The sequence below is a fragment of the Meles meles genome, chromosome 16, assembly GCF_922984935.1.
Source record: "Meles meles chromosome 16, mMelMel3.1 paternal haplotype, whole genome shotgun sequence".
Lineage (NCBI taxonomy): Eukaryota > Metazoa > Chordata > Mammalia > Carnivora > Mustelidae > Meles > Meles meles.
The window spans coordinates 51297794-51369882 of record NC_060081.1 but is presented as its reverse complement, the minus strand read 5'-3'; the positions used below and the strand labels follow the sequence as shown (position 1 = coordinate 51369882).

General features: G+C 43.8%; 1 protein-coding gene across 2 annotated transcripts; it reads right to left on the bottom strand.

Annotated features, from left to right (window-relative positions):
- Positions 1-15573: 15573 nt before the first annotated feature.
- On the bottom strand, positions 15574-52068 carry FERMT1 (FERM domain containing kindlin 1). 2 transcript variants are annotated; one of them, XM_045981854.1, is made up of 15 exons: positions 51937-52068; positions 47621-47789; positions 45597-45830; positions 42419-42565; positions 40953-41166; positions 39913-40015; positions 34891-34998; positions 34146-34277; positions 32511-32560; positions 24149-24273; positions 23288-23394; positions 21855-22076; positions 20759-20883; positions 19340-19481; positions 15574-17833 (listed from the first exon to the last, which is right to left on the bottom strand). In XM_045981854.1, exons 2-15 carry the CDS (start codon positions 47772-47774, stop codon positions 17660-17662), a joined length of 2037 nt encoding a protein of 678 aa, XP_045837810.1. In that variant the 5' UTR covers positions 47775-47789; positions 51937-52068; the 3' UTR covers positions 15574-17659. The 2 variants fall into 2 exon arrangements, with proteins under 2 accessions (XP_045837810.1, XP_045837811.1); XM_045981855.1 differs by lacking the exon at positions 47621-47789 and having other exon boundaries at positions 51937-52046.
- Positions 52069-72089: the final 20021 nt, after the last annotated feature.

Below are 72089 nucleotides of genomic sequence, written 5' to 3'. Positions count from 1 at the left end.
TGTTTCCCTCCTCCCCTGAGCTGGGCCTGGGCCTGCCCCTTTTTAGGCCTGGCACTTCCTTCCCGCCCTCCCCCATCTTTACCTTTCCCTACACAGCCTTTTCAGAGCCTGACAAAGGGAGGGAGGCAGCTCTCCCTGGCCAAGGAGAGGGTGCTAAGGGGTGCAGTGAGGGAGAGGAATCTGATCTTCCTGCCCCAACACAGCTCATGAAAACCCCTCAAAGTAGAACCCCCAAGGGGAAACTCCACTGGGGCCGCCCCTCCCTCTCCGGGAGCTTTGCTGCCCTCTACACTTCATCTGGTTGACCTCTTCATTCTTCCAAGCAGTGAGATCAAGAACCATGGGCTCTAAAGGCAGAGAAATCCTGCAACTAAACCAGATCAGGCGTTCCCAGGAATGGTTAGATTGGTTTCTCTGGGCCCCAGTTTGGTGACAGCGTGGGTGTGCGTTTCTCTGTTTATCTTGTGAAGAGAAATAAAGATGGCAGAAATGCAAAAGAAGGTTGCTGCCCCATGCATGGCTGGGGCGATTGATACTGGCTACCAAGAGGTCTCCCAGGCTACCCAGGTCTCCCCAAAGCTGTGCTGTTGTTAAATATGCTTTGTTTAGTGCAGACAGAGCCCTCCTCCCCCAGAGATCCAAGATGGGTCATTTTGTCTGAGAGCCTTTGAGCTCCATCCCCCATCTCTTTTTCTGACCTCCCTCCTTACACCTCCTACCCCCCCAACCCCCGCCCCAGCCGGTGGTTAATCATCCCCAGCATTGTGTACACAGACAAGGACCAGAACTTCATGGATCTTTCCTCCTGTCAGTCCTTATCTGAGCAGCCCTGAGGAACTCCAGGACACCTCGGAAACTGGCATGTTGTGTTAATTGGATAATTGCAAGTCCCCTGGGATCTCCTTTGACGCCTTCTCTACTGAAAGCCTCAAAATATCAGCCTAAGTGCCAGCCTGGGCCTTGCTGCTCAGAATTCCTTCATCTGCCCTAGGTGGGGGCGGGGAGAGGCCTGTTCTATCCAAACCTGTCTGAGGCAATGCAAGTCCAGGGTCCAGGCCCCTGAGCCCCTCCCTGCCAACCTCTGTCAGTCAACCTCTCAGTCAGACAGGTCAACCCTCTAGGCCAGGAGGGGTTTGGGGAGCACAGGCAAGGCTCTCAGATGAGGGGGCTCAAACTGAATGAAACAGAGACCCTGAAGAGAAAGGAAGCTGCCCCCCCCCACCACCATGTAAGCCTATAAAAGAGGATCCCAGGGAGCAATGCTGGGTCCTCCTCTGCACACCAGTGGGGCAAGGGGGCTGAGGAACCCCACTGAGGTCATTTCCCTGTACTTGCCCAGAACCCCAGGCTTTCTGAGCCAACGTCTTGTCCCTGCTGCTTGCTGGCTAGCCCATGGTGGCAAAGGCCTGGCCTGGGCAGGATGACTTGATGTCTGAGCTCGGCCATCTGGTTTGCTCTTGTCATAGCCAACTCAAGCAGATACACCCTTGGTGGGCTGCCCAGTTGGGATTTTTGAGCTGGGGAGGCTCAAAGTGGTTGACTCTTCATGGCAGAGTTTGCTTCCTGGTCTTGCCCAGGTGGCCAGTTGGCTTTGCCCCAGTGGGTACACTCAGCATGTCACCACAGCCACCTTTTAAAAATCCGGCATCTAAAAAATGCCATGTGCATGTACTATTATTCCCATGGTACAGATAAGGAAACTGAGGTTCACAGGCACTGCCTAGGTTCTGGAGCACACAACTAGCTAGTCCGCCTGGCTTAACCACAGCTTTATATCGCCTTCCATAGGCCTCAGCATTTGACCATGTAATATGCCCTGTAAGCACAAGAGAACATTTTCCAAATATTTAGATAGCCCCAAATCATGCAAGAAGCCAGGACGGTTGGGAAATTCCTTTTCATAGCTGAGCAACTCATTTTCAGAAGAAACAGAGCCAGCTTCTGGGCCAGGGCCCAGGATAGAGGCAGACTTCTGGCCAGGGCCTCTGGGTACCTCTCAGGATGCCCCGGCCTTCTTCTTCAACCCCTTCTCTTCTAGCACCTCTGGGATGTTGGGAAAAGATGACTGAAGAGTTCGTCCCCTCTGGACAAGGATGCTAAGGTCCCACGACAAAGTCCTGGGACCAACAAGTTTGCCATGCCACGCCAAATGCCACGCCATGTCCTGCCCTCCATCACTTTACCCAGGTGGCTCCCTCTGCCGAGATGCTCTCCGCCTTGACCACCTGACTCTCCATTTAAGCTTACTCTTCCATATCTACTGTGGGTTCTCTTGAGAGTTGACCTTGAAGGGCACCTGGGTGGCTGAGTCGGTTAAGTGTTTGCCTTTGGCTCAGGTCATGATCGCAGGGTCCTGGGATTGAGCCCCATGTAGGGGCTCCCTGCTCCGAGGGGAGTCTGCTTCTCCCTCTCCCTCAGTGCTTGCTCCATCTCTCTCTCTCTCTCTCTAATAAATAAATAAAATCTTCCAAAAAGAGAGAGAAAAGAGTTGACCTTGAGATAAGGACCTGGTGGCAGGTAGTTTATTTGGGAGGTGACCCCGAGGAGCATGGAGGGGAGCAGGAAGTGAGACAGGGGAGGGAAGGCACCGCAACTGTGTTAATGAGCAGCTCAGTCAATCCCACTGGGACCCCCTGAGAGATGTGGAGTGAAACACCCTCAGGAGGAAGTGGTGAGGAATTGGGGCTATTTACTCACTAGCTTCTGCTGCTTGTTGGCTCAAGGGTTCTTCCTGTGACTTTAAGTCCCTGACTCTTCTGGTTTGTCCTGAGCACGAGTTGAACAAATCTGATAGGAGTGGGCATCTACAACGTCAGCAACAGCACCCTCGTGATTTTGCCCAGGCAGGCCCTCCCTTGGTGGGCCTCTCCCGGGTGACCCAGGCTAACTGCCATCAGGTGGGTTGGCCAGTCTTCTTTAATATAGGCATTAAACTTCCCGAGACCTGAGCCACGTTGTTGTTCTCAGTAGCCCTAGTGCCCAGGGCTGAACCAGGCACTTGTGAGAAACATTGCACAAATGCATGGGAAGACTACTCAGCAAGTCACGGTGTCCTCCGCAGAGGCCAGGAGAGGATGGGGCAGGACTCCAAACAGTAAACACTGAATTCCCAGATCCCCCCAGCATCCCAGCATCAAAAGAGCTCAGGTGAGGGTGGACAAGGGGTCTGGTGGGTGGGATGGGGGTGGAGGGAGAGAATTGAGTCATCAAGATTTTTCCAGCCCAGATTCCCCACACTCTTATGGATTTGGGGAGGAAAGATCTCATGGAAATAGATCACAAGGTCAGAGTGTTAGTGAAACCAAAGCCTGCAGGGGGGGAAAAGAAAAAAGCCGGCAACTAATTACACACTTGGCCACACTTGTTTTCTGGACTTAGTTCAAAATCAGACGTGTGGATTCTTGGCCTTAAAAGTGCCTTTACAGGGGCGCCTGGGTGGCTCAGTGGTTTAAGTCTCTGCCTTCAGCTCAGGTCATGATCTCAGGATCCTGGGATCGAGCCCCGCATTGGGCTCTCTGCTCAGTGGGGAGCCTGTTTCTCCCTCTCTCTCTGCCTGCCTCTCTGCCTACTTGTGACCTCTCTCTCTTTCAAATAAATAGATTAAAAAAAAAGTGCCTTTACAACTTGTCTGGTCCCACTCTTCCCTGTCCATTTTAGAGGGAGGAAACTGGGCCGTAGGGAGGGCAATTAGCTTGTCTGAAGTCACAGGGGCGAATCCCAGCAATCTATTGAGAAGGAAGGGTGGCCTGATTCTCATTATTCTACACTGGGCTCTAGGCTCATTTGCATAGTGGACCAGGTCTCACCAGCCCTGGCATTAGAACTGTGGGTCTTTCCCCAAAGGTATGGCTAAGTGAATACACCTGATGAGTGTCAGGTTGCTAGGCAGAGTTTCTGGGCGTTCTGATCCTGCTCTCCCCCTTCCCATCCCCAGAACTCCAGAAATAAAGCCCATAATATACATTGGCCCTGAGATCCAGAATTGGTGCTTCCCTAGGGGTCCTGTCCAGCTCTGTTCACAGCTGCAGCAGCCTGGGATGGCCCGAGAGGGGCTGGTCTGGGCGGCAGGTGACTGTTCAGCCAGCCACCTTTGCCCCGCTTTCCAGATGTCAGAGGGCTCTGCAGAGGGCCCTTCCCCTGAGTGCTGGAGCCAGAATGTAAAAACCAACAAGCCAGAGGCTGCATTCTTCTCTGACAGCAGAGATAAGCTGGAGGAATGGGAGGGGGTTTGAGGGAGGAGTCGGTACCAGGTTATCGAGTCTCTGGGCAGCCAGCTCTCAGAGAATGGTATGCAGAAAAGAGGCCTTCAGTGGTAGGGACCAAGATGTCCGTGTGGACTCCGCTGACACGGCCCACCTGCCTATGAGGAAATGATCTTCAGGGAATAAAACAGTCATGGGTTGAGACTCATTGTATTTTCTTATTGAGGCAACCCTCAAGAGCAGTTAAGTTTTTAGCACAATGACTTGTAGAATGCTTAGAATTAAAAAATATATATATCATTTGCGATTCCATGAAAATCCACAGTGGTAAAACCCCACCTGAAATGAGAGGTCAGACTTGAATCTGCCACTTTATTTGGCAGGTAGCACATGGCACAAGACAGTGCATGGGCTTTATTATAAAACGCATTCTGGGGGCGCCTGGGTGGCTCAGTGGTTTAAGCTGCTGCCTTCGGCTCAGGTCATGATCTCAGGGTCCTGGGATCGAGTCCCGCATTGGGCTCTCTGCTCGGCAGGGAGCCTGCTTCCCTCTCACTCTCTCTGCCTACTTGTGATCTCTCTCTGTCAAATAAATAAATAAAATCTTAAAAAAAAAAAACAAAAAAACGCATTCTGGAATTTACTACAACCTGAGACAGCCCATGAGGGGAAAGATCCTGAAACTGGGACAAGATACCGGGTTGGCATTTGAATGCTGCTACTTTTTAAAATTGGGTACAGTATCTGTACTCTGGAGCTTCTATCTCCTATTTTTCATCTATAAAGTCAACAGACGGGTTCAGCTACTGAGCACGCCCCAGGTGCTCAGTGTGTGAACTGGGGACTCAGAGATGAATGGGACCTGGACTAGAAGGGGCAGTTCTCAGGCTAGGACGGGCGGAAGACAGAGAAGAGCCACCGACAACGTGAGCATGCTATCTTGTCCCGAGAGGCTGAGATGCAAGCTCTGGCCTAGGCTGACTAAGTGTCTAGCTTGTTCTCTGCTGAACCTCAGCACCTGGCAGTGCCTGGATGCAACACGCGTTTTTAAGAAATATTTACTGAGTGAATGAGTGTTTGTTAACTGTGTTCTCCTCTTCTTTGGTTTCCGATCAGCTGTATTTCCTTATTCAGGATTTTGCCCAGAGCAGCGACGGTTTGCCTGCGTATTTATTTAGATTTTTAGTCCGTTGAAGAAAATCCTTCCCAAAGCAAAAGCGTTCAAGTTAATCTTGCAGAGCTTGGGTGGTGTTTATTCCCCATTGCCGCAGCGACCTGCACACACAGTTGGACTTTGTGGAAAGGGAAAATGCCTGCTGTCCAATGAGCGTATGGGCATGCGCTACTTACCGTGGAAATGCGAATTCAAACCGCAGTGAAATACAGCTGTGCACCTGTCAGAAGGGCCAAAGTTAAAAAGACAGACCGTACCAAGTTTTGGGAAGGGTGTGGAGCAACTACAGGGCTGGTGGGAGTGTCAAATGGTACAGCTACTTTGGAAAACTGTCCGTTTTGATGACTGCTAAGCGTACGTCTGTGTAATGACTCAGCAGATGCACTCTCTCTCTCTTTTTTTTTTTTTTAAGATTTCACTTATTTGACAGACAGAGATCACAAATAGGCAGAGAGGTAGGCAGAGAGAGAGGAGGAAGCAGGCTCCCTGCTCAGCAGAGAGCCCGATGTGGGGTTTGATCCCAGGACCCTGGGATCATGACCTGAGCCAAAGGCAGAGGCTTTAACCCATGGAGCCACCCAGGTGCCCCAGATACACTCTTTATAGTCAAGAGAAAGGAGCATATATATCCACCGAAAGAATGTTTGTAACAACTTCATTCAAAAAAGCCCCAAACTGAAAATAACCCAAAGGGCTGTAAATAGGAAAATAGGAAAATGAGTACATAAAGTATGGTAGAGTCCTACAATGGGCTACTACACAGTCACAAAACAACAATCACCACCAACCAGACGAATCTCACAGACAATAGAAGGTAGGCTCAAGAGGACATTCTGTATGGTTCCATTTATGTGAAGTTCAAGAACGGGCAAAACGAATCCATGGTCCGAATAGTGGTTATTTTTTCAGAGCATCCCAAGTACAATGGTCCAGTAGGTGTGAATTGGAGGTATGACAAGACATGGTGGGTTGAGGGAACAGAGAGTTCAATATGGCAGAAGGCTAGCGGGGACCATAGTGGAGTAGTGTAGGAAGATGACATTGGAAACATCACTTGGGCTTATTTTGTAGAAGGCCCTGTGGTGGTCATTAGAGCTATCTGCAACATGTGTCAACCCTTCTCCCTCTAGTCACTCAGTAGGTTTGTGCTTCCTGGCCCCTTATGGTTGAATGTTTCCATATTTTGTTCTGGTCAATGAGTGGTAACAGGAAGCTATGTGCATCACTTCCAAACAGTGCATTTAACTGCTGGTGTGAGACCCTCCAGGGCAATCCCCTCAGGCATTGGCAGTCTTTGGGAAGGTGGCTGCTGTATCGGCCTGCATCCCTGGGAAGACCAGAGCTCCTCTGCTGCATCCCTGGGAAGACCAGAGCTCCTCTGCTGCATTCCCTGTATTGGGGAATGGACGAGAAGTAAGTGAATAAGATAATTCCAGATTGCAGTTAAGAATTATAAAAGAAATCAGGGGCGCCTGGGTGGCTCAGATGGGTGGGCCTCTGCCTTGGGCTCGGATCATGATCCCAGGGTCCTGGGATCGAGCGCCACATGGGGCTCTCTGCTCAGCGGGGAGCCTGCTTCTCCCTCTCTCTCTGCCTGCCTCTCTGCCTACTTGTGATTTCTCTGTCAAATAAACAAATAAAAAAATCTTTAAAAAAAAGAATTATAAAAGAAATCAAAAGGCTGATGTGATGTAAAGGAATTAGGGAGGAGTGTGGGGGTGGGGGAAGGATTGCTTCATTTGCACCGAGGCCTGAGGATGAGATGGAGCTGACAAGCAAAGGGCTGGGGGACGGACGTTCCAGGGAATAGCATGAGCACAGATTTGGAAGGGAACAGCCTGCTGTGTATGAATCACAGAAAGCAGATCTTTGTGGCTGGAGGATAGTGGGAGACGGGAGAGGTGGGCAGGGACATGATTATGCAAGTAGGTTGTGTTAAAGGTCGCTCTGGTTTCTTTGTCTGTTCTAGGTCAGAGCAAAGCTGGACTGCTCCATGAGGGGGATGTTGAAAGTGTCCCCCAGGGGAGGAGATGACGCCGGTTCAAGAGTGATGATGGTGAAAGTGCAGATAAGCGTTCACATCTGAAATCTGTTGTGAAAGTGGAATCCGTAAGACTTGTTAATGGATTGGAAGTGAGGTGTGGTAGGCTGAATCATGGCCCCCAGAGATACACATAGCTCAATTCCTAGAAACTGTAGATATTACTAATATGGCATAAGGTTGCATATGAGATTAAGGTGAGGATCTTGAGATGGGGAGATTACCCTGGATTATCTGGTTGGGCCCCAGCTAGAACAACAAGAGTCTTTATGAGATGAAGGAAGAGGGAGAGTTTATGACAGAGAAGGCCATGTGGAGACTGAAGGTAGATGCTATGTTGTTGGCTTTGAAGGTAGAGGAAGGGGCCTGGGAATGCAAGGAATGCAGTGTGGAAGCTGGAAAGGCAAGCACATGGGTTGTCCCCAACCCCTCCCAAATTAGTATGGCCCTTCTGGCACTTTGTAGTTGGCTCAAGGAAACGGATTTCAGAATTCTCACCTCCAGAACTCTGAGAGAATAAATGGGTACATCATTGGTGTTTTTATTGTGGTAAAACATACAGAACAACTGTATTACTTGAACCACTTCTTAGGTGAACTATTCAGTGACATTAAATACATTCATAATGTCACATAAGCATCACTGTTATCTATGCCTGAAACACTTTCATCATCACAACAAAAACTCTACCCATTAAATAATAACCCATTAAATAATAATAATCCCCCTCCCCAACTCCCGGTAACCTCTTTTCTACTTTCTGTCTCTATATTTGTCTATTCTAGATACTTCCTGTCAGTGGAATTGTGTGATATTTGTCCTGGGTTGGCTTATTTCACCAGGTATGATGTTTATGCCAAGGTCCAACATGTTGTAGCATTTATCAAAATTTCATTCCTTTCTAAGGCTGAATAATACTGTATGTTGTTTTAAGCCACCAAATTTGTGGTGATTTGTTATAGCGGCCGGAGGAAACTAATACTAGAGGAATGAGAGAAAAGGTATCAAGGATAATCCCTAGGCTCTCAGAGCTGAGGACTAGATGGGTTGAGATGCCATTTACTGGGAAAGACAAGCCTAAGTGAGCAACAGATTTGGGGGAGGAAAATCACAGACTCTGTCTTGGTCATGTGAAGTTTGAGATGTCTGTTAGACCTGGGGAAATGCTGAGGGAGATAACAGGACATCCAACTGTGGAATTCTGGGCAGAGGTTAGCATGGGGGAGTTACATTTGGGAGGCATCCCCATAGAGATGGTGCTTAAAGCCAGCAGACTGGTTGAGACTCCGTACTGCAGGTGTGCAGAGAGAGACGAGAAGAGGACCAAACCAACATCTGAAGGTGGAACAGAGGAAGAGGAGTCAGCCTAGCAGGCTGAGAAGCAGCAGCCAGGGAGGTGGGAGGAAAATTGGAAGGATTTGGAATGATGAAATTTGGGAGAGAGCAATGTTTTATTAAGGAGGGCGTAGCTAACCAGGTTTTTGGGGTTTTTTTAAAAGATTTTTTAAAAAAAATTATTTATTTTAGGAGGGGGAGACACAAGCCTCCCGCCTAGCAGGGACCCCGATGCGAGGCTCTATCCCAGGATGCTGGGATCATGACCTGAGCTGAAGGCAGATGCCTAACTATGGAGCCACCCAGTCACCCCTAGCCAACCAGGTTTTGACAGAGTGAGTAATGGAGGGCATTTATGACATAGACAAGAGTAGAGTTTAGTGGAGGGAGGGACAGAAGCCAGAAAGGAGTGAATTAAGAGCATGAGAAAATAGGTACTAGCCTTCCTAACTATTTGGAGAACTTTTGCTGTGAGCAGGAACAGAAAATGGGGCAAAGTAGAGTGTGAACCTTTTATAAGGTGGAAAATATTGTTGTTGTTATCTGTGGCTACCCACCCAGTACCCCCAAAACTTAGTGGCTTAAAGCAAAGGTTATTATATTCTATTTCATGATTTTTGAGGGTTAGGAATTTGGTCAGAGTGTGGCTGGATGATTCTTTTGTTCCAAATGCATTGACTGGCATCCCTGGTAATATTCAGCTGTTGAATGGGGAGGTTTTGAGGCTTCAGGATGGCTTTACTCATGGGTCTGGCACCTGGGTGCAGCTGACGAGAGGACTGGGCTTTGCTGAGACTGTCAGCTGGAGTGCCTACACGTGGCCTCCCTAGCATGGTGGCCTCAGGACTCCAACAGGGAGTACCCTGTGAACAAAACAGAAGCTACATGGCTTTTTATGACCTAAGGTTAGAAGTCACATAGCATTACTTTAGCTGTGCTCTATTGGCCAATAAGGCCATAAGCCTACTCAGATTTATGAGGAGGGACATAGATCCCATCTCTTGATGGGAAGACACTCAAAGAATTTGTAGCTATGTTTTAAAAGCTCCACAGATAGAAAAGGTGTTTGCAATCTGGATGGGTATGTACCAGGAGGTGGAGAGAAGTGAATGATGCCAAAGAGAGAAGAAAAACTGCAGGCATCAAGTCCTGTGGAGGTCATGAGGGGACAATACCCAGAAGGCTGGGGATTGGGTGCTTTTCCAACTGGGGCAGGAGGGAAGAAAGACATTGTGAAGACAGATGAAGAGTGAAAAGATGAGGCTCTTCTCATCTGATGACATCACTGTGCTCTATAATGTACGGGTCATTATGTTACAAATCATCAGCTGAGGGTAGGTGGTGAGGCGGGTTGCGAAGGAAACAAGGTACATAATTTCAGACTTCCCCTCTCCCTGGTATCCTTTAGATTTATTTACCATTTGGATTTCCATCCACTGCCGATCAACATGACCCTCTTCTCCATTACTCTACAAATTCACTTCTTTACTGTTCACCACAATCAGGAATATGTTCAGCTGCAAGTTACGGAAAGCCCAATTAATAGTGGCTTAAACACATCTGTTAATTTTTTTATATAACAAAGAGTCTAGAATTGGGGGCTGTTGGTATCCCTTCAGCCACTCCATGATGACACAGATGTCTTCCGTTTGTAGGCTTTCCCATCTTTCGTGCATTTCCTTTATCCTCAAGCTTGTTGACTTCTGGTTGCAAGATGATTCTCTACCTCCAGGCATCATATCCAGACAATTCAAGGCAGGCAGAACAGGGAACGGGGAAAGGGGAAGGTGAAGCCAGCTGCCTCTCCCTTCTCTCAGGACAGAAAAGCTTCCCCAGAAATTACAGCATATTTTCCCTCAGGACTCATTGGTTAGAACTGGTCACGGCCACTCCTACCTGCACAGGAAACTGAGAAGTTGGGCAATAAGATTGTCACAATTGGTGTGGATCATTAAGATCCATCACTGGAGGTGGCCACATTGGATCAGCCAAAATCAGGTTCTGTTAGCAAGGAAGAAGGGAAATTGTTTCGGTAGGTAAATAATAGTGTTGACCACAATCGCAGCATGCGATTTTACTTCTGAAACAGCCCTCAGTTTTCCCTACCTCTCTTTCCCCTGGCTTAGCTCTGGTCCTCAGGGTCTTTTAATTTTAATTCAGAGGCAGCCTCTGAACTGACCCATCAACTTCCGGTGTGACCCTCCTCCATCCATTCTCCATCTGCTGCCAGACTGACACTCCTAAAATGCAAGTCTGATCATGGCACTCGGTGGATGAGAACTTTCCCTGGCTCTCTCTCTACTAATGGCCCCTCTCCCAAGCTTGACCTCATTCCTGTCCTTCTCCCTACTCGGAAAACTCTTACTCATCCCTTAAGACCAAGTCTAAATGTCCCTTTCTCTGGGAAAACCTTCCCCTTTTGCTCTTGGCTTTAATAAAACAACTCCCTCCCATTTGTTCTCATATATGTTTTTAACATGTCAAGAATAATGCCTGTTATATACAGAGTTATTTTCTCAGAGGTTTGTCTCTTGCTAGATTGTATTATCCTTAGCAGCTATCATAGTACCTAGCACACAGCAAGTGTTTATGGGCAGAGGAAGCTACTTGTTTCCTAATATCTATTCTCACCCTCTTTATCAGTAAAGGGACTCTGATTTTTATTTGAACCCATGGTGACTTTGAATAAAGACCCAATACTTCAACCTCCCTTATAGTTCATTGAAGCCATGAGACATAATGCCTCGAGCTACAGCAGCCATGTTGGATCACGAGATGACTTTGTGAACCGAAGCTGTAAATAGGGGATGGAAACAATGAAAGTACATGTGTCCTTGACATGGGATATAATGCTTTATTGGCCTGGGCTTGCCTTTGGAGTTTCTGGTGGAAAAGAGAAAAACTTCTCTTGTTTCAGCCACTATTATTTTCAATTTTCTGTCACTTGTAGCTAAGCAATTCTAACTGATAGAAATAGACATATATGCACATGTAATTGTATATAAAATATATAAATTTATATAATATGTAAATAGTATAAAATAATATTCACATAAAATACATAAATAGTAAATAAATGTAACAAATTATATCAACTATATATTTATATAAGTTATATGCTTATATAAAATAAAAATATACGTGTGTATATATTTTTATTTTTATTATTAATTTAAAAAATTTTACTTGAGAGAGAGAGACAGAGACAGCAACAGAGATAGCGAGAGGGAGCACAAGCAGGGAGGAGAGGGAGAAGCAGGTTCCCCACTGAGCAGGGAGCCAATCTCAGGACACCAGGATCATGACCTGAGCCGAAGACAAATGCTTAACCGACTGAGCCACCCAGAAACCCCTCTATATGTTTTTTTAATTGAATTGGTTGAAATACAGTTGGCTGAAACTTAGCATGGCTTGACAGCTGTAGGCCCATAGGCTACATTAGGTTCTCAGACATATTCGCTATGTATTCATATATGTTAAGGTATGTGACTGCTCGGCAGGGCATGCCTCCTTCATCCCCGTGGTCTCACAGCTGACTGAATGTGCCTGCATACACGACCCACCCAAGCATGTTAGCATTTGTAGCCACTTGTCCTAGAACGAACTTTGGTTAGGTTATAAGTAATGGATTATTCAACAAATTCTTGCCAAGTGTTTGGCTGCCCAGTTGCTCTTCTGATGTCTACCTGACTCAAAGAGCCATTAATAAAGGGAGGAAAAGGTCAGAATAAAAATCATTTCACTCAGCCTGTAAGAGCAGAGCTCAGTCCCTGAGGGAAAGTCGCCTCTCTCTGGCAGAATTGGCATTAATCACTTATACACAATGGCAGGACCCGCGCCAACACCGTTCATGGGGGTGGGGATAGAGGGGGTTGTCTCCGGTCATGGGTTGGTATTTTCTCTGCTGGGAAAGAGGGCAGAACTCTTTCCCACCCTCCTGAGTGCCACCTCTGACCCAGATTTTCAGTCAAATGTCATATTGGACAAGTGGGCCAGCAGTTGGGGTCTGAAGATTTTTTAGTAGAATTTGTCACTATTTTGATTTACGAAATCTGGTATATGGTAAATGAAGGACAAAATGTCTCTGGAGTTCTGTAGGCCTTGCCCCAATATTTTGGCAGGGTTGTGGGGGTGGAAATCACCTCAGCAGCCCAGGTTTCTTTATCAGAAATAAAGATAGTCTAGGGCTCTTGGCTCAAGAGGCCTTGCCATTCACATGGAATTATTAGGAGCAGTGCTGAAGAGCACAGCTCAAGTCAGAAGGGTCTGGGTTCGAATCCCGACTTCCTACACTCTGGCTGGGTGACCTTGACAAGCTGCTTGACTTCTCCGTCCACAGTAGATCTGCTGTGTCCTGGAGCTGGCTTGTCCCTGGCAGAGGGCTGGGTGTTCGGATGTCTTCCCAGTTGTGTTCACTGATGCCACGCTGGCTATGGTGGGAGTTTTTACACCAGGAGAATTGGTGAACCAAGTCTCCCATTGCCGACCCTTACACACAGAGCATTAAACATTTACTGGCAACCACTTCACATTTCCTCATTTGTGCAATGAAGTTGACAACACCCATCGTACCCAGAGGTTGAATCGAAAGGACTCATGGGAAGCACATGTAAGAGTCCCTAATACACGATGGTGTTCTAATTCTTTAAGCCATGTAATAACAGCCCTGTTACTGTTGAGAATATTCTTTGTGGGTGGTGGGGTGCAGACGTAAGATTTGATTTGCTCTCACACTGGTTGGCACAACCATTTAGCCTCCTGGTATCTGTTTTGCCACTGGGTCTCAACTGTCATGGCGGCCAGTTAACCTGCTCAGAAATTCGAGTTCTAGGACTATGTGTCCTGACTCAGATAATGGGCCAGTGGTGGCAGAGTGAGGCCAGAGTTTCGGAGGAAAAGTATGTGCATGGTGCATAGGAGTGGGGATGTACCTCAACCCAACTGTGGGGAAGAGGGACCTCAACGAGAGAGTGCTGGAGTGCAAAGGGCTGTAAGAGACCACACAGTCCAAACCCTTGTTCTACCGATGAGGAGACATACACTCTTAGATGGGGGCTTGGCTTTTCTTCTGCTACTGCTGTTCCAGGTTCCCTTTTCTCCCTCCCTCCCTTCTTCCTTCCTTCCTTCCCTTCCCTCCTTTATTTCTTTTTGATTTTATTAATTTGAGAGAGAGAGAACAAGCAAGCATAAGTGGAGGGGGGCAGAGGGAGAAGGAGAAGAAGACTCCCCACTGAGTAGGAAGCCTGACCCTGGGCTTGATCCCAGGACACCGGCGTTAATGACCTGGGTGGAAGGCAGACACTTACCTAACTGAGCCACTCAGGCATCCCTTCCTTTTTTTTTTTTTTTTAAAGATTTATTTATTTTAGAGATCATACAGTGGGAAAGGCAAGAAGAGGGGCAGAGGGAGAGAGAGAATCCCAAGCAGATTCTATGCTGAGCATGGAACCCAACATGGGGCTCAATCCCACAACCTAAGATGATGACCTGAGCTGAAACCAAGAGTTGGAATCTTGACTGACTGAGTCACCCAGGTACCCTTTCAGTTTCCTTTTTGACCAGGCTAATGCAAACACTGTCTGGAAGAGATATCTGTATCCCCATGTTCAATGCAGCATTGTTCATAATAGCCAAGATATGGAAACATGTCTATTGATGGGTAAATGGATAAAGATAAAATATATATGTGTATGTACTTAGTGGAATATTATTCAGCCATAAAGAGGGAAATTATCATTTGCAACAACGTGGACGGACCTTGAGGGCATTATGCTAAGTGAAGTAAGTTAGGCAGAAAAAGACAAATACTGTATTATCTTACTTACATGTGAAATCTAAAAGAAAGTCCTAGAAATAGAACAGATTGATGGTTGCCAGATGTGGAAGATGGAGGGTGGAGGAAATGGGAGAAGGTGGGGGAAAAAATGTCTTAAAAGAGGAGGTATCATGTTCCACATTAGAAGTTTTAAGCTGCCTTTGGGCAGGATCATAGCCCCGTACTTTGCATTCAGCCAGCTTAAATAGCTACTTTTTTTTTTTTTTTTTTTTTTGCTTAGTGACTCTCTCATGAATTAGCCAATTTCCATGAATATGGAATGACTTACTGGATGTCATCTTAAAACATAAAAACAAAAACCAGTACACGAGATGGTATAAAGGCTGGAAAGACACAACACAACCCAAAATGCCAACAATGTGTGCCTTTGGATAGCGTTAGTAAGACAAAGCTGGCTTCGAATTCTGGTTCTACTGCTTCCTGGCGGTGTGACCTTATGCACGTGGTTCACCTTCTGAGCCTGTTTTCTCCTTTGTGAAATGAGAAGGCAAGCCCTTCCTGTCCCCCAGTGGGTTGATGTGAGAATTGTGAAGGGACATCTATAAACTGCACATCACTATCTGTTACAGACGCTCTACCACTAAATCAAAGAACTGTCCTAGGCATTCGTCCATCAAATCAGAGGCCTCTGATGCTCCCCTGCCTCTGGATATTTCTTTGATTTCCAGTGCTTTTTTCCAAAAGGTAGACCTGGGAAAAAACAGCTCATGATGTCAGGAAATCTAGGGACCGTCAGTGGGAAAGGAGTTGAAGCCAGCATTTAAGTGAGGTTTCTAAGTCCATCTCACTGGGAAGAATGAGCTCAGATCTTGGAATTGTGAGGGTAAGTATGCCCTAAACCTGAAAGTTCCCATTCCTTTTTCATGGGGGGGAGAAAATATTCACCTTTTCAGAGACAGCAGAGTAGAGAGGACACGACCAGACCATACTCAAATCCATATAAAACTTTTATTTAAAAAAGTCCTATAAAATAATAAATGCAGATTTCCCCATCTAGTGTAGCTAAGAAAGGATAGGAGGCTGGAAGGCACACATTAATTTAAAATTTCATCATAGGGAGTCAGATGACCTTTTGCAACCAGTGTTAAAAAAAAAAAAAGTCCTTAAGTTGCTCTTTGGAATAGCAGCATTTAAGGTTTTCTTGTCCCATTTGCTTATTCCTTTGGGACGTGGTGGTGTATTCAGGGAAGAAACGTTCCTCGGAAAGTTTGGATAAAACCAGTCTACTCCTTTGAGTGTTTTCATGGAACTGTCAGACAACCGTGAAGAGCTAAGGACGAGGGTCCCACCAAAGGTCTAGCTTTGGGAAATGAGGCAGAGCTGTCCCCGGCGGCAGACAGGTAAAGTGTGACATCCAGGAGCATCACTTTCATGTAGGGCCTCACTTTCTCTTAAAGACCTGACTTAGGTTCTAAAATAGTAGAGCCCGAGGCGAACCCAAATGACCAACACCGAGATGAACAGTAAGCTCAACACTAGTTTCTATACAAACATTTCAAACGAAGGTCTTTATGATGTGGACCAGACCTGCCAAGTGCCTAAGCAGCCTCCAAGTTTAAGCGAGGCCTCGAAGTTCATCTGGTGCCTGGAGGGTTTTCATGAACCTGCTCCTCTAAGGAGAGGCTGAAAGAGGAATTTCCAGTGACAGCTTCCAGCTCAGGGCCGGGGTTCCCTAGACCAGGCTGTCCTAATGCGGCTCCCAGAGCGGTGGAAGATCTTGGTTTCTCAAAAGAAAGCGACAGGTGACGATTTGGGGCATCTGAGCTGTGGCCAGACCCCCAGAGTTTTGCATCGTAAAAGAATTTCAAAATGGAAATGGAGCTGCTGCTTTACCCTTGCAGCCCAGGTCCTTCCTGGACAGCAGAACATTTATAAAAACGTAATTAAATACCATCTGGTATTTCCCTCTACCCCGGATATCGATTCTTCCCTTCTCAAAACCCACTGGTCTCATTGGTGACAAACCAAAGCAGAAAATGACTACTGAGGCAGGGATTACCGGGCTCACGCCCATGGCTTGAGGCCGAGATGAAAGAGGGAAAAGCACAGAAAACAGGTGTCTGTTATCAGCTTCTGATTTACAAAATGTATGCAGAACCCAGCAGGGAAGCCGTCCGCCCTTGAACTTGGTGGTCTTTGAGAATGGGCTTGTCCTTCTCTCCCTGACCAGCTGGGAGGAAGACCCCACAGTAACCCCAGATGTGGGGCGGTGCTTCTTAAGAAGAGAGAGAACTGGACCTATTCCGCTCCGAGGAGCAGCAGCTGAGACCTGCAGCTGGGTTGAGGAATGGATTTCCCTGTACCTTTGTGTCACTCCATCATCAAGAAAGGCATAAAGGTGGCTGAGGGACCTCCCAGGAATGGAATAGGACTCACGGTATAACTTGAGAGGGCCAATATCTAAGGCCAGATGGGTCTGTAGTCACCTCTGCAGAAGTCACTGTGAGCTGATGACCTTGAAGGCTACTGCTCTGACCCCTTGTCACCAACCAGCAGCAGGTAACTCCACCTCTTCCCTCACCCCCAGGCCTTGACCTATAGGGAAAAAGTCTATGTGTATGTGAGGACCCCCTCAGTCATTTTCACAGGATGGGAGCTAAAAGCAGTTCTGTGAGGAAAGACCAATTACTTTTTATACCTGAGTTATGGAATAAGATCTGTCCTTGGCCACCTGTGCTTTCGACCTTTCTGTCTTTTGCCGACTTAGCAACGAAGCGGAGAAGCACATTGGTGGCGTCTAGCCATAGACCTGCAGGGTCTGCAAGTCATAGAACGGTGGCTGCAGGCTGGGCCATCGAGTAATCTTTTGAGTTCTAGCCTGTCTCCCACCCACCCATTTTGCAGAAAAGGCAACTGAGGGCCCTTCCATCACTGGTAGGATAGAGGAAAGTAAGGAAAAGGTGGTACCGGGCAGGGTATCTGGAATGAGATGAGGCCCTCATCTGACAGACCAGTGGTGAGTACTTGCTGTCCGTCAGGCTGCAGTGCACACTGTGTGAGCCAAGGACCCCATCTGTTCAGGGAGGAGCATCCTTGGCTCACCGTCTGTGTGTAGGCCGGTCGGTTTTGCTTCATTCCTGACCGCCAGTCAGCTTGTGGAACAGGTCCTCGTCAAGGGTCTCATTCTGGTCCTTAGACCGAGTAGACAAGAAAATATAGCCACCGATGTACTCATGCACGATCTTGCAATCTGCACTCAGGCAGGTGAACGCAATGGAGACGTTCTGATCAAATTCGATTGCCACCTGGAAGAGGAAGGCACAGGTGAACTTGAACTCTGAGCTTTAAGGTAAGCTTAAACATTTCAAGGAAAATGAGGGAAAAACTGCCTTGGGATGGCTCCCAGAGCTGAGGACTGCTTAGGTCACTTGCAGTTGATTTCCCTCCCTCTCCTGTCCCCCAAAATCCACACACAAAAAATCAACCAACACACACACACCCACCCCCACCCCCACCCCAAGCATCACTTCGGTTGACCGCTTGCAGAAAACAAGTCTTTGCTCTCTGCGCGCCCTCTTGTGTCAATTATGCCGTACAGCAGGCAAAACATTCTAACCCACGCGCAGAGGTATTTTTGGTCGCTCTTGTTTAGATATAAGAACTTCCTAAGCACGCCCTCTGTCAAGGGGCAGGGTGCTTTGCAGACTTTTGAATGGAAATAAAAGGCTCACCTGAATTTTCCTACCCCCAACAGCCCTGCACCGCTTTCCAGCTGAAAGCTGTAAACTCTAAACTCTAGAAGAAACAGATTTTCCTGCTTCTCAACCCTGGTTGCCCATTGGAATCACCGGTGGACCTTTAAAAATTGCTGCCTGGCACCCACTCCTAGAGACTGGGATTTGAGGGGTCTAGGGTGTGGCCTGGGCCCGGGTGTTAAAGCTCCGTGTGACCCTAATATGCAAGGTTTTAGGTCCACTGCCTTAGAGGTCACCTAATCTCAAACTGTGATTCTATAAATGAGTTAACAGCCCTGCTGAGAGGATTCCATGGTTCTTCAAAAAAAAAAAAAAAAAAAAAGGTGGGAGTCCCCTCCCCTCCCTCTAAGGTAGATAGATGGCTTTCTACTGGGAGAATGAACGAAGGAGGAAGGAAGGATTCTAGATCAGCAACATCAGAATGTCTTAAATCAGCTGGAGGCTCAGGTGCCTCTGACTTGATCTAGAATTTCCCATGCTATAGCCTTGGCTTGGACTTAGCTCCCCGGGTGCAAGTGCCATTGATGGGAGACAGAGGGCTTGGGGGCTCCTTAACTCAGGAGGCAAAGCTCTTCTCAGTAGTCCTTGCTCCCCTCACTTGCTTCCCTGGCAGCCTATCCCTGTGGGGACTGGAATGCTCCCCAGGTGGGCAGTTGAGGCTCTGAGTCCTCAACCGGTTAGACCTCCAGGCAACCAGTCAGTGAAGCCTCTTTGGACTCCTTTTGGGTGACCATGCCAACTCAGGCGATTTCTGCAAAGCACTTTTCAGTGTCTTATATAAACCAAGCTGAGTGGAAGGAAACTAATCGAACTGCTCAGCAGTATAGAGTCTGTATGGAAAGTCCGATGGAGACCAAGCAAACTTGTGGTGTTAATTCCAAGACCATTTGGCCTGTGCTTGTTAGCAAACTGCCCAGACCTGCACGTGATTAGTTTAGCAGACAATTAGCACATGCTTGTGGTTTCTGAGTTCTAAATATATGAACAGAGTAATCTATAATTCGGATGGAACACGCATTTATAGCCTCGACACTGAATACACCGAAAACTTTATACCTGCCGGATTTCCCAGTTTACGTTCCACTGTTTCATATTTGTAAATCTCCATGTTGTAATTGGAATCCCGGTGGCTGCATCGATTCTAATCAGCCTGTTATATGAAACTCCCAGAATATCATCTTTCTTGCTTCCTTTAAATCTAAAAAAAAAAATGAATTATGAATGAAAAGAAGCAACTGCTACATGAGGTTCATTCATACACAACTTCTTAAAGATAACAGGAACATTTCTAAATGATATCCGAAGAATGGACAGTGAGGGTTTAACTCTTCCACAGAAGGGCATTTTTATTGTGATAGGAAGAGAATATGAAGAATGGAGAGAACTAAGGCTGTCCTGCAGACATCCTTTATGTGAAATTGACATCAGAGGGAAGCAAAGTAAGAGAGGGTCAAGTCAATGATTTTAAAATCCACTGTGTCTGCCAGGCACCCTTCTAGGCACAGGGAATACATTAGCGACCTAACTGGATAGACAATGTCTCACTTCTGGAGCTTGTATTCTAGGGGCGAGCAGGTTATGAATAAGTGAAAAAGATATGGCAGGTCAGATCACGAAGGCAAATAAAGCATAGGAGGGGAACAGGCAATAGTGGCAATGAGGGGGTTACCATTTTAAGAAAAGGGAGTCAGGGAAGACTGCAGTGAGCGAGGACATTTGATTAAAGATGTCTGTCAGGGAACGAGCCACATGGGTATCGGGGGAAGAGTACTGGGGGCAGAGGGCACAACCAGTGCAAGGCAGCAGCTTTCTTTTTTTTCGGGGGGCGGGGGGCATGCTCATGAACCTGCCAGGAGGCCAGTGTGGTTGGGCACAGTGAGGGAGGGGCAGAGGATGTGAAATCCCAGAGCTAAGGTCTTATGGGGCCATTGTTAAAGGTTTGGCTTATAGGCCGAGTGAGCCAGAAGGCCTTCAGATGGTTCTGGGCAGATGCCTGCTGTGGTTCGACACAGGTCTTAAAAGGATCACTCTAGCAGCCAACCTGAAAACTCAGGGGGACAAGGGGAGAAGCAGGGAGCCCGGGTAAGTACTGTGAAGAGAAGGTGTGGCAGATCGTTATGAGCGACAATGTGTGGAGGCCATTTGTGAGAGGACAGTATTCTTTTCTTTCTAAATTATTTATTTATTTGAGAGAGAGAGAGAGCGAGAGCACGCACAAGCTGCAGGGAGGAGCAGAGGGAGAGGGAGAAGAAGCCTCCCTTTGGGAAGCCCCATGTGGGGCTGGATCCTAGGACCATGGGATCATGATCTGAGCCAAAGGCAGATCCTTAACTGACTGAGCCACCAGGCACCTGAGAGGACAGTGTTCTAAAATTACAAAGAGTTCTACATTCTAGACTGAGAATAAACTGGGCTCCAAGAAAGGCACTTGGAGACAAACAGGAAGTGAGAGGGGCTGGTGAACAGTGTAATCACCTGACAAGGTAGTAGGTGAGGCCAAATTCCGGCAGAGACTGCCACGCCTGGATGAACCGCAGCTTGGCTTCGACCAGCGACATCTGGGCCACGTTCTGGTGGGCTTCTAAAATCCGGGCTGCCAGCTGAGCAGAAGTGGAAAACATTGAACCGTCCTTAGCATACCCTTACTGTTCTGTGATCATCCTTTTAGCTCAGGTCCCCAGGGAACTCTACAACTCTACAAAGACAATTCCCATTCATTCATCCTCTGTTCTTCTCTGTAATTCATTGGGGAGAAGGAATCACATCAGCCAACACATAAACCCTAAGGTTCATGGAGATGGAGGGTTCTGGCTCCCTCCTTCTGTATGGTATCCGTGGACAATGGTTTCTCTTGAATCAGTTTATCTGTATAACTTTTTTTTTTTAAAGATTATTTATTTATTTATTTGACAGATAGAGATCACAAGTAGGCAGAGAGGCAGGCAGAGAGAGAGAGAGGAGGAAGCAGGCTCCCCTCTGAGCAGAGGGCCTGATGCGGGGCTCGATCCCAAGACCCTGAGATCATGACCTGAGCCAAAGGCAGAGGCTTTAACCCACTGAGCCACCCAGGCGCCCCTCTGTATAACTTTTAACCCCCTCTCATGGAAGCATAATTTAAATTTTCAGCTTGTGGGGACTCAATGATTTTAATGAAATCTGGGAATACTGCCATGTTCAGTTAGCAGTAGTCAGCTCTACCAAAGGGAAAAATAATTTCTTTCTTTTTTTTAATATTTTATTTATTTGACAGAGAGAAATCACAAGTAGGCAGAGAGGCAGGCAGAGAGAGAGGAGGAAGCAGGCTCCCCGTGGAGCAGAGAGCCCAATGTGGGGCTCGATCCCAGGACCCTGGGATCATGACCTGAGCCGAAGGCAGAGGCTTTAACCCACTGAGCCACCCAGGTGCCCCAGAAAAATAATTTCTTAACATCACCTAATACCGAGTCCATAGGCAAAAATCCCCATCAGCCAGTTTTTCATGCTGATATCCTCAATTATTTTAATTCCTCGTTTTATCTCAGAAAATACAGCATTTACTGCAAACGGTCTGCTCCAACAAGATTGGCGGTACCTGCTTTGACTTGTGTTTTTTTGCACACCGAGGTGACACAAAACATTCGGGGTTCATTTCCATGGTTTCATTATTGGAAGCCGCCTGAGATGCCGAGTTCCGGTTTTTCATCCTCAGAAATGAAAGGATGTTGAGGACCTCTGGCTGGTAGGAGCTGTCTGCCATGGTTTTGCCCTTCGATGCCAGGATGCAGGCAGCCATCCATTGCGCATACTGGTTCTCCTGCAGCAAACATCAGAGGGCTGAGACACAAATTCAAGTGCAAAGTGCCCCCCTGCTGGGAACCGACCAGGACGTGAGCTCTCAGCTCTACAATACACAAAACTGTCAGCTACTGGGCGAGGCAAGAGGTGAAGTGCCCCATGTTCTGAGTGGCTGTCAATCACCTACTTTAACACCCAACAGGAATTGGGTGTTTTGAGTCCTGTGTGGAGTTTCTCTATGCTAAGGGGCTAGAGAATAGGAATGTCAGTTGCGACCCATTCCACACAGAGAACTTTGCATTGAAAGATGAACCCAGGACACAGGTACACCATGGAAGACAGACAGGTGAAAACCCAAGCTACCTGACAGACCTCCTTGATACCTGTTTCCATTTTCATATCATGTCGGATCTCTGTGACAGAAGGAAAGGAGGGAAAAAAAATCATGAACTGATTTCCCATATTCTGTCTACTCTGGCCTATCCTTAGTAAAGATTCTGATCCCAAGGGAGGAATCAGGTCCACTGATGGGCTCTGAACCAGTCAGTGGTGGTCTCTATTGCTCTTGAATGTTTGTGTTCATTTTTTACCTCAGGGAGCCAAGGGGCGTGGTTCTAGAAGCTGAGGGGATGCAGCTGGAGATTGGAAGTCTTCAGAGCAATAGGCGCTGTGGTGCACTGAATTACTGACCTCAGTCTTCATCCTCCTGGTATCCGTACTTCCTGCCATGGAATTTTACAGTCTGTCTCATTAGAGACAGAGTGTAATTTCCCACCTCTTGTCTTTGGACATGCTTTAGCCAACGGAATGTGGGTGGGAATAACAGCGTACTACCTGCCGGCCTGAGCTTTCGGTCATCTGCCATGTTTGTAATTCCTCTCTTGCATTTCTGCCATCATTATGAGCAGAACCTCCCCAGGCAGCCTGGCACTTCCAGCATAAATACAAGGAGTTTCATTTCCAGCAAGGAGCCAAGCCTAGCCAGGCCTACAGCTAGAAGCAGATCTGTCCAGGGGACGTGTGGCTGGATCACTGGAGCCCTAGCCTACTCGCCCTCGGTTCAGAGGCAAATGTTTATTGGTATATGATGTTTGATTTTGTGGTTGTTTGTTACAAAGCAGTAACTGACTGATGAGTGCTCTGATAGGAAAAAAACATCTCAGCTGGTTAGTCCTTAGGCTGAAGAAACGTAAAGGGACTTAGCATTTTTTTTTTTTTGAATTTACTTACATGGTCACATCTCAGATACACTTCATTCATACCATCGGCAACAGGGATTAGTAACTTGATTCCAAATTTTCTTCCTGCTACGTTGACGTCTGGCACAACTTCACAGCCTGAATGATAAAAGGCAGGAACAGAACTGAGTTCTGAGAAATGTGTTCTGTAAATCAGATGGCATCTAAAAGAAACGCTTTGAACATAAGCCCTTGGCATTTGCTTCTTCTCTGAAAAATCGAGGACAAGCGGACAACATTAATTAAAGGGGAACTAAAGACAACTCATGAACAATTCACATGGATAACAAAAAAAAGTCTGTCATGATTTCCTTAAATATGTCATCAATTGAATTCATTTTCCAGGTCAATTTGGCTATGCTAATTCATTGTAACATGGAGTTATGAATATGAACTTTTAAATAAACCCACATAGAAGGAATTCTCTTACTGTCACGATGCTAAAGGAACTGAATGCCCCGGTTAATTAAATATTTCAGTTAATGGAGTTACCAGCACAATCATGGCCACTTTCAGAAATTAGAACAGAAACTAAAGTGACATTGAATTAAACATAACCCTTCTGGAATGTAGGAAGCTTTTCAGAACCCTACAATCCCTCATGTACTATGTGGATGACACCAAATGACACCAACCGTCACCACTTCAGAGACTTGGACATGCTGGGGAAGAAGGGACAGAACGGAAATAATCACATTTATTGCTGCACATTCCAGGCCCATGCTCCCTGGAGAAAAGGAGCTACAGGCAGGTTAACCAGTGAAATAGAGGGGCTCCCCTCCTTCAGGGGGGAAGAGTTTGGCTTTCAAGGTTGGGTGATGACAAGCCATACCCAGATATAATACTTCCTTACCTCTAAGATTTAGTTTTTCTACTGGTTCTCCTTGCTCAAGTTCCTTATTTTTAAAGTAGGCTATAGATGTGTCTTTAAAGATGAACCAATATTGTTTGAAAGCCTTTAAGATTAGCTTCTTAGGCCTGCAAATTGAAGTACAGTAAGCATTATAACAGCCATCCAGAAATGGAGGGACACGTCGCAAATTTCACACGGCTAGAGATGTTCTGGAAACCTGTTCAAACAACACACTCTGTATTGTTGAAAATAAATTTCACATTGCTAACTCATTTCTAGAAAAACCAAAAATGGGGTTTTTAATAGATGTAGTAGTTACTTCAGAATCTCAGGATTTTGACCACTTTAGCTTTGCTACTGCCTGACATGTAACCCTGAGGAAGACACTTCCTCTGTCTGGGTCGCATGTCCGGCCTCTGTGTGATGGGGACAGTACCAGCCTCCAGTTCATGGGGCTTCTGCAAGAATGGGAAGAGGTAATCTCTGAGGGTGCTTATCACAGGACCTGGCAAAACTCAATAAATAATAATAATATATAAGTAATATCATAAATAAACATAATGATAATAAATTATTATTATTAGAGACACATCTATGGATCTGGAGACATCTGTCATTTCAGTATACTTCTTGAATCTGAAAAAGCTATCCATATGGATGGCACAGCTTTCAAGGTATCAGGCATAAACACTAGATCTAAAAGTAAGCAAATTTTTCTGTAGTTTTCTCTTGATCCTTAAGAGAAACCGCCATAGGGCACCTGGGTGGCTCAGTGGGTTAAAGCCTCTGCCTTGGGCTCAGGTCATGATCCCAGGGTCCTGGGATCCAGCCCCACATCGGGCTCTCTGCTCAGCAGGGAGACTGCTTCCCCCTCTCTCTCTCTGCCTGCCTCTCTGCCTGCTTGTGATCTCCGTCTTTCAAATAAATAGATAAAATCTTTTTTTTAAAAAAAGAGAAACTGCCATAGAATTCCCAGTGAGTCATGGAAATCACAAAAACCTACAGCTAATCTATACAGACTTTATTGTTACTAAAAAAACATTTTGAGGGATAAGATTCCCAAAAGTGAGATATATGGGGGCCAGAACACTTTGCACTTTGGGCTGGACAAGGTTGGTAGGGCTAATGGCAGGTCTCAGTTGGGTCATTCAAAATAGAAAACGTGAGACAGAGCTGGGGAGTAGGAAAGGGGGTACAGCTGGGCAGAGAAAAGGTAATATGAACTGTCCATGGTTCCATGGGACAGTGCTGGCTGGCCATGGGGGTAGGGTCAGGGTCTCTTATCTAAAGCAGTAGATTTCTTAAAAAAAAAAAAAAGCGCAGTAGATTTCTGCACTCAAGAATGGTAGAAAGAGGGGAAGCCTGGTGTTAACCCCACATATACATAATTTGGGGCAACTTTTCTGACATGTCAGTCCTGGATTTTCCTTAGCTAAGAATGTGTTATCGTAAAAAAAAAAAAAAAAAAAAGAATGTGTTATCGTTAACACAAGGATAAGGGAGAAGATGTTCATTTAAAAATTGGTGTACTGGGGCGCCTGGGTGGCTCAGTGGGTAAAAATTGGTGTACTACATAAAAAGTATAAAATAAAATTGGAAAACATTATAGGCAGTTAACATTTCCAAGATTTAGAAAACCGCTGCATTAAAATAATTATTTGCCATTATTTTACATTTATATTTATTTAAATAATATTTGCCATGTTCAAAGTTGTAGTTGTAATTCCAAGAAGTGTATTTAGAATCAGATTCTCCAAAATTAATAATATTTTCAAAATAGAATCTAAAGCCAAGCCTATAACCAAAAGATAGTAAGGTCTTAGTTTAGTCCTAGGCATTTATATATTTCATTCAGAATTAAGACTGAAACTCTGTGTCTCCATTCTAACTAGACTCCAAGAGTATGGACAGATTCCCTCTGCTACCGTCTCCCAGTTTAGCTCATCTTTCAGTCTATTTCCATTCATTCCCAAGGCTAATGATTACTGCTCCTGTTCCATGGTCCAGAGGCTGGGGATAGGGCTGGGGAAGAAGTGGAGAAGGTGGCTGGCTGGAGCATGATACCCACAGAATGCAGCAGTCATCCTCAAGGAACCCATAGGGTCAAGAGGGCTCATGAAGAGATAAAATATGCGAAGTCACCTAATGAGGATGTGCAGCATGAGGAGTTACAGGGGACACAGCACGTAAACAAAGAACGAAGGATGGATAAGACTTTGGTTGGAGGAGGGGCGTGTGGGTGGCTCAGTGGGTGAAAGTCTCTGCCTTGGGCTTGGGTAGAGCCCTTCCTCCGACTCTCTGCTCAGCAGGGAGCCTGCTTCCCCCTCTCTGCCTGCCTCTCTGCCTACTTGAGCCCTCTGTCTGTCAAATAAATAAATAAAATCTTAAAAAAAAAAAAAGACTTTGATTGGAGGAAAGGGAAGAGAATTTCAGAAGGCGTCAACTGCACGTGCCAAACATAGAGGTGAGTCAGAGCTGGCCCCTTGTGAACCAGAGTTGGGTCAAACAGTTTTTGAACTCCTACCTCCTCCTGGCTGGGCACTGTGCTGAGCAGTGGAAATGGGGGCGGGGAGAGCTCTTCTGTAGCTACAGCATTTCCACAGGTGAGGGATGATGGAGACAGGAATGGCAAGATAGTTTGGGGCCAGGGTCGGACTTCACATGTTCGGCTAAGGCACTGGACTTTATTTTCTAGAATAATGAATCTCACACTCTGGTGTTCATCAGAATTATGGGGAATTAAGGGAGCTTGTTAAAGGTACCTGAGCATGGGTCCTAATCCCAGAGACTTTGTAGTCAGCAGGTCCAGGTTAGGGCCCAGGGTTCTGCATTTTAAGTAAGCTTTCCTGGTGATTTCCAAGTTTGAGAAATGCGAGTCTAGGCCAGTAATCTCCAAACTAAAACTGGATACACCCAATCTTTAAAATATTTTTGATATTTTAATATATAAAGTTACCAATAAATGTTAGGTGAATATAATAAATACCCATCCCTTAACATATTTAGAATTCTTTATGTGTAATATTTGTAATATATATACATTATAATCCTATACAAATAAATTAAAAATGAACATGGAAAGTTCAATTTGTTTCAAAAAGGGAGGTGGTTACTCAGTGACATAAATCCCAGTTGAGGAAATACACTATTGGCTATGCTCACTAAATCACAGTGTCCAAGGTAGAATGCCATCTACCTCATTTTGAAGGTTTCTGTTACAACAAAGCTACTGAGTTCCATCTTCTCTGATCTCAATCACTCACGTATGCAAATTAATCAGAAGAGGCTGCATTTTTATATATTTAGTAAGTGGGTTTCAAACACACTATAACTTCATTTAGATGACTTTTAAAGAGTTTGAAACTCTGTTTCCAAGTTTTAAAGGTGTGCAGATAACATTGTTTTATTATTTTTTAAACTAAAAATTGGTTTTATTCTAACTGGCTTTATTAAGTGATTCATAAATTGGGCAGCATCCCACCTGGCAAGTAGAGAGAAGCTATGGGGAGGGGTACAAAAATGGAAGGTTGCTATAGGAAGGAAGGGGGGGTGAGGAAGTTAATAGTAAAAGAAAGGACCATCCCAGGCAAGGCCACCTTTCTTGTGGGGAAGGGCAAGAGGTCTTATTAGGTGATTACCTCATCTTTTGGGAGATGGAGGGCCCATGTGACAGATGACCTCACTGGTGCTAATCAGAAAATTCCCTTCTGATTGGTTAGGACTCATTTCTGGGGGAAGCTGAAATTGCAACTAGGTTAGGTGTTAAGCCCTAGTTTGGAGACGGGATCTAAGTGATGCTGTTTTGAGCTTCCGGTTTTCTTTTTCACAGTTCTCCCATTTTGAACAAACTCTCAGCTTACCTGAGAGATGTGATCAAAATTTAGGGCAAGAGAATATTGTTTTAATAGGCGGTATCATTATTGGCAACACTGTGAAACGGAAACATTTCCAAGTAAGTGCTTTCCAAAATGCTCTCTTCACAGCACTAATCTCTTTTGAATACCAATTGCGTTCTCACTCATTTCATAGTCATCTTTTTCTTAAAGGAGAGGTGAAGTGTGTTCATTATTTTGAAAGCATCTGCAGGCTGACCACGGATGGCCACTTGTCATCACAGAGAGGTCATAAATTCGGAACACATTCTTTTGAAAAAACAAGAGTGGGGGCGCCTGGGTGGCTCAGTGGGTTAAAGCCTCTGCCTTCGGCTTGGGTCATGATCCCAGGGTCCTGGGATCAAGCCCCGCATCGAGTTCTCTGCTCAGCAGGGAGCCTGCTTCCTCCTCTCTCTCTGCCTGCCTCTCTGCCTACTTGAAATAAATAAATAAAATCTTTAAAAAGAAAAAAAAAAAAGAAAAAACAAGAGTGCATGACTCCTCTTAGAGGTATTTTTCCATGTGATGACCAGGGTGTCTTAGTGGGACCAAAGATTTTAATGGTCACTCCCTCTTTATGAAATATTATGAAGATTCTACTTTATTTTAGGTATCTTGTATTTATCAAGAATCTCCCATAGACATTGTGTAAGTCAGCCTGGAACTTCTTTGGTCCAGTAACTTGCCTACTCGCCTACAGTAACTTGTCTATGAATGAGGCAATGAATGAATTTTATATGTGCTCCTCTCTCTGTAATCCTCTAGAGGAGCCATTTTATTTATTCCAAAGTAATCTCTGCAACAGTGGTCACACCTTACAGTTTGGACATAAATAATTTTTATTAAGGATGTAACTTAGCAGTAGGATTATAACTTGTCTGATCTGTACTTAGCAGTTTGCATAAAGTAGAATATTGAAAGTCTGGTTGGGCAGGAAGTTCTAGATTGACTATTATTTTCTCTTAGCACTTTCAAGAGATTTTCTAGCCAACAAGAAGTCTGCTGCCCACTTAACTGTTTTTCCTTGCTAGGAAATCTCTTTTCTCTCTGATTTAAAGACTTTCTCTTATCAATTATTGGTCTTGCTAAGATGTGCATTTATAGTGATTTATTTTGATTGGGATTTATGATTCCTGAAAACGTAAGGATTTTTGGCTTCAACAATTATGGCACACTCTTAAGCTTTCTGTTTTGAATACTTGCCTCTTTCCCATATATTCTTCTAGAACTCCTAGTAGGTATATATTGAAAATTCTCATTCTACCTATAACATTTTCCATTTCTACCTATCTGTGTTCTCTATTCAACTGTGTTTTTATTTTTATTATTTCTCTTAATTATTATATTATTATTATTTTTTAGAGAGAGAGTGCACATGTGTGTGAGTAGTGGGCGGAGGGGAAGGCAGAGAGAGAGAGAGAGAATTAAGCAGGCTCCATGCTCAGTGTGGAGCCTAACACAGGGCTCGATCTCATAACCCTGAGATGATGACTTGAGCTGAAATCAGGAGTCAGAGACTTAACCTGCTGAGCCACTCAGGTGCCCCTTAACTGTGCTTTTAAACTTGACATTCAGTGTACCTATTCAATTTTAAATTCCTATGACTAAAATTTTCATTTTTAGAATTTCTATCTGGATCTTTTTCAATATTGCGTCTTCTCTTTCATGAGGATTTTTATCTGTTAGTTTCCTTAAGGATTCTAAACATATTCATTTTATTGTTTTTCCAGATTGTTCTATTACCTAAACTTACTGAAACTGCTAATCTTCTTGTTTGCTGGGTCTGCTGTCTTTCCTTTATGGTGGTTCATGAGCTCACGTGGTTAGTAGTTTTTATCAGGAGGTCAGTTTTTAGGGGGTTACTATTTCCTCTAGAAGGCCCATGCGTGCTAGATTGTGGTTATTTCCCTCCAGGTATTTTTGTAATTACATTTGCTTGGGCTTCATGGGTTTTGTGGTCTTGGGCCGTTTCTATTTTATTTATTTATTTTTTCAGAATTCACTTCTCATATAAGACATTTAAATTTAGATCTACATCCATGTGGGGCATAGGGTTTGACTCCAGTTTCTTCAGAGAGACTTTTCTTTTCCCCATACAGAACCCCTCCCTCCCCCCCGGAAAGAACTTCCTCCCTGCTTCCTGGGGCAGATGGACAGCTTTACTACCCCCGGCCAAACCTGTGCAAGTCTCTGCCATTAGGCACGGGCTTCAGGCTGGTGTCAGTACCTTACAACAGGCCTACAGGGTCATCTCCTGTCTCTCCCAGGGATTAAAATCCCAGTCCCAAACCATGAGAATCTAGGTCTTGGCCCAAATCCCTCTGTGCGAGGAGGCTTCATTTGTAGAATCGGATTCCCTCCCCATCGCCTGCAAGCTGGACCTTCCCGTCTCACCTCAACCTTGTAGTCACAATGCTTTTATTTTCACTTTATCCTGCACTCATGCATATTTAGAGCAAGACTGAAGTCTGCATTAGATCAGATGCGTTTAGATAAGTTGCTGGAAACCGAAGTCCACTGTTTATATAGTGGGGTCAATAGATTTTTTTAGGAAAAAAAAGAGCTTCACTGTTAAAAAAAAAAACCCAAAACGATTAAAGATGGTTCACAGGACCAGCTCAATGCTCTTCTACTGATAAGGAAAGGAAGCCCAAGGAAATGAAGGGTCTTTAAGGGTCACACACGCTAAGAAGTGGGAGGAGTGGAGCTCCACTCTCCAGGCTCCTTCCCGCCTTCCTGTCTCCTTTCTTCTTTGCTTCCTTCTTCCTTTTCTTCCTCCTTCATTTCTCCCTTCCATGAACTATAGTATCTATTAAAGTCAACCTCTTTAGACCTTTGGTAGATAAAGTGACTGCTGTGAAACAGAAGACAATTTTGTGTATTTGAGCAAAGCAATCACCTTAAAGTGAAATGGATGGAGGGCTTAACCCCGAATGTTCTCTCCTTCACTGAAAACATCTAGAGGAAGGGAAAGGTCATCATTTGGGTTGTGAAGAGCTGCATTTGCTCTAGACAGAGAATATGGAAACTTACTTTCTTCAGAGAATGATTATTAAAAATTATAAAGATGTATTCGTGGATTCAAATTACTACTGTAGCTCTGACTATGTATTTGTGGTTGCAACCATGTATGCCACAAGTTAAATTTAATTAATTAATTAATAAGAATTAATGAAATTGACTTAATTTTTTTAAATGGGCATTTCTGGTTTATTTATTTTTTATTTTATAAAAATATTTTATTTATTTCTTTATTTGACAGAGAGATAGATGGCACAGGTAGGCAGAGCGGCAAGCAGAGGGAGAGGGAGAGGCAGCATGGAGCCCAATGCGGGGCTTGATCCCAGGACCCTGGGATCACGACCTGAGCCGAAGGCAGCTGGTTAACTGATTGAGCCACCCGGGTGTCCCCTTTATTTTTAAAATTTTTTGTTAAAGATTTTATGTATTTATTTGATACAGAGAGACATAGCAAGAAAGGAGAGGGAGAGGGAGAAGCAGGCTTCCCGCCAAGCAGGGAGCCCAATGCGGGACTCCATCCCTGTACCCTGGGATCATGACCCGAGCTGAAGGCAGATACTTAATGACTGAGCCACCCATTGTTTGAGATCACATTAAAAAAAAAAAAGCAACTTATAGAAACCCAGTGATAAAAATCGTTACCTTTGGATGCTTCTTACTTATACCTGATTTGCAGTTCACTCTTTCTAAGTCTTTCTTTGCATCATATGTGCCCCAAACAACTCGTGTTTCTTTTTAAGCCAACTGACCTGCTGAAGTGCCGGTGTGTTAAGAAAAGTCAACGAACCATAAAGTGACATGAGTAATTGATAGAACTTCAAAGGGGCCTTATTCTTTTCATCTTAACACACCCTGGCACCATCACAAATGTTTTATTTCTTTCCATGAAATAAAAAACTCCTCTGTCTTTTTAAGTCTCAGATTGATCTGAGGTGACTGGGGAGTTTCTCAGAAACACTGTAACAGGCAAAGGTTGATAAACCGAAGTGACTACTTCTATGTAAGTCCAGGACCAAAGTTCTAGAGACAACTGACTTTTCAACCATGAAAGAACCTTCAAATGATGCCCAGTCCTGAGCCTTGCAGATGACCAGTCTAGCACAGGCATTCACTAGTTGCAGACACCGGCCATGTTTACACCATTTATTGAGCACATACTATGAGCCAGGGACAATGCTCAATGCTTCATATATGTTATCTTCTTCAATCCCCCCAATAAGCCCAAGAAGAGGTATGTCACCATTTTATAGATCAGGAAACTGAGGCTCAGGCACATGACAATGCCCAAGGTAACCCAGTTAGTACAGGTTGTCGAGCCAGGATTCAGCCCATTGTCTGTCTGATGCCAAAGCTCAAGCTCCACCTTTGAACCAGGAACTTGCCTAGTGCGGGTTCAGTTTAAATTCCTGGACTGTTGACCTGCGAGGCTTTGTTAGGAGAAATCCTTTTTCCCTTTAAGGGTGACTTACCTAAATAATTTGAGATGATCTGCAAGTTTAGGGATATCAGTAATGTCCTCCTAAGGAAAAACAGATAACATTTCATAAGTGGTTAATTAGGTGGTGTTGATCCTCTATATCTGCACCATCCAATACTGTAGCCACTCACCACATGGGGTGATGAAAATGTGAATTAATCAAAATTAAACTAAATGAAAAACTCAGTTCCTCAGTCACATGAGCCACATTTCTAGTAGTGACCTCAGCGAATGGGGAGTGGGTGAGGGGGTGGGTGGGAAGGGGCACGGCAGGGGTTTCTCGGCGGCTGGCAAAGTTCTAGTTCTTGATCTGGGTGGTGACTTGGATGATAATACAAATTTGTTAAGTCGTACATTCTCCCCCCCTCCCCAACTTTTCTGTATGGGTCATGGGTCATACAAGTGAAAAGAGATTTGAAAAACTGACCAAGCACTACCATTCAAGATAATGCTACTTTTATATACAAAGTATTTTACAAATTTTACCTCAGAGAGGGTAAATCTAGTTACATCTAGTTCACTGATTAACTTCTCAAAAGGAATGTGGTTCAGAGTTCATTCTGCGGTGTAGGCGGGTGCCTACTTTCTAAATGAAAAGCCTATTGTTTAGCATCACATGAAAATATTGAGGGAGGGAGGAAGGAATTTTTCATTTATTCTGAGAAGGATCACGGTCTACCTGTTCAGTGGAGGAAGTCGACAAAAGAGAAATCCAATTCAATGAGCCCTGTGTCTCCTATAAACGTGAGACAGGGCTCTGAATCTCCACAGAATCTTGGCATTTAGTTTGTGTGAAGTATTTGCTTTTGCATAATACCAACTTCCCATTTTAAGGAAATCAATTACAGGGAAACATGCATTAAATCCATAAGAATATAGTGATTCATTTTAATCTCTGACTATTTATATCCAATGACAATAGATCCACCTCTCTGATTCAGTGTGCATTAAACTAATAATTACTCCCATGACTGAAGTACTTAGTTAAACAAAAGGGCGGCACTCAGCAGGTGAATCAAACAGGAGAGGCATTCCCATTATAAAGCCGCCATTCGGCCACGTTTCATGGATAAGGAGATGATAAAATAGTTGTATTACTCTATGTCTATGTCTATGTCTCACCGGAAGGTTTTTGTCTATTTCCTGAAGTCAAAAGGGTTTAGGAGCTTTTTCGAGTGTCCCAGAATAAAGGCCCTCAACTCTGTCAACCTTAGTTGTAGTGCATGACTAGGTCAGTAGATAATAGGCTTTGTATCTGTGAGGCATCTTCTCCATTCTCACAGCTAGCTGTACAACAGACTGGGTGGTTCTCTCCACACCTGAGGGGAGGGACTGCCTCAGTGAAGAAAAGCTCTTGGCGGTGACAGTCTTTGCCTCCTACTCCCCAGCTTCTCCCTAAGAAATACATATAAAAGTACTGCCCTTAACAGCACAGAACATATCTCATAGTCCCTTCCAGAACTGACCTGAGAAAAGCCAGTCAAGTCTTGCTAGCTTTAAGCTTGTGACAAGTATGTTTTCTTTACCAGACACAAGATTCTCTTCTTTCTCATAAAAAAGAGCTCATTTAGATGTGTTAGCCCATGAGAACGCAGCCATGGTTCTGAGTTACCCGAAAAGTTCATACCAAAGCGTTGTCTGCTTTTCCACCTTCTAGGGTCACTTCCAAATTAGAGAGTGCCGCTTCTACTTCGTCGACCTCAGACTCATTTGCAAAATCCTGTGTGTCAGCCGACAGTGACAGTTTGCTAATGTGATACTACGATATAAACAGAAGTTTCAGAAACGTTATAAACACACATGCATCCCTCAGCACTTTCCTCTTTTTGAAGACAATCTCTTCTGAACGTCTCCTGGAAGGAGGTCTCCCTCCTCTGAAGGGAAAATGACATTTTCATCTGAATTATTTTGAGAAGGATGCTTAGCATGTTCAAACTTGGTTCCTCTCCATCACTGGTTCAGCTTGTAGTAGGGATGAGATAAAAATTACAAGACTAACGCCTTATAGAAGATGGGCGCATGTGCGGGTTATGAGGAATATTTTAAATTGAAATAGATTCCCCTCACTTTCAGTTTTGTTTTTTTTTTTTTAAGATTTTATTTATTTATTTGACAGAGAGAAATCACAAGAGAGGCAGGCAGAGAGAGAGGAAGGGAAGCAGGCTCTCCATTGAGCAGAGCGCCCGATGTGGGATTTGATCCCAGGACCCTGAGATCATGACCTGAGCTGAAGGCAGCGGCTTAACCCACTGAGCCACCCAGGTGTCCCAGTTCTTTCTTCAAAGAAAAGAAACAGCAGGAAGAAAAGGAAACTTTAAGAAAACGAATTTGCTTTGTTTTCTTGCAGAGAGAAGGTACTGGAGTACCCATACCTGCAGTGCTGCAAAGATCAACATTTCTTCTTCCGTGCAGTCAATTTCTTCCAAGAGGATGGCCCACCTGGCTTGTTCATAGAGTTGGTTGATTCGGACAGCATCGTACTAAGGGAAGAAACAGGTAGGTGTGTACGTGTTGGGGAGGGGACATATTTATAGTCCTCAGTACGAAAACACTGGAAACACGGAGGCCATTCCTTGTTCATGCAGAAAACTTGCGCTCAGGTAAGTGAAAGAAATACTTCTCTTTCCACTGCCCCAGCTCCTTTTACTTCTGAACTTAGAAAGTGCTTGGTCAAAATATTTTCTAGAGCTTCTTCAAGGGGCCACATTGACCCATCTCTGATTGCATTATTTCTCCCTCTCTTTTATCACACTTCCACTGACAGGAAAAACCACTGTCACCACCAATCTACAGGACTCTCTTCATCTGATACAACTGCAACTCTGTACCCATTAAACCGTAACCCGTAACTCCTACTCTGCCCCCCCCCCCCACCGCCCCAGGTATACAGTTTACTGTGTCCTTAAAGAAAAAAGGTGAGGAACTATGGAGGAGGAATAGAAAGATAAGAGTGCCTAAACAGATTTATCACAGGGTGATTAGCACTAGTTTATTTTTCCTTTTGCATTAACCTTGTACACACTAGAAAAAAAGGTGATAGGGGATCTAAAAATCCACAGCGAGCCCAAACCAGCAAAGAGCATTGCTATCAGGTCAGTGGGAAATGGAAAGCACGGTAGAGGCATGGTCCTTCCCAGCAGTGCCGAAGCTGCCAGCAGGGCAAGACAAACACGAACCCACACGTGTGGCCCTTGGGAAGCTGGAGGACTGAAAACCTTAAGAAAGTCTGTCTTTGTTTTGTGAACTTTGTGGGACACACCTCGGGAGCTGGCCCCAGGACCTGCCCCAAACAAACCAAAATAGAACACACATGAGAATATTCACAACAGCGTTGCTTATAACAGCTCTGGACCAGAAAGGTTCCAGGGGGGTCCCTCGACTGGTGAAGGGCTAAAAATGTGGGCCTCATGCACAAGGGGATGCCACTTGGCAGTAAGAAGGAATGTGCTATGGATACACGTGAAGACACAGAGGGACCTCAGATCCAGAGGCACAAGATGACATACTATATGAGTCCATCCATAGGAAACTTCCAGAAAAGGCAAACCTGGAGACAGAAGGCGGACCAAGTGGTGGGCTGGGGCTGGGAGCCAGGACTGACCACAGATGGGGTATGAGGAAACTTTTTTGGGTGATGCCAAGTGTTTTACAACTGGATTGCGGTGATGGTTGTACAACCGTATGAATGTACTACAATCATTATAATAGAATTTTATGGCATGTAAATGACACGGCAATCAAGATAAAAACAACTAAAAAAGCACTTACCAAGCACACCAAAAACCAAGCAACCCCTGTCCCCCTCCCTAAGAAAAAGACCCCTGCTTCATGAACAGTTTATAGGCAAAATCCAAATAGTATGTGTGGCTTCTAAAATTTGAATTGGACTGTCTGTCTGTTTCGGTCTGTCCCCCAGTCAGTCACAGTGTCTTCAATCCTAATGCTGTAGGAGTTTTAGCAAAAGTAAGTCAAATCACCTGATCAGGCTTTTCTCTCAAATGTAGTCAGTAAAGATTTACAAAAACGAATCAGAGCTTCCACAGCCGAACAAACCTACTTCCCCTGCCACCCCCCAAAGCCAAATAAAACAATATGGTGGAAGCCGTTGGCCAAACAGAAGTTGACCCACATTTGCAGACTGGCAGTAGGAGAACAAGCTCTAGTACAAGATGTTATGGCGGACAGGATAAGCCCTGGCTCCCACTGAGGAACACTGGATTGTTCTGTGGCAGCCAGCAAAGCTCGGGATTTTCTTCTCTGGAGTCTTGTTCATGTTCCCCCCCTGAGGCTCTAAAACATCAAAAGGTCCCAGGTTTTGGTGGGTCATTTATTAACAGGCACCCTAACAGGTCTTTCTCTCTCTGAGAACTCTGTCAGTGGTTTCCCTGACGCAAGAGACAAATTTTCTGGTGGGGATTGGCTGTTCTTGCCCTTCCTTGGCTCTCGATTTCCTTTGTCTTCTGGTTTACTGAAAACAAAATCCTAGACTGGGAAGCACATGGTTTCTGCCACCTCCATTGCCTGAATCCCTGTTTCTTCTCATCCAGACAATTCAGTTAACCCCTCCCTCCGTCCACCGGCCACCAATACCAACAAGTAACAAGATCTGTTTCCCAGAGTTTCACTCCCTCAGGGAAGGGTCATTATAGAGATCTCCTCACGGAGGGTTCCCAGTTAGCTGGGAGGAACTTTCAGTATCCTCTAGGACTCTTATTAAAACTGATGTGCACCTTTTCTCTACTGAACATTAAAAAAAATACTATGAATTATTGGAGTTTTAACAGTTTTTTTAATTCACAGTTGAAATGGGGCAAATGAATAGATAATAAAGGGATTCGGTTTGCATGAATTCTAAAGGGATAAAAGAACGGACAACAAAAAGTCTCTTTCTCTTCCTTGTTCCCTACAAATGATAGTTTCTCTATGGACTGTTTTGTACCTTGTTCTTTTTCATTCGATAATATGCCTTGAATGGGTTCCACATCAAAAGAAAGCTGATTCATTCTTCTTAGCAACAACCATATATGGATATATCATAATATTCTTAACCACTTCCCTATTAATGGATGGTTAGGTAGTTTCCAATTTTCTTCCTTAAGCCTTATTTCTGGTCAGTTTTTGGTTTAGATCCAACTTAATGCCCCTGGACTTAGCTTGTCTGGAGTGCCTAACTTCTACTGAATCATGGCAAATGAGCAAATTTTGGTAAAAACTATTCTTGTATACAGACATATCAATGCACATATTTGAGTATAACTGTGGCATAAATACAGTGCAGTGGATTTGCTGGGTCAGAGCTATGTAGAATTATCTTCGATAAGGATCAGATTAATTTGTACTTTGGACTACAAGCAGGGTATGAGAGCCATTTCCCCCACACTCTTGCTAAGATAGTATATGAAAATTTTTGATCTTTGCCAATATAAGGCTAAAAGTCAGTCTAGTTCCTTTTCTATGAACTACATGTTTACATCCTTTGCTCATTAGGTTACTGGGTGGCTGCTGTTCTTCTTTTTTTTTTAATTGATTTCCAGGAGCTCTTTATTAGGGAAATTAGCCTTTTGTTTGTCGCATGTGTTGCAAAGACTGATTTTTTTACTGTGTGTATAGTTTTTTGTCATGCATAAAATTTTAATTTATGAAAATGTATCAATCTTTTATGGATTATGTATTTTGTATTTTTAAAGTATATTATTTTTGAAATTTTGTATATTCTAGTATTTTTGTGAGATTTTAATCAGTACTTGTAACCCTGGTGCAACCGCCTGCCTACATCTCTCCTCTGAAAGCTGGAGAGGAGAAGCTCCTTCATTCTACTATACAATCTTGTTCCATTCTGTGGGGTGTCCTGTCTGTTCTACCTGGTTTCATGGGTGCTATCTTTGCTCTTCTTGCTTTGATTGTAGATTCTATAAAAACATGAACCGCATCTTAAGTTTCTGTATCCCTCTATCTACTCAGCATCTAGTAGAAAGTTGGAACTAAACGTGGTTATATTTATAACATTTCATACTTAGAAGAGGGGAGAAGGGAACTCTAAAGTGGTTTTTCCTGTGCCCCAAAGCCATACCCCCAAAGCCTGAGTCTTCTGGCCATGTTTGGGTTGACAGCTTCTATTTGGCTGTTAGATTCAAATAGGTTTCCTTCATGAGCCATGTGGAGAGAACTCCTTAGCAATTAAGCAAATCTGATCATTCAAAGCACCCTTGAAAAAATCAAAACCAAAAAACCCCCCTCTATTTTGGGAGAAGCTGTAGAGTAGTTTCTCCTGAAGGTTTTATCAAAGAGTCAAAATTTGCTTGTTTGCCATGATTCAATGGAAGTTAGGTGCTCCAGACACAAGAGAGGTCCATGGGCATTAAGTTGGATCTAAACCAAGGACTGACTTATTTTGAAGAAGATGCCAGTTAAAGAAGCACTGGGACCCAAGTTGCACCTGCGAAGACCAGACTTAACATCAAGATCCAGGAGAAGACAGAGCCATGAGAGGCAGAATCACTGTTGTGGGTGAGAAAGGGGTCTACACAGAAGGGCCCGCCAGTGAATGGAAGAAAGCAACAAGCACCAACCTGGGATAAAATCACCCTGTGCACTTGGAGGGCCCGTTTATATTCTCAACACGTGGCAGGTTAAGTGCTGACTCACAACTCCACAAACAGGCCAACCAGGGCCAAGGAGGGGCAGAAATTCAGAGGATTTATTACACCCCTCAGTTGTCCTAGCAAACGTCGGGAGGCAGATGGGCACTTAATGGGAGTCACTGACCAGCTGGGGTCTTTATTCATACAGATGGTCTCTCTTTCTCATCACCAAATTCGTATCTGGCCCTGCAATGGGGAGTGTGGTGTGCACCATCACGGGGTCCTGGCTTGATCATGAGAACCGCCTCTTAACCTTGGCTCAGATGCTCCTTCCTTCCTAGAAGGAAGGTGAGCCACTCTCCTCTTGTTCCTCCGTTCGTGGGGATAGAGAGAGGCAGCGCACACCAAGCTGGGAGGGAAGACCCCGAGCGGCTCCCACTAACTCAGGGGCAGCTGATCACGTCATTGTTTTTATGTAGAAAGACTACAGAGTTTAGCAGAGCTAAGCAGAAGATTATACGAATTAACCATAATTCGGAGAACTAAATGACTGGATTTTCCACTTCTAGGCCTTCACATTGAAAAAGGGAGAGAGAGAAGAGGCACCTGGCTGGCTTAGTTGACCAAGCGTCTGCCTTGGGCTCAGGTCATGATCCTGGGGATCTGGGATCGAGTCCCACGTCTGGCTCCCAGCTTGATGGGGAGTCTGCTTCTCCCTCTGCTTCTACCCTCCTGCCCTCTGCTCATTCTCTCTCTCTCTCAAATAAATAAATAAAATCTTTAAAAAAATGAAGAAGATAAAAAGTATCTTACTTTGGGATTCAAGTCAAAGAAAGTGTAGTATTTAAATCGTAACAGCAGCTGCTCATCCTCCTGGATGCCTTGCTCCATAAGGGAACGTGAGGAGTCCAGCCAACTGGAAAACAGGATGAGTTTTAATAGTCAATCAATTTTACACACACCTAATATAGCATTACCTAATATGTTTCTATACATATTTACATTTATATACATGTGTTTATATTTATATACATAGATGTAGATGTACACATATGTATGAGTTGTATTTCCTTGAACAAAGTCCGAGTAAGTAATATAACCAAAAACCTGTAAGGGAGAGGACTTGATAATATCTTACATCTGCATTTTATTTTATAGCTTTTAATAACTTTCCAAGTGTTTTTTGTATGTATATTTTGTTTACACTGATACACTGAAGAAGCCAAGGCGGTTACTACTTTCTCAGTGTTATGGGTGGGAAAATGGAGTCCTGGCGACATTAAATGTTATGTTTAAGGTCATGTGCCTTGTCGTGGAGCCAGAATGAATATCTCTACTTGTTGACTTCCCGCACTGCTTCTCCTCTGTCTGGTCTGACTCAACGCTGGGTCTATCTTATTGGCTAGAACTTTCTATAACAATGTAAATATTCTGTATTGCCCTGTTTGGCAGAGTGTCCACTAGTCACATGTGGCTAGTGAAGATTTAAGTGTAGCTAGTGCCACATTTTAGTTTCAATTAAATTCAAAGTGAAATGTAAATATCCACCTGTGGCCAGTGACTCCTGTCTGGATGGCACAGTTCTAGAGTTGAAAAATAAATACCAGGTCATGGTAAGGGGTAGAGAGGTGGAGAATAAAAGTGAGCAACAGAATGAGACGGGGATGAATGCCATTCAGTCCCATGGAGTGAAGATGGCCTGAATGTCTGCTCTACCAGGTCTTGGGGGGGCAAATAAGGATGACTGAGATACAGTCTCTGGTGTAGTGGGGGAGTGAGGTCCAGTGGGGGAGAGTGAGCCTAATAATAGAGGAACGTGGTGACAGAGAAGCGAAATGGAGCCATGTCCTTACCCTGCATTAAGCCTGGCTTTGTCAACCAGAGACCGAGGCTGGTACATATCTGCCAGTGCTTCTGGTGACTGGGGGGGTTGGCTGAATGCCAGGATGCTGCAGTTTTGTTCCGTCAAAGGGCTGTCGCTGAACCAAGTCATGGTGGAGGATGCGGGCGTTCCACTGATGGGGTCGTATGTGGGAGTCATGGTTTTACTGTATAAGCCAGGACTTACTGCAAGGCAAAGGGAAGCATGCACTATGATACGAGATTCAGGGGGAAGGGTCTTTAGAAAAATAGGTGCTAACATTCCTTATAACCAAATGGATTTTGAATTTAAATGTTTGTACCACTTAAGTGAGTTATGACTGATGGGAAAAGAGTTTTTAGCTCCTGAAAAGGCAGAGAACTCATAGGCCATAAAAACTCCTAAAATCAACCCAAGCAAATGTTGGGGACTCTCTTTGTCAGTTCAAAATTCTATTTCAGCAGTGAGTTTTGGCACCATCAGAGAACAGAAGGTCCCCTAAGAGTGCATATACAGACTATATTTTTGGGCAAATCCTTTAGGCAAATACAGTACCTGCCAATTTTAAGAACCCAGCTAGTTGATGGTTTATAAGTCATATGGTCCTTACAAGGAAAATGCAAAAAAGTTTTTATTCTTTGCACTGGAATATACTATGTAAGAAGACCTTTATTGCAGGCAAGCTAAAGATTGATTTGCTTTTATGTAAATAGATAAGGATAGTGTCTTTCCAGAATTTTTACCTGCCCACTTGTTAGACGCCCAATGCAAAATTTAAACTGAATTCAGGAAAGAGTCACATGAAGATAGAATCAGGAAGAGAAAAGTATTATTTGAGTGATCCAATTAATCTCTTTTCCCCCAGAGTCAATGCCAATTCCCCTAAAGTTTTGCATTCATCAACAACATAATATACACAGTGAAACCAATAATGTATACAGTGGGTAGAGCACATCTTCATCTCAGGGTTTTGAGTTCAAGCTCCATGCTGGGTGTGGAGCTCACTTAAAAATGGAATGAGCGGGACGCCTGGGTGGCTCAGTGGATTAAGCCGCTGCCTTCGGCTCAGGTCATGATCTCAGGGTCCTGGGATCGAGCCCCGCATCGGGTTCTCTGCTCCGCAGGGAGCCTGCTTCCTCCTCTCTCTCTGCCTGCCTCTCTGCCTACTTGTGATCTCTCTCTGTCAAATAAATAAATAAAATATAAAAAAAAAAAAATGGAATGAGCTATAAAACAAAACTTATTAAAAATATTCTGTGAGTTCTAAGATTAATTGCATATCCTTTCTTCATCACAGGAATCCTGAAATTTTAGTCCTTCTTTGGGGGCAGGGGAGGGGAGGGATGGGAAGACGAGGGAAGGAGGAGCAGAGGGAGGGAAATGTCTTAAAAAAGATTTTAAGAAATCTTTGTATTTAAGAATGAAACACAACAATAAAACAGCTGTCACGAATCATACCCGGTGGACCTGAAGTTGTTGGAGAACCCTCTAGGTTCAAAATATCTTCAATTATGGGCTCCCTGTTACTTTTGTCTTTTTTTTTCTTCTTTTTAAAATAGTCACCAGAAGGCTTTAACAAGGAAAGTTCTTCTGATCTTCTGATATCTAACAAACAAATAAATACAAAGAAAAATGAAAAACTATCAACAAGGAAAAAGAGGGGGTGTCTGGCTGGCTCAGTTGGAGGGGAAGGTGACTCTTGACCTCAGGGTTGCGAGTTCAAGCCCCACGCTGGGCATTGAGATTACTAAAAAGAAATAAAATAAAACTTAAAAAAAAAAAAAAAAGTAAAACGAAAATTCCTTCTAAGACTTAGAGTCATGCTGGGCATCTGAAATCATTTCTCAGGAAATTCCTGAGAAGTCAATGGAACTAAATTACACCTCTTTGGAAGAAATAGAAGGGGACCAGAGACTCCTAAAACAGGTGTGGGCACGTGTGTAGAGGAGGGAGGGGAGTGTCCAAGAGTGGAGGAGTTTTAGTCTAATAAAAGTCCTGGTTGTTTTTTAGTTTATTATAAAAATATTTCAAAGATAACCAAAGCAAAGGGAATAGTATAATAGCCCCCTCGTGTTTTCATCAGCCAGCTTCAACCACCATCAGCACTTGGCTGTTCTTGCATTATCGGTTCACTACCAATTTTTCCCTCTTTCCCTTTCCTCTTTTTTTTCAGTGTTTTTTTCTAAAATAACAGCCAAGAACCCTCCTTTTTCTTTATAGAACATAGATCCTGAGAGCCTTTCTCTTACACTGTGCCCGATCTCTAATTTCATCCCTATGGCAGGAAGCCCGGGTGCCCTGTGCATCTCTTTGCTCCCCTCACCACTTCCGCGCGCTCTGATGCAACTTCCAGTGGCTGCTAGGACAAGTGTCTCTTGTCATAGTCTGCACTGCCCAAATGCTGATGCATCAGGCCACACGAGTTCAGAGAATTAACATTCCCCGAGGGCAGCCCTCAATGACTGATGGGAGTGGTATATTAACCCTCCCCGTCCCTCACCCCTTGGGCAGGCCAGCTCTGAGGCATGTTACATTGTCTCCCAGGAGCCCCCAACTGCCCCAAATGCGACTGGGTTGGTGACAGTCTCTTATGGATGGCATTCTCTTTCCAGTATTATGTCCTCAACCCCAACCAGTGTCTTCTGGAATCACTTCCCCTCTCTCACCCAAATAAATGTTTGTCCTTGAATTCTTATATCAGGGTCTGCTTCTGGAGCACTCAAACCAAGAGGATTCCCAGTTTTCTCCATTAGTCAAATATATTCATAATTGCCATTGCCAATCAGAACTCCTGATGACCATTAACCACACTGCGCTGCTCTGTGATTCCAAGTAAAAGCCAAGGAATGTGCAGGTTAGACTCTGAAAGCAGCTCTCCTGGAGGCGGATGCACCCATTCCATGGGTCCTGCCATTTTTCAGTTCAAACACTGCTTCGTGCTGAGGCTGAGGCTAGCAGTTCAGCTTCATCCTCTTCCCCTGTAACCAAGGATGCTTGATTGTCAGGATGCAACCCCCACCTGTGCCCATTCCAAATGCATAATGTATAGATGAGACCAGGAGATGAATCAGAATTTCCAGTAGGAGCATTAGAAACAAAACAACCAAACCAAACCAAACCCGCATCTCTAAGCCCAAGATTTGCATCTTGCCTTTTCTTTGTGAGAACACCCATCATATTGCTAAATATTATTTAGCTTCAGTTGGAAAGATACAAAAGACAATAATCAGAAATGCCAGGTTGAGCCCTTTAGAACTACTATGAAGATATATTCTGGAAAAGAGAAGAATGTCTGACTTCTTCTCTTTTCCAGACCTATATATGTTGCAACCTCAAGTTTTTGGCCCCAGCCACGATGTGTCTTTTTCGTCTACTGTGGACTGGGCTTTATTTTATCATTTCCTTTGTTTTCCAATCCTCATTGGAATATTGCTGGAAACAACATGCCTTGGTGCTCGCCATTTTCCCACCATGTACCAGAGGCACTGCTGGTGAGCTCTGAAATGGAAGGTTCCATTCACTTCTTCACTTAATATTTAATCAGCAGCAAATGTGTGCCCGGTGTTGTGCTAGGTGTTCGGAACCCGGGCATGCTCAAGTAATGGTTTCTGTCTTCACCCTATTTAATACCATAGCAGTCCCTACTGCCCAACATTGGAACTCCCAATCCTGCATATACTGTTAGAGCTTTTCTTTTTTTCTCTACCAAATATCTCCTCTTAACATCTTATTTTTAAATTACTTTTACATTCATTCTTTCTTTCTTGTCTCTTCATCCTAGCATGTCAGCTCAAGAAGGGAAGGGTTTGGTACTGTTTTTATTGTTCACCAATCCCTAGCACTCACCACAATGCCTGCCTAATCAGGATATATTCGTTGAAGGAATGAATGAATGAGCAGTTTATAGTTTAATGGGGAAGAGAGATCACTCACTCATAGATCATAGATACTGTATTCAAATGCCAAATCTTAGGCTTAGAACCAAAGAATGCACCTATACACTTTAAAAAAATATTAAACAACAAAACCTTCAGGACGTAGGGTTCACTTCCATTATAGAAGTTCCCCAAATACATGGTTTGGTCAGTGTTGTCCCTAAAGACTGTTAAAACTGTAAGCATTAGTTATCAATCCATAAGAAGTATAACTTCCTGCTTTAAATAAATTCCACAGATAATTTTTGTGGATAGAATATTTGCTGTAGTGAAGTGTTAGTAAAGCAATTAAGACACTGAAACACCATTATCTCAAAAACAATAAAGATACATCAGCTCTATGGTGATGATGACTGAATGGAACTTCCTTGTTTGCCTTAAAAATAGTGATGATATTGGCACAACTTAAAAGAATTAATTTTTTTGTGGGGGGGATAATCTTAATGGGTTTGTTTCTTCTGTTTACAGATCTCTTTTGAAATAGTGTTAAGCTTTGTGGAATCTGATTTACTCCAATAATGTTCCATTTGGTTTAACCCCACTTGCACGGCGAAAGTCCCCAGAAAAAACTTGAAAAGTATGCTTCCTAGTAAAGGAAGTGTTCTGTAAAGCCAACCGCTTGTAGGCAGAAAGCACACATAATTTCTCTGTCCTCCTTCACCAACAGTCCAAAGGACACAGGGCCCCTCTAGGGTACTCACTCAGGATTTTGCAGATATCACTGACAGCTTTAAAAACCACAGCCGAGAAGCTGACTCGCAACCTCACTGTCTTCGCATTTGGCAGGCGGAGGCGAAGCATTTTGTGCTGAGGGGTGAAGAGAAGCTTTGCGTCTGCCTGGACCCCACATTTGTCCAGAGTCCAGTGCGTTTTCAAAAGCCAGCAATGTTTCTGTTCCCACCAGAGGGCAAAGTCTGACCAGTCTTGGGCTATGTCTGCAAAAATGGAAAATACCATGAATTGAAATGAGAGAGAACGCTAGAGTCTGTTTCATTGAGAGCTGAAACCTACAAATGTCTCTTCAGCTCCCCATCTCCTTTTACAACCCGAGGCTCAAACAAGCCTTGGACTGTCTTCAAAGTCTCTAAGGTGGGGCAGGTAGAAAACAGAGACTGAACCTTATCAGGATGACATTTGAACACAGTGAAAGAAACAGAAACATACACATTTTGTTCTTGATAAAAAAGCTGGAGTTCTTTTCCCTGAAGTCCTTTAGGGGCGTGGTCCTTTCTGGGAAAGCCAGGAGTATTCGACTTTAATCAAGATTATTTCCCTACTAGAAATGAATCCTTACACCACTGCCCCGCAGAGGAATATCAGTAACTCCCAAAATCTGCACAGGACTATAAAGCCGACATTCCCCGCCCCCATAATGTCCAACTCTCTTATCACCGCCACCAGATTCCCAGTTTCCGAAGTGTCTACACTGAGATCAGCTGAGTATTTTCCCTCTCTCAATGTCAGCATCAGCGTGGACTCTTTGCCCTCCTTCAATGTTGACATCAAAGTTGAATCTTCTTCCTTTGTCAATGTTGGAACCAACAGCCCATCCTTTATTGGTTTTTTAAAACATGTTTCTCTTTCTTTCATTCTCTCACTTTGTTAGAAAACTTTTCTGTCAATGCTGTTGGTAGAAGTATAAATTCTGTAACTATTTTAGAAAGTCCTCTTGTGCAGTAATTCCTCTCTGAGCTATATCCCAATGAAAATGCCTCTATCAACTCACCAAAGACCCTGAAAATGGAAACAACCCAAATGCCCACCAATAGGGAAATGGATAAATTGTGGCCTAATCACATGATGCAATATCACACAGCAATGAGAGTAAACGAACCAAACTAGATGCAACAATATGGGTAAATCTCACAGATATAACGTTAAGTGAAAGAAAGCAGATGCATAAAAGTATGTTCTATGTGAGTGCACCTATATACAGTATAAAAACAAGTAAAATTATTCCTGTGGTGTTAGAAGTCAGGATAGTGGTTTCCCTTCGTGGGGCAGTGACTCGGGGAGGGGGGTATCTGATGTGATACTTGGGTGGGGGAAGTCAGTAATATTCTATTTCTTGATCTGCGTGGATGCTACATAACTGAAATTTCATTGAGCAGTACACTGAATGGTAAGTGCACTTTTCTCTGTACGTATTACACTTTAACGAAGACTTACTTAAAAAAGATCTCCAGCTCATTAGTGAAAGTCAGCATCTGGACAACTTTGGATAGAAGGTAAAAACAAATAAGAGAAAATAGAACACTGTTAAGTTTTAGGTCGATCATGTTGATTCCTGATGTGAAGACTGACACTTAAGACTTCTCTTCCTTTGTTTAAATAGGGAGAGTAGCAAATGGTGGATATGTATTAGAAGACACATTAGCACTGAGCTGACTTTCTCACTGAGCAATCCAACTTTAACAAAGAGAATCAACACTGTCATCTAAAGTCATGCTACCTAAAGTCACCTCAGATGCCACCAGTGGGATGAGCCTGTGGGGACATGGTTTCATTCCCACTGGGGAGCTTTAGTTTGCCACCAGACTCAACTTTTTATGAAGGTGGCTGAGGGGGTTCATTTTATGGCTTTTGCAGGATCCTCTATTCGTCTTCTTCCTGTGGGAAGGGTCTTGTTCCCTTAGACGATCAGACAACCTAGATCAGCCATTGACTGTTGATGGAAGAGAGAGGGTTTCAAATATAGGGAAACCATAAAGAAATAATAACTTACTGATCTGTTCTACTAATTTGAGCATCACGCCCCCAACATGCAGGTCTCCAGACACTCTCAGTGTGACCTCTTTCTGCTCCTCCTTGTTTGGATGGTCAACTCTGACGATGAGCTCCCAAGAAGCAGACGCAAAGTCGCTGGATGAGAGCATCATGGCAAACGCAGGTGTCTGCCACAGAAAAAGGAGGACACAGATCAGAATGTGAGAAGGATGCTGGAGCTTGTCAGTAGACCCTGAAGGGCAAAACTTTTTCTCATGTTAGCCTCTTCTTCAGAAACTCAGCAGGGTGTCCAGTGCTCCATACTAAATTCAACATCTTATTTTATTTTATTTATTTATTTGACACAGAGAAAGAGGTCACAAGTAGACAGAGCAGCAGACAGAGAGAGAGAGAGAGGGGGAAGGAGGCTCCTTGTTGAGCAGGGAGCTGATTATGGGACTCGATTCCAAGACCCTGAGACCATGACCCTGAGACTACGACCTGAGCCAAAGGCAGAGGCCTAACCCACTGAGCCATCCAGGCACCCCTAAATTCAACGTCTTAACTTTAAAGACAAAAAGTCCTATCAAAATGGTCTCAAGTCTTCTAAATTTATGTAACTTTATCTTTCCATAGACATTTGACTATTTATTTTCTGTGCCTGCCCAATGCATCAATCTTCACTTGCTGTCTCTACTCACTTCTCTTGACTTTCTCTGAACTATTTTGAATAGTTCTCAGAATTATTGTGGCAATAGGCAATAAATCTTGGGAATCCTTGATATCTTAAAAAAATCAACTTCATTGAAGTGTAATTTGCATATAACAAAATGCATAGACTTTTTTTTTTTTTTTAAAGTACATTCCATGCCAACATGGAGCCAAACATGGGGCTTGAATTCACGATCCTGAGATCAAGACCTGAGCAGGGATCAAGAGACAGATGCTCAACCAACTGAGCCACCCAGGCACCCCTGCTCAGATTCTTTTGTGAGTATAGTTGATATACAATGTTACATTAGTTTCAGGTGTACAATATAATGATTCAACAACTCCGTAAATTATGCTGTGTTCACCACAAAAATGCACAGATTTTAAATGTATAATTTGATTGCAGCTTGATGCAAATTATGCCTTGATAAAGTTTATTTTAGAAAAGGATGCCGTTAAAATTCTCCTCTATCTACATTATTATATTCCTCCTATAAATATTTATATATATATATTTTTTAAAGATTCTATTTATTTATTTGACAGAGAGAGAGATCACAAGTAGGCAGAGAGGCAGGTAGAGAGAGAGAGAGGGAAGCAGGCTCCCCACTGAGCAGACACAGGGAAAGACCTCAGGACCCTGAGATCGTGACCCAAGCCGAAGGCAGAGGCTTAATCCACTGAGCCACCCAGGCACCCCTCCTCCGATAAATATTGATGACATCTTCTGCTATGAAAATTCAAAAAGTGGAAATATAGGAAAATAGTTTCTATTTCAGTCATATACTATGTAGTTTTACCTTATGCATATAAAGATAAAGGTCATTAATAATTATTGTCATGTATTTGACTTACTTGAGCTACCAATTTATAGTATATAAAAGCTAATAAATTAAGTGCATCAATTAAAATTGTGGACATAGCTCTGGCAAAAGATTTAAAACAGGAGTGAGAGATGTACAAAGCCCACTCTTCAAAATACAGATGGGGTGAGAACTTCAAAATCAGAGTTTTCCTCCTATTGGAGGAACGAGAATAAAATAAGATACACAGAATCAAGACTGAAATGTTTCAGGAGGTAATAGGAACACTGAAATCTGAAATTGGCAGAATAAAAATGAGGGCTCTTACTTCTAAACAGAAAACAAATGATACTACCACTCCTCACTATTTTAATATTTAAAAGAAAAATCAGTCATTTAAACGATAACACATCTTTTTCACTTCACTATGTAAAGACATCTTATGAGATGCCCATGTTTTCATAAGGCCTATTTTTGAGAAACATCAGTGTACTCAAACTCCTAAAAAGGGACTTCTCCAAGGGAAAGTGCATGAGTCCCCTGGGGTCTTCACCCCAGACTCTGTTCAGCAGATGTGCGGTGCACCTAAATTTTTCATTTATAAGAATTTATTTTTTATTTTTTTATAAAAATATAATGTATTTTTATCCCCAGGGGTACAGGTCTGTGAATCACCAGGTTTACACACTTCACAGCACTCACCATAGCACATACCAATTTATAAGAATTTATAAGAAGCTCCAGGTACCACTGGTCTGTGGCTCACAGTTTTGAGTCCAAAGAGCCACATGAAAAATTAGCTTCAGGACTCCGTTCTGCCCTTCAATCTACCCAAATCAATATTAAGCCAGGGACTGACACCTGAGGAACATTACTTATTTTTCTTTTTAAGATTTTTATTTATTTATTTGACACAGAGAGAGAGATCACAAGTAGGCAGAGAGGCAGGCAGAGAGAGAGGGGGAAGCAGGCTCCCCGCTGATCAGAGAGCCCAAGGTGGGGCTCCATCCCAGAACCCTGAGATCATGACCTGAGTTGAAGGCAGAAGCAACCCACTGAGCCACCCAGGCGCCCAAGGAACATTATTTTTAATAATAATTACACCCCCAATGGCATACCAGTGTTGTTTGCATTTGAAACCATTCACATTTGAAAGCATAAGAGGGGATGCCTGGGTGGCTCAGTCCATTAAGCCTCTGCCTTTGGCTCAGGTCATAATCCCAGGACTCTGGGATGAGCTCTACACCAGGCTCCTTGCTCAGCAGGGAACCTGCTTCTCACCTGCCTGCTGTTAACCCTGCTTATGCTTGCTCTGTGTCTCTCTCACTCGCTCTGTGTCAAATAAATAAATAAAACCTTTATGAAAAAAAAAAAGAAAGAAACCATAAGAGAATCTCAAAATACACAAAAAATACACTGCAAATCGGAATGGGCTTAGGACAGATTTTATTTGTCCAAGTCGAATTCGAGAGTTCAGAAGTAGCTCCTTGTGTGTTTGTATGGCCAAAAGGGATGTAATGCTTGTACCTCCCCATGCACAGATCTCCTGCATGGCCAGTGAAGGCTACGTAATGACAATATTGGACCTAACCACTTGCATCACTGTCATCATCAGGCTCAAGTATCACTGTGTGATATACTCTGTTTGAACCACTGTTTGTGTTATCTCCTTCATCCGCCCAGCAGTCCCCTTGGAAAGGAGGAAACTCAGGCTCAGAGAGGTTAGGCAACTTGTGGGAAGCCACACAGCAAATTAGATGGCGGCGCCCAGACAGAAATCCAAGTCTTTCCAACTCTAAACTCTTAGCCACTACCCTGGGACATGTCCTTCATAAAGTTGCAACACCAGTATGAAATAAAACTCTTAAAACCACATTAGCTAAACTCTCAGGAGGCTTCACTAAGCATTTATACTAACATCCTTCCCAGTGAGGAAGCAATAAAGATAACTCCATACCGTGGCATTGAACTATTTGACTTTAAGACCCTCACAATTTCTAAACTGCTATGGTTCGATGTGTAGTTATTTTAAAAATTTGTACTTTAAAGTGACTCTTTACTGCTTGTTTCATTAGTATTAGACATTGGTCTTTTCCTAACTTGGGCAATCAAAACCCTTCTCAAACCAAAAAAAAAAAAAAAAAGGAAAACCCACTTCTCATGCAGGTAATAATATACGGTGATTCCCTTACAGCGAAATTCAGGCTTAAATTGGACAATCTGGTTTCCCCGCATTCCTCTCCTATCTTTCTGCACCTTCAGTTTTGAGTGAACTTCTCATTCGCAACAAGCTGCTACTTGTTGAGGGGAGCAGCAAACTCCAACTAGGAAAACACATCGAAGGAGCCCAGAACAGAAAGCCAAGAGCGCCAGTTGACCTGCCTTCCCTGGGTGAAACCCTGCAGTCCACCTCCTCCTGTCCTCATCTACAGAAAATGCAACAAAGGACAGCCAGCCAGGCAGACAGAAAGATGAGGGAAATAGCCCCCACGCTTCCCCTGGAAGATCAGAGAGTGGGCCTGTCCAAAGGCCACTCCACCTGTCAGTTGCCAGTCCTGCAGGGTCCTGGGGCCAGAGGGGGTGAGGTGGGTGGACAGAAACCTGCCCCTTTACCCATAGGGCGGCCCCCGCGGCTAAACGGAGAGTTTATGTTGCCGGGCCAGATACACAAGGCCAGAGAAAGTGGCCACACGGGCGGTATTTTTAATTCCGCAGCTATTTACGTGCAAGGGGGGCTGAAGAAAGGAGAGCAGGGGTCTCCAGCCAGGACGGCGCCCGTCTCAGCCTCCCCGCCCCCCGAACCCCAGCCCTCCGCACCCACCTGCTTTCCCCCGCGCGGGTAGCGCGCAGCCTCGCGGACGCGCACGTGGACGCCTGCGCCCCCGAAGTCCTGGCGGAGGCGCCCCAGGCCGGGCGGGCGCGCGAAGCGGATGCCGGGGTGGGCGCTCGCGGCGGCCGCTCGAGGCGAAGGCTGGACCGGCGGGAAAGCCGCCCGGGACCTCCCGCCGAGGCTGGGCGCCCGCCCCCGGCAGCACTCGGGGCGCGGGGTGCGCGGTCTCAGCCCTGCGCGGCCCCCAGAGGCCCGGCTGAGGCCGGCGCGCGGTGGGGCAGGTGAGGGCACGCCCAGCCCCGGGCCTGCTGGGTCTCGCTCCCGGGGAGGGGAAGCGCTCGGCGGCAGAGTCGGGAGGGCTGAGGGTGCCCGCAGGGCTGCGGCGCGGCAGGAGGGCGGGGAGAACCCGGGCGGACGCCCGCCGCCTGCGCCCCTCGAGCGAGCTCTCCACCGGCCCCTCGTAGAACGCCTCCTGTTTCTGGGCTTCCCGCGACCCTGCGGGGACTAGCCCAGGTGGCTGAAGTCCGGCTCCGTGCCCTGCCCTCCAGGTATACCCGTCACTCCCACCCCCATGTGCGTCCGGGTCCGGAGACTCCCTCTCCCCTTTAAAGAGCCTGGGGGACCTGCGAGCGGCGGGTGGAAAAAACGAGAGCGGCTCATCTCTGAGTAAGAGGGTGATGTAAACCCCCGACAAGGGCGAGGCGCCCAAAATATGCACAATGCGAGACCCGGGGCAACTCAAGCCACGCCCCAGGCCGGAATTGGGCGGCTCGCCTCAGATTCATCGCCCCGTCTCGCCGGTCACCTTCCTGTCGGATTTCCTCCCAAAGAAGGCTGGACCACCCTGGAAGGGTGGGTGACTTTGGCCAATGTACGCAACCTTTCCAAGCCTCTTTGGTTCATATTACACACCTCTGTGGAGTGTTTACTACATGCCAGGCATCGGGCTGAGTTCTATGGATGCGGTGGTTTAACGAGACAGTCAGGGCCTTGATGTCTTCCTTATCTGTGAAATGGGTAGAGGTGGAATGTCCACCACCAACCAGTGTGAGATTTCATTCAGTCCATGGCAGAATTTCCTGCAATATAATATAGACATTAGCGATTTACACCAAGTACATAAGGCGCGTGATAATTTAAACTGCTATCAAATTTAGAAATGGAGTCCTTGTTTTTCTTGCACATTACCATATTCAGCCATTATAATGGTTTTAAAGTATTTTGCATTTAATTTTTGAAAAGGTTAGTTGACTTTGATTTCAGGGTTGTAAGTTCGAGCCCCCGTTTGGGTGTACAGATTACTTAAAAAAAATAATAACATCCTTAAAAAGATCAGTTGAGGGGCGCCTGGGTGGCTCAGTGGGTCAAGCATCTGTCTTCAGGGTAGGTCATGATGCCAGGGTCTGGGATGGAGCCCCTCATTGGACTTACTCCTCAGCAGGGAGTCTGCTTCTCCCTCTACCCTTCCCACCTGCTCATGAGCCTGCTCTCTCTCCCTTTCTCTGTCTCTCTCAAATAAATAAAATCTTTAAAAAATTTTTAAAAATAAAAAGATAAGTTTGAATAATTGTTAGCAAATGTGGAATTTTAAAATTAAAACAAAATATTTAAAACATGAAACTGAATTTCCTGATTTGGTAGATTTTGTCACCTATGGGAAGGGCATCAACTGTCATCCAGGCCCACTTCCCTATGGGTCCCATACCAACAGCACAGTTGTCATCTTAGGCAGAAAGTGTCTACAGCCTTGCTTTGTGGAGACTGTTCGTGGCTGCTTAGAACATAGACATTCTTTAAGATCTCCTGTGTGCACTTGAAGTACTAATGGCTTTATTTATACCAAATTGGTGTCTCATATTAGTTGAAAATATCTGGATTTTGCTGAAGAATTTAACTGGCTTTAAGCTTTCTGCTTGGTCTATGTTATTTTTTCAGCTTTTAATTAAAATACTATATATTTATATGCAAGAGCACAAATTATGATTATATAACTGATGAGTTTTCACATACTGATTACACCTGTGTAATGAGCCTCCAGATCAAGAAACACAACTTACCAGAAGTTCCCTAGTCCCCCCTTTTAGTTACTAGCATCCCCCACCAATGTAACTCCTTACCTGGGTTTTGTTAATCTTTATACTGTATATACATGGTACCAGATGGTATGTACTATTTAATGTCTGGTTTCTTTCTTTTTTTTTTAAATATTTTATTTATTTATTTGACAGAGATCACAAGTAGGCAGAGGGGCAGGCAGAGAGAGAGAGGAGGAAGCAGGCTCCCTGCCGAGCAGAGAGCCCAATGCGGGACTCGATCCCAGAGATCATGACCTGAGCCGGACTCGATCCCAGAGATCATGACCTGAGCCGAAGGCAGAGACAACCCACTGAGCCACCCAGGCACCCTAATGTCTGGTTTCTTTTGTTCTACATTATGTTTTTGAGTTTGTGGGTCCTAAGCTTTTTTTTTTTTTTTTTACTATCTGGTGAATATCATTCTGTGCATGTGTATGTGTGTGTGTGTGAGAGAGAGAGAGAGAGAGAGAGGGAGAGAGAAGTAGGTAGGAGAGGGGCAGAGGGAGAGAGAATCCCAAGCAGACTCCATGCTCAGCATAGAGCCCAACATGGAGCTCGATCCCATGACCCTTAGATCATAAACCAAGTGAAAAGCAAGAATCTGATGCTTAACCAACTGAGTCACCCTGGAGCCCCTGGTTATTATCATTCTTGTGACACAGGTCTAACACATCCCTAAGGTCCTGGGTCAGAAATGAATTAAAAAGTGTATTCTGGACTTGAATATATATATATATTGAATATATATATGTATATATACTTGAATAAATATATATATATATATATTGCTTGTTCATATATATATATGTGTTCATATATATATATGTGTTCATATATATATATGTGTTCATATATATATATGAACAAGCAATACTCACCCTTTCTGTCTCTTAAAAAACAAGCAGAATCAACACTTTGAATCAGTTATTTAATTAATTTACACATCCTGATCAAGTAATAAATTAGTTTAATCATTCAGTCATTGTGTTACTTTGGACTAGACGCTGTGACATGTGCTGAAAATACTCAGATTATCAAGGCACAGAGACTTTATCTTCAGATCATAGTTATGATGCCAGGGACTTCAGAAGAGGAATATCTACTACAGTCAACTTTGCAGAGTTGGAAGAAGTGTGAGAAAAGATTTCGGAAAGGAGATGATTTTTGAGATGGATTTTGAAGCATTGGATAAAAGCTTGATAGTTGCTTGTAATAACCTGTAGTCTCTCGAAAACTGTTTTAAGATTTTTAAAAAATATTTTATTTATTCGAGAGAGAGAGTGTGAGTGAGCAAGTGAGAGAGAGTACAAGCAGGGGTGGGGCGGAGGGAGCTGATGCGGGCCCCAATCCCAGGATCCTGGGATCATGACCTGAGCCGAAGCCAGTTGTTTAAACAACTGAGCCACCCAGGCACCCTGTTTTAAGATGTTTTTAAGTTAGCAAATAGTTCTTGTTAGCTTTGTTGGCAAAAGATGGAGGATAAAGAGGAGGTCTCCTGGCCTCAAAATGTTATGTGTTTCATGGTACAAATAAATATTGAAACAATAACTGTTATCAGACACCCGTATGTTGAAAATCTGACGTGGGGATTAGTGTCCTCCAGTTGTAAGTTAGTCACATCTGCTTTATCGTATGGGATATGAGTGGATTGGACTGGGTGAGAGCTGTGACCACGTTCTTATTCACGAACAGGAAGGGGAAGTAAACAAGTAGAGGACCTCTGAAGGTCCTAGTTGTCTTGTTATACTAGCAACTTCCCTCCTCCAGCACCTTTTCATTTCCACTTAAATGAGCCCTCAGAGCTTTAAAAAATTATATGTAATTGAGAGAGAATGAGAAAAAGCTGCTGGGAGGAGAAAAGGAGTGGGGTTTCTCTGGATTGGTGGTTTTATTTGACCAGACAGGATGTTGTCCAACATAAACTTCTTTATTAAATATTATCAACGTGCTAAATGTCCAGCAACTAAGAAATGACAATGGATATTTAAAATGTGTTTTTATTTTCACCTAGTCCTTGGGACTCAGGAGCTGTGTTCATATTTGTGGCGAACATGTTCTGTTCAGCGCAAAGAATCCAAATGTGCCTCCTTTCCAGCTGGATGGATAATGAGCACTTTCTATGCCCAGGCAAGTTCTATAATTTTCTCCTTGCGAGGGCGAAGAGGATGTGTCCTGATGTATCTATAGACACTAGATGGAGAAAGAAAAGTAAGCAGGCCTTGGTGGAGGCCACAATAGAGCTGACTATCAAGGATGAGAGGAGCAAGGAAGATGGTCACTGTCTCCCTTGTTCCCTCCCTTCTTCTCCCTTCTCTCTCTTTCCTTTATTTACATCCATCTCAACCAAAGTGTACAAAAGAGTATACACTGATAATCAAATCTTCCTCCTCTTTGATAATAAAGTTCTCTTGCCCAGAGAAAATGGTTACCTATTTCTTCTAGAACCTTCTAGAGATAGTCTATGCATGTAGACTATTTTTGCTTTTTATACAAGTATAGTTCTGTTTTCTTGTTTTTCTCATTTTAAAATAGCTTGGTGATTATAGTGGGCATCGTGACTACCAACCATCCTTGGAAAGTCCTCTTTATGTTTGTAGAAATCCTTACGTTAGCAGCCCCATCTAGAAATTGGAACTCACATTCTCAACCTCCCCTGCAGCTGGGGCACAGGCCTATAACCTGGACTCTGTCCCTCAGATACACTTAGACTTTAATTTGGAAGTGAGTGAGATGTAGAGACAGGATGCATTTGGGGTTTCCACCCAATCACTGTAGCCCAGAATCATTGATAGATTTAAAAATTAATGAATAAAAATATGATGAGAAACAGGATATTGGCAGTTTCAAGATATCTTCCTACAAAATATTTGTCAATGACCTAGAGAAAGATAGTAACACCAGAGTGGAAAAAACTGGTAGCTGTCCCCTTAACCAAGTGATCAAAATGAACATCTTTGGTGATGATGTGAATTGACCTCTCCCATCTCCTGATAGGATACACTGAGAAGGACACAGCATCATTTCTGTGGTATTCTTGCCCAAAATGTATAATTTCAATTTAATCATGAGAAACTATCCAGCCCAAATGGGAGGACAGTCTGTAAAATAAATTGCTAATACTCTTCAGAAGTATCAGGGTCATGAGAATAGACAACCTGAAGAGTTTTCTCAGATCAGAAGAGACTGAGGAGAGATGGGAACTGATTGCCACTTGAGACCCTCCCTGGTCTGCATGCTGGAGCAGAGAGAGAACATCAGACTTTTGGAAACTGACCAGTCTGGGTTTACCTGCTTGTACTGCTGACTCTAAATAGATCAGAGGGCTTGGGCATATTTTAGTTTGTTTCTCTGAAACCTTCAGTTTCTGTAAAATTGGGAGTAGTAATACCTACTTCGTTGGGTGCTTTGAGATGAGAGAATGTGTGTAAAGCACTGAGCACAGAGCCTGAAACATGGCAAATGTTCAATAATTAATTTAGAGAAGTCAATAAATAAGAAGGAGTGAGGGTGTCCTCAGGGAGGTAGGATTGTACTCACCTCTCCTCTTTTCTTGCTCACATGTAAGAGATCAAAGAAGGGGAGGACCAGTCATTTAGGTGAACCTGTGTAGAGTGCACCACAGGGAAACTGAGAGATTACATCCAGGTTAGTAGCAAAGGGTCTCAGTGAACTCTTTACAAATCCCAGAGCAGTTGCAGGGTGCTCCAGAAATGTGGGAATGACTTCTATGTTACTTTCTGGCAATGGATGTTCAGTAAACACTGGTTATTTATATGGTAGCAGGCATGATTATTTTAAAAAAAAAATCTAGAATGCTGAGTGTGAGAATGGTCATCTTTATTTTTTGGAGTCTAACTTAATCTGAATTGATTTTTGGTTAAAGACGGTTGATTGGCTACTCCTATTTATTGTTTCTCCCTATTGAGTTCTCTGTTAAAATAATAGTCTCGGGGCGCCTGGGTAGCTCAGTTGGTTAAGCAACTGCCTTCAGCTCAGGTCATGATCCTGGAGTCCCGGGATTGAGTCCCACATTGGGCTCCCTGCTTGGCGGGGAGTCTGCTTCTCCCTCTGATGTCTCCCTCCTCATGCTCTCCCTCTCTGTCATTCTATCTCACGCTCTGTCTCAAATAAACAAATAAAATCTTAAAAAGAAAAAAATCGGAATAAGAAGGTCTAAATCTACCATGACAAAGGTTAACAGGAGAAAGGTCATCAGTCAGTGAGAGATTTCAAAGATTTTCTATAGGATAGAAAATTGAAGAAGAAGCGTTTGGCAATGAAGAAGGGTAGTACAATCTATAATCTAGGAGTATGTGAAAATGGGGATGTCCCTGCCATTTTTCCAGAATATTTTCAGAGAAACTCAGGACTTGGAAATGCCAGGTATGGCAGACAGTGGAAATGAAATATGTTGCCGAAAAAAAGGGAATGAATAGAATGTCTCTCTACAAGACAGTCAATCCCCCACTATCACATTTAGGCTAAGTGTGTGAATGCCAGATCTCCACCCTGCTAGCCCAAATCCAGGGGGCTCTACTCAATAGAAATTAAATGTCTCTTTGGAAGGGTTACCTGGTTTAAAGGCTAACTCCCCTCTCATTTACCGTAAAGCAAACTTTATCCGTAGAACCCTGAACACTGAACTCCCAAACAGATTTAAAAAAAAAAGAAAAAGAAAAGAAAGAATCTCCCCATCCTCAAACATTATCAAACATTTAAGGAAATCCTCCAATATGCAAGAGAGACAAAAATATGCTTTCGAATCTTTGTTTTACTTTTTTCTGGTTTTATGACGTAAAATTAACATGACAAAATTTAAAATAGAAATAAATGAATAAAAAGATAAGAAACCTGGAAGATTAATACAAGAGACAAAAACAGAGTGGAATAAATTATTACAGAATTAATGAGAAACTGCCCAGAGATGAGGAACATGAACCTCAGTTTAAAGAGTTTACTGGATACCCAACAAATGAATAAACAGCTACACCAAAGGACAGAATTGTGAAATGTAAACTCACCATGGGAAAAAAAATGAAAATTCAAAAACTTTCAGTAAGAAAAACCAGGTTACTTATGAAGGAACACAAATCAACATCCTCTACCCAGGTATCAGTCAAAATATTTTTCAGACATGCAAGGACTCAGAAAATTCAATTCTCACATAACCTGCCTTGAAATATTTTCAAGGATGAGCCCTAGAAAACAAGCAATGTTTTCTTTTCTTTTTTTTTTTTTAGAGTATCCAACTTGCTTATTTTTTTTTATTTGTTTGTTTTCAGCATAACAGTGTTCATTGTTTTTGCACCACACCCAGTGCTCCATGCAGTACGTGCCCTCCCTATTACCCACCACCTGGTCCTCAACCTCCCACCCCCCTGCCCCTTCAAAACCCTCTGGTTGTTTTTCAGAGCCCATAGTCTCTCATGGTTCATCTCCCCTTCCAGTTTCCCTCAACTCCCTCTCTTCTCCATCTCCCCATGTCCTCCGTGTTCTTTGTTATGCTCCACAAATAAGTGAGACCATATGATACTTGACTCTCTCTGCTTGACTTATTTCGCTCAGCATAATCTCTTCCAGTCCCGTCCATGTTGCTACAAAAGTTGGGTATTCATCCTTTCTGATGGAGGCATAATACTCCATTGTGTATATGGACCACATCTTCCTTATCCATTCATCCATTGAAGAACATCTTGGTTCTTTCCACAGTTTGGCGACCGTGGCCATTGCTACAATAAACATTGGGGTACAGATGGCTCTTCTTTTCACTACATGTGTATCTTTGGGGTAAATACCCAGCAGTGCAATTGCAGGGTCATAGGGAAACTCTATTTTTAATTTCTTGAGGAATCTCCACACTGTTCTCCAAAGTGGCTGCACTAACTTGCATTCCCACCAACAGTGTAAGAGGGTTCCCCTTTCTCCACAACCTCTCCAACACACTTTGTTTCCTGTCTTGCTAATTTTGGTTGATATCCAGGATCTATAAAGAACTCCTCAAACTCAACACACACAAAACAGATAATTATATCAAAAAATGGGCAGAAGATATGAACAGAGACTTCTCCAATGAAGACATACAAATGGCTATCAGACACATGAAAAAATGTTCATCATCACTAGCCATCAGGGAGATTCAAATTAAAACTACATTGAGATACCACCTGACACCAGTTAGAATGGCCAAGCAATGTTTTCTAAAACATTTTCAAAAACAAGCAAGTGAATCAAGAAAGGGGAATACCCAGGATGCAGGAAATAGTAAATCTAGTCGAAAAAGAGGAGAGAGGGAGAATCCAGGGCCCCGGGGAGATTTGTCTCTCAGGCAAATGAAGACCTCAAAGAAAATCTGGCATTATGAGAAGTTTGGGAAAAAACCTGGGATATGGTGAAAGGAAAATACAGCAAAAAAATAATAGTCAGAAAATTCAGAAAAGGAAATGGCTGTAAGAAAAGGAAACAAAATGATAACTCTTTCAATCTCAAAAATTAATCTATAAACAAAGCAAATACGGATTATAGTTATGAAACAATGTAAACATTGTCATGGTATAATAAGGAAGATATTGGTCTTCCGCTGGTTTCTGACACACAACTCCGAAAACCCTTGGAATTTCCCATATGATACAAATGACAGGAGTGTCTCTGTTCTAAGGTGGTGACTCTTGGTGGGGCTCTAGATAGCTTCAGGAGCGGGGGTGGGGGGGTGGCCAGAAAGACCAGACCTTGATTAAAATCTTGGAACTTCGTCTAATCTCCAGGGAGGGAAGAGGGGCGTGTCATTGAGTTAATCATTAACTGCTATAATCCTGCCTATGGTAAGAAACCTCCATAAAAACCCTTAAATGTGGGTTTTGGAGAACTTCTGAATTGAGCACATCCACATGCCAGAAGGAGGGTGCACCCTAACCCCAAGGGGACAAATGTCCCTATCTTTGGGATCCATCTAAAACTACACTCTAAAACTACCTCTTTCATCTTCCTGTTCATTCGTTTCTTTTACAAGTAACTCATAGAATAAATATAGCATTATTCTGAGTTCTGTGAGTTGTTCCAGCAAATTATTAAGCCTTGAGGCTTAGGCAACCCCTGATTTTGTGACCAAATCAGAGTATAGGTACCCTGGGGACACAATTTTTGCAAATGGCATCTGAATAAAGACCCTCTAGCAGCTTAGGACCCACTGGGAAACACTGGGACAGGTGGCTATACCAAGGGGATATTAACCAATGTTGTTTCTAGATTCAAGAAGATTCCCTCAGTCCATTTTCAGCTGAGGTGATTCCTAGGAGCTTGACAGCTCTCAAGTAGCAGTAGGGAAGGATAGAGACGGGAGAACTCTGGCACCCCAATTCCGTCAACCACTGAGTCTTTGGAAGTCTCTTAATTAAAATCCCAGATACACGCACAAAGGTTAACTATAAGCTTCTATTCAGAAATGATAACCTTGTTAATATTTGGATATAAATTTCTGCAGTCATTATTTTCTTGTCTACCTGTAGAAAGGTGTACGCAGAAAAGTATTTTTGACAACAGGATTTCATATGTAAACACTGTTTTGTGTTGGCATAGCAATAAAATAGCTAAATAGTACAAGATAGCGTTAGAGGAGTCCACAGTTCAGTTTGAGGAAGAATGTTGACATGCTCTCAGCAGTGTTGTCCAGTAAATGATTCTGCCTCACAATCATTTTCTGTCTCCTCATCTACAAAATGGGGATGAAGATAAAAATCATACTTCCCCTGGGAGGTTGTCTTGGGGAAAAAAGAATAAAAATAATGATAGTCGTGGTAATAGTAGATGCTTCTATGGAACCTACCATGTGCTGGACACTGTACTCAGAATTTAACATATGTTGATCAACCAAACATTACAGCAGCCCCATGAGTAAGGAACTATAATTATCCCTACTTACAGATGAGGAAATGGAAGCACAGGGAAGTTAAGTCACTGGCCCAACATCATACAGCTAAGAAGTGGCGAAGGTGGGATTTGAACTCAGGCAGTTTAGCTCTTGTCTTGACTAGGCATCTAAGGAAGACTTAGCAATTGAGAAGCTTAGAGGCATGGCTAGATGCAGGATTTCAGCAGGGTCCTGCCTCTTTCTCATCATGTCTTGGCTATGTTTTCTTCTGTGATGGTGTCATTCTCAGGCTGACTCAACCTGGCAAGAGGATGACCTTCACCATGTTCATTACAAATGCACAGTTGGCAATGCTGAGTAGTTCTGACAATGTCCTGGGAAGGCTTCCCATAAGCCTGGCTTGGGGCATGTGCCTGTTTTGGAGAGGGTAGAACCAGCCTTAAGTGAATCACTTGGAATGAGGCATATTCCTATGGAATGGGAGTGGGATGGGTTCTCCAAGAAAATGCAGGGCCACGCAGACGAAAATGATGTTTCCTACAGCCTTGCTACTTGCGGTGTGGCCCACAGAAAAGCAGCAGCCTCAGCACCTGGGAGTTGTTAGAAATGCATGTTCTTGCTGCCCCTCCTGACCCACTGAATCAGGATCTGTGTTCTGACAAGATTCCAGGTGATTCCCGAACCCAGTGACGTATGGGAAGAGCTGTACTCCAGAGGGCTTTTAGAAAGAGAGGTGTGGTTACTCTCTCCCACTCCTCTTCTACACCGACCATATGAATGCGTAAACAGTTGTTGCAGTCATGAAATGGTCCCAGCTGGGAAATGTCACTGTAAGAGCAGTAGTACCCTTAAGTCTTGGCAAGAGCTCCCTTTCCTCTCCCATGGTTCTCCTTTGGCTTTTCACTGCCTGAGGAGCCCATGAAGGCTAAGAGGAGTGTCCACTTGGAGCCCACCCCTGCCCTTGTAGACCTTGTTTTGGGTACCTGAGACTCAGGAATTCCTTGCACAGATTGTCCCAAGCATATCTCTGCATGGGCCTCTCCCCCAAGCATTGGACTCTGAACACCCAGCTTCCAATGGGTCTCCAGCCCGCTGTGAGGTGCTGGACCTCAGCACAAGAGGAACAGTGCTTGGGGCTCCCCTTTCTCTGCAGGGTGGATCTGTCACAAGTGTGTGCACCTTTAGGTCCAAGGGTCAAAGGACCTCCCTTTCCTCCAGGCCCGTCTGTTTACTTCTTCCCCTTCCTTTCTTCTCTCACAGCCCTTGTATTGTCTGTAGGGTGCTTTGTGTTTGTTGGAGGAAGAACACAGGAACGATCACAGGGAACAGAGCATGGAAGTAGTTTGTGGAGTAGTGAATGACCCCACCCCTAGGGTCAACATCATAATCGACCTGAGTGCACGTTTTTCTTTGTCCCCATGAACAAATATCCCTTGCCTAGATTTGGTAGTCTCATAACCCACATGAGTTTTTGCTTTGGCACTGACTCTGCAGTCAGTTCATTTTAGAAAGTTAAGAATAGCCAGAATCATTTTCTTTACCTACCTTGTGTCTGGGTCTTGGCTGAGGTATATACACAGGAGGCTATTATGGTGTGAAATAGAGCCAGGGGCTGGAAAAGAACACGAGTGGGCTGCTGGCCTGGACCAAATGAAATATTAATCTATAATAGGTGCTCAATAAATGTTTAACGAGTGGTTCTCTGTTCTTGCTTTCAAAATCTGTAGCATTTCTTGGTTAGGTACTTGAGGTGTTTTAGCATATGATGCCCACTAGATGTCACTGTTGTCATGTTCACCAGTCCTCTATCTCCTGATTCCTCCTACCCCTCCCCCACCCGGGTTTGATTTTATTAGACTGAGAACCCAAATATGCCCATTTTTAAGTTAGAAGGCAGATTTGCCTCAATAAATTATCAGAATCCTTGCTTTGTTTGTAGATTGTCACTGACTTTCCATTACGTTTGTGGTTTTTCTTGCTCATATTGGGTATGTGGAGGTTTCTGTACACAGTAGGTGCTAAATAAAATTTGAATTGAATTGAAGGGGACAGTTTCCAGAAATTTGAGGAGATAGCGTCCTTCTACTTTAATTTGCTGAAGTACTATTTATTTATTAAAACGATTTTATTTATTTATTTATGAGGGGCGGGGGAGAAACAGAGGGAGAGGGACAAGCAGACTCTGTGCTGAGCTTGGAGCCCATGAGGGGCTCGATCCAAGGACCCTGAAATCATGACCTGAACCGAAATCAAGAGTCAGATGCTTAACCAACTGAGCCACCCAGGCGCCCCCTATTTATTTCTTTTAAATTAAATAAATTCCTTGATTCTACCCAGGTTCTCAACCAGAGCTTAATCCAAATTTGGTGTGAATTTGAGTAGGAAAAAAAAAATCCCTAACCTCTAACAGAAAAGTAGCATTGCCTTTGAGTATAAGTGTAGGTGTCAATGTAGGTAGTAGTTGTACTACCTAGGACTCTGCCACCAATAGAAATCAGTTTTTATAATACACGACTGTAGATGATGTTGAAGTAGCATGTATACCTCATCTCCACTTTGAAATTAACATTGTTTCTAGATTCACTGTTAGATCCTATTATGTGTTAGAAGAGAAGTGCATATATTTCTGTATCACACATTTACTGTGAAAGTATTTTTATAATCGTATTTAGTGGGGTTGGTTTCCTTGGTAGTGGTATAAGTATTATGGAATATGCCTTTAAAAACATCATCCTGAGAGGGACTCCATGGACTTCACCAGACTGGCTAATGGTAAACAGAGAAATGGCTCCCCAAAGACATCACAACTTACTCTCTAGAACCTGTGAAATGTCATGCTACCTGGCAGAGGGGGAATTAAGGTTGCTGGTAGAATTAACGTGGCTAATCATCTGAACTTAAAATAGGGAGAAGATCCTAGAGAGGCCAGATGGACCCAACGTAATCACAAAGGTTTTTATAAGTGAAAGAGGGAGTCAGAGTTGGAATCAGAGTCGGAGGGTTCATGACTTTGTGATGATCGAAACAGAGTAAAGGGATTGCTTTGAAGAGGGAAGGGGCCCCAAACTGAAGAATGTGAACAGCCTCTAGCAAGTGGAAAAGGCAAGGAAACAGATTCTCCCCTGGAGCCTGTAGAAGGAAACAACCCTGCCAACACCTTGGTTTTAGCCTTGTGATTTCCATATGAACTTTTGACCTCCGTAAGACAATACATTTGTGTTGTTTTAAGTATTTAGGTTTGTGGTCATTTGTTAATAGCAGCAATGGGAAGCGAATACAGTGACAAAGAGGTCTACGGCACAAAAAAATCTACACGACCCTGTGTCAAGACTGAGGATCACTTAAGGACAGGTCTACCTTTGGTGGAGGTCAGTGGTGAATAAGGAGTTGTCTGTGGCTGTGTAGCAAATTACCCAAACCATCGCAGCTTAAACAATACACATTTATTATCTTAGAGTTTCTGTGGGTCAGGACTTTGGGGGTGACTTAGCCGGGTGGTTCTGGCTCTGAGACTTTCATAAATCTGTGGTCGAGATGTTGGCAGCGGCTGTAGTTAGCTGAGGGCTGAACTGGGAAGTCTTCTAAGATGGTGCGCTCGCATTGAGGTGCGTGGGAGGCCTCAGTTCCTTGCAGCGTGGACCTGTTCATGGGGCCTTTGGAGTGTCCTCCCAACGTGGTGGCTGGCTTCCCTGAGAATGGGTGACTTAAGAGAGAGGGAGAGAAAGGCAGAAGCCGCATGCCATTTATGATCTGATCTCTGAGTCACACCATCACATCTGTCACATATATTTCTTAGAAATGAAGGGACAAGAATGAGCTCCTCCTCAAGGATCAAAGAATCTGTAGACTTATTTCGAACTATCATACTACTTCTGTCTCTTTCTTCCTTTTGAAAACGTCTATGAATAGATTCATATCAAGAGCTGAAACCAAGAAAATTGGGAGAAGGAGTCAGTGACAGACAAGACCATGTATTGATAATTTTATTTTTAATTTAATTCATTAAAGCCCTCTTTTAATCATATTAATGGTTGAAGTCTTAAGCCAAAGAAATAGTGTCCTTCCTTTGTAGAAATTCTGCGATTAACCAACTTGACTTGACAAGTATTTTTTTTTTTTTTTAAGATTTTATTTATTTACTTGACAGAGAGACACAGTGAGAGAGGGAACACAGCAGATGGAGTGGGAGAGGGAGAAGCAGGTTTCCCAGGGAGCAGGGAGCCCAATGCAGGACTTGATCCCGGGGCTCTGGGATCATGACCTAAACCAAAGGCAGGTGCTTAACGACTGAGCCACCCAGGCACCCCTCTTTCGGGATAGTTCTACAATCATAGAAAAGTTGCCAAGATAGCACAGAGAGATCTTGTATACCCTGTACGCAGTTTCCTCTATTGTTAGTATCTTATATTACTGAGGTACATCTGTCATAACTAATGAACCAATATTGGTTCTATTGGTTCAATACTATTAGTAACTAAGGTCTATGATTTGTTTTTGTTTTGGATTTCCTTTGTTTTTACTTAATGCCTTTTTCTCTGAGCAGTACATTTTTGGGTAGGTTTCTTCCATGTGTCTCTGGTATCTTCCTGGTACCAGCCCTTTTAGAAATGGCTACAAAAACAAATAGGTATGATGAAGGGGACAGAAACTCTGGAGATGGATTTGGCTTTGAATTGTGCCTGTATTGTTTACTGGCTGAGGGTCTCATCATATTTTCCTTCATGACTTCAGTTTCCTCATCTGTAAAACGGGAATGATGATCCATCATAGGAATGTTGTGATGATTAAACAAATCCATTTACGTAAAGCACTTTGGATGATATTTGGCACATTAGCCATTTGGGGGTAGCTATTTCTATTGTTACTATCATTACTGTTGTTAACTCAGGCATTTTGTGAGGTAATCTGGCCCAGAAGACCCTTCCTATACAACATGGGACATGCAGAGTTCCTGCCAGTGTCTGGGGATGATTATAAGGGCTTCTGCACAAGTGACATGGATTGAGTCTTGAGGAATGGAGGGGTTTGGTGGAAGAACGGCCCACTGGATAGGAAGTAGGGTTTTGAGGAAGAGGGGTGATGGTGTGATCCTTGCTGAGGGGATGTGTATCAGCTGGGGAGCTTTAGAGAAGGCGAGCTGCGGAGCTTTAGAGAAGGCGAGCTGCCCTGTGTGAGGTGTGAATGGCCAGGAGCTGGGCCAGGAGCCAGCCTCATAGGCTGTGGTGGGGAATGTGGACTTTTCTCTTTCCTGTGGGGAATGGGGAGCAACTGAAGGGGTTTCAACAGGGGAGTCACTCAGATGAAGGTCTTGTAGGAAAGAATTTGATGGAGAAGCAAATCAGAGATACATCTACACCTTTTATGTAACACCATGGGTTTTTTGTTTTTTGTTTTTGTTTTTTTCCTTCCAGTAGGTTGGCTGGAGTGGCAACCACCACCCCCAAATAACTGGATATTGAAGATGCCAGAGATGAATATGTCTAACTCCCACCTCTCCCCTGCCCAGGACTCATGGCTTGGAGTAGAGATGCTTGATGATAGGAAACACTTGTTTTGGAGTTTACATAAATGAGAGATACTTCTCTTGTGTTCAGACACTGATCTTTAGGGTTATTTGTTATAGCCATTAGCCTACCCTCACAAATATAGCTACTATGGATTGGTCATATGGCTGGGAAGAGTTTCAAACACTAATGGATTTGGGTTTTTTTGTTTGTTTTAGAGATTTTTATTTATTTATTTGACAGACAGAGATCACAAGTAGGCAGAGAGACAGGCAGAGAGAGAGGAGGAAGCAGGCTCCCCGCTGAGCAGAGAACCCGATGCGGGGCTCGATCCCAGGACCCTGAGATCATAACCTGAGCCGAAGGCAGAGGCTTAACCCACCAAGCTACACAGGTGCCCCTGGATTTGCAGTTTTAAGCTTCTGACACAAATTTGTAAAACTCTGGGAAGGAGCTTTGCCTTGCTTCTTATGAAGTTCTCTAAAGCAAGCCACGTAGTTGCAGTGATCACGGACCACTGTGTCATTCATAGGCATTTTCAAAGGTTTGCAAGTAGAGAGAAATGAAATGCAGAGGCTTCATGTTAAAGCTTAATATATTTCATCAAAAAGGGAGGAGACTATATGTACATTAAGGCTTCCTTGAAAAGCACTTGAATTATAGAAGGAATCTATTTCCTCATGATAGCATAATAAACTTAAGAAAGACCACATAAATAGACAACAGATTTTTTATCAGGCTGAAAGTCACATCTTAATGCTCAACTTCACTTGTCATAAGTGAATAGGTACATAGGGTTTTATCGAGCTTTCCTGAGAAGGCTTTCAAGACTGCTTACTTGATTACTGATTTTCCAGGTTTTATTTATTTATTTGAGAGAGAGAGTGCACGCAGAAATCAGAGGGAGAGGGAACAGACTCCCTGCTGAGTGGGGAGCCCTTCAAAGGGCTCATCCCAGGATGCTGAGATCATGACCTGAGCCAAAGGCAAATGTTTAACTGACTGAGCCACCCAGGGACCCCTCAAATCTTAATTTTTAGAAATGTATTAGGTTAACTTAGTATTTGATGTCCTAATTCTAATCTCCTCTCCTTTTTAAAAAATAATTTATTTTATTATTTATTTATTATTTATTATTTATTATTTTTATTTTTATATTTATCTTATTATTATTTTTTTATTTATTATTATTTTTATCTTATTTATTTTATTTATTTATTTGACAGACAGAGATCACAAGTAGGCAGAGAGGCAGGTAGAGAGAGAGGAGGAAGCAGGCTGCCTGCTGAGCAGAGAGCCTGATTCGGGGCTCCATCCCAGGACCCTGGGATCATGACCTGAGCCGAAGGCAGAGGCTTTAACCCACTGAGCCACCCAGGCACCCCTCTCCTCTCCTTTTTATAAAGAAATGCTTTTTGTCCAGGATGAAGTATAGGAACAGAGTATAAATAATAAGCTATAACATTAGTTAAAATAAAAAATATAAAATATAAGTACATAATATGCAATATAAAAATAAAATATAAGTAACAATAATGTATAAAAACTATGAAATATAAAAAATATATAATATAAAATATAAAAATAAAATATAAAAACTAAAAAATATAAAAATATTTTTAAAATTGATGTATAATAATAGAATATATTTTTCCCTGGTCATGAAGTTACTTCATCATCCACTGAAGTAATCATTTAATAAATGCTTTCTAGGTGAACTGAGGGGATAAAAAATGCTTTATTAATCCTATTTCCTTTCTTATGGGGAAGTTCACTGAAATCTATTACTTCCTGTTTACTTTCTTTTCAAAGCAGGAAGCAAACTTACTGACAAAACACATCCATAAGGCCTATAAATAATATATGTTAACTTTGTATAAATGGATCTTTTTTGGGAGAACATATATAAAAATCAATGAACTGTGTAAAATTTGAACAAAAAAAATTTGGCTCCATCTGACGGCCCCTATGAACTTTTTTTTTAAAAGATTTTATTTATTTGACACATAAAGAGATAGAGAGCACAAGCAGGGGGGCAGCAGGCAGAGGGAGAGGGAGAAGCAAGCTCTCTGCTGAGCAAGGAGCTGGAAGCAGAGCTCAATCCCAGGACCCTGGGTCATGACCTGTGCTAAAGGCAGATGCTTAACCAATTGAGCCGCCCAGGTATACCCTGCAAACAGGCACCTCCCCCCCCCCCCCATGAATCTTTTTGTCTTCATCTGTAAATGGTCTGCCAGATCTCTAAAGGCTTTTCCAATTACAAAGCACTAGGATTTTGTGACTTCTCTGGATGCCCTTGTAGCTTCTAGGGGACTTGCCTGTTGTGATTGTATTTCACAAATCTGATTTCTAAGAATTCATTTGTAAGTACCTTTTTTTTTTTTTTTTGGAGTAAAGTGATAGAAGTTTATTATGTGAAGATATAGAAAAAGCTCTCAAGGGGCACCTGGGTGGCTCAGTGGGTTAAGCCTCTGCCTTCAGCTCAGGTCATGATCCCAGGGTCCTGGGATGGAGCGCAGCACCGGGCTTTCTGCTCAGCGGGAGCCTGCTTCCTCCCTTCCCCCCCCCCCCCCCGCCAGCCTCTCTGCCTACTTGTGATCTCTGTCAAATGAATAAATAAAGTCTTTAAAAATAAATAAATAAAAAGCTCTCAAGAGTGAAAGGGGTCTCAACAGGGTTGCCAGCAAGGGCCTTTAGGGTTGGTCTTTTATGGAAAGCTAACCAGGGAACTTCAGTCCTTTAATATCTTGATAACATGACACCTTCAATGGCTTACTTCCTTTTTAGGGTCTGGTTATTCTTTGTTGGTCCCAAGTGATTACCATAAAGACACCCACCCTACACAGCCCACCACAGATGCCTAGGGCAGGATGGTCCTCCACTCCGCACACCTAGGGCAGGGTGGTTGATTCGTCCACTTATCTCTGCTTTCCCCAGAGATTTTTGGGATTTCTGTGAGCCTGATCACGTGGCTCCCTGTCTCTCCCCACCTAGCCCTGCCTGGGTAAGTACTTTTTCAGCTCTTGATTATTCTAGTCAGTTTTCCTTGGTTGAATTGTTTTGTTTACCATTTTGTTGGGGAATACTGGTGCTGGTTTAATCCTTGGAGCTTGAGTGAAATGCTCTCCTCAGCTGTGCCCATTACATACTGTGTGACCTTGGAAAAATCCATCTGCCTTCCCTTCTGAACAATGAAGGGGTTATTTAGAGTTTTTCTTTTTTTAACTTGGACCGGAATGGAGCTCCAGGGGTATTCAGGGGTGAATACGATAATGACTAAAATTGTAAATTGTATGTTCTGCCCACTGCTCTCACAGTTGGAACTGTTTCCAAGGACACAGTCTTGAGAGAGCCATGTATTTGGTAGCCAGCAAAGTCTGTCTTGATTGAACACTGAAATGTCTCTACTGAGAAAAGTCATCCTCCAAAACGGAATGACCTTGGATGTTATTATTGCCTTGAGAGGAGGCACATGTGCCATTATCCAAATAGAACGTTGTGTGTTCATACCTGATGAGTCTGCTGGTGTATCATCTTTATTAAATCACATGAGGACACAAGTGTACACTCTGAGTGATCCAGTCCCCAGCCCAGGGGACCTACTGAATTAGTGGTTCAGATCATGGGGCACTTGGTGGAGACATTGTTACTTATTTTCCATTATGATAACCTGTGTTTTTTCTTGCACCTGCCTGTATTGTTGCTGGAGTATCCGCTTCCTGGGCAGCCGGATCACTGTGCCGAATGAACGCCCTCCATGCTAATGAAACCCCTCGCTGACCCTCAGGGCACCATGGAAGGGTGGGGGGCATCTGAGATTGTAAGAGCCTGTCGCCAGGGGTATAGTTTTGGAGGACCTCACGGAGGGGACGTTGACTGCTGGTTCACTCAGGGAATCTGGGGAATTGGAGGCTCTTTGTCCCTGTCCCTATCCTGGAATGTATGTCCCGCCCACAGCGCCATTTTCCAGGGCGCAAGTTGTTTTTTTTTTCCTTTTGTTTTTAAGATTTTGATTTGAGAGGAAGAGAGCGCATGCGCACGCCCGGACTCACGCAGGATTCGGGTGAGGGCTGGAGGGAAAAGCAGATTCTTTTCGGAGCAGAAAGCGCCTGATGGGACTGGATACCAGGCCCCTGGGATCAAGACCTGAGCTGAAGGCGGATGCCTAATGACTGAGTCACCCAGGTGCCCCCGGGCCACAGTTTTCAGAGCAATGCGATGTTGAGGACATCAGGACCCACGTCTGTGACTGAACCAAGGGAAGACCCCTGTATAAATTTCTAAGATTCTGGCAGCTGGTGCGGGGATCTACTCTTCTTGGGGCTGCCTAACACAAGGCCCGTAAGGTTCCTTTCTCTTTTAACCTGAGGCTTCCTGATCTGGAGGTTCTGCGAGTCTCCTTGCCCTGGTTTGAGGGTCAGTTCCAGATTTCCCCCCAGGGGGCTGCTGAGGTAGTGAACTATCACTAGATATGGGTGGGACACAGATCTTTTCTGCAGTAGTCTCAAGGTTATGTTCACAGTCATTAAAGGCAGATTATGGTGCATTTAAATAGCATGTAAGACTATAAGCTAGAGGCATTTAATTTTTTTTTTTATTTAGAGATTTTATTTATTTGACAGAGATCACAAGTAGGCAGAGAGGCAGTCAGAGAGAGAAGAGAAAGCAGGCTCCCTGCCCAGCAGAGAGCCTGATGTGGGG

Coding starts and splice junctions, on each gene's coding strand:
- FERMT1 (XM_045981854.1), bottom strand. CDS start 47,774: ATGATGCTCTCATCCAGCGACTTTGCGTCTGCTTCTTGGGAGCTCATC. Junction 42,566..45,596: donor TGATATCTGCAAAATCCTGA/GTGAGTACCCTA, acceptor TTTGTTTGTTAG/ATATCAGAAGATCAGAAGAA. Junction 34,278..34,890: donor TGATCTTTGCAGCACTGCAG/GTATGGGTACTC, acceptor TTTATATCGTAG/TATCACATTAGCAAACTGTC.